General features: G+C 52.6%; 5 protein-coding genes across 7 annotated transcripts in view; 2 read left to right on the plus strand and 3 right to left on the minus strand.

Annotated features, from left to right (window-relative positions):
* LOC119110565 (uncharacterized) overlaps positions 1-954 on the plus strand; it is a 2,681-nt gene extending 1,727 nt beyond the window's left edge. Inside the window, exon 1 of the mRNA XM_037234443.1 lies at positions 1-954. This exon is cut by the window's left edge and continues 1,727 nt beyond it. The gene's annotated coding sequence lies outside the window, so the exon portion shown is untranslated.
* A 23,090-nt stretch (positions 955-24,044) lies between these two features.
* Positions 24,045-31,165, minus strand: LOC119110223 (folate receptor beta). Its single transcript, XM_037233963.1, has 5 exons — positions 31,102-31,165; positions 26,603-26,755; positions 26,036-26,224; positions 25,267-25,482; positions 24,045-24,236 (listed from the first exon to the last, which is right to left on the minus strand). Exons 2-5 carry the CDS (start codon positions 26,747-26,749, stop codon positions 24,045-24,047), a joined length of 744 nt encoding a protein of 247 aa, XP_037089858.1. The 5' UTR covers positions 26,750-26,755; positions 31,102-31,165.
* A 344-nt stretch (positions 31,166-31,509) lies between these two features.
* On the plus strand, positions 31,510-38,545 carry Aldh7A1 (aldehyde dehydrogenase 7 family member A1). Its single transcript, XM_037233068.1, has 7 exons — positions 31,510-31,784; positions 34,738-34,954; positions 35,343-35,560; positions 35,904-36,119; positions 36,354-36,710; positions 37,027-37,233; positions 37,926-38,545. The coding sequence occupies exons 1-7, from the start codon at positions 31,587-31,589 to the stop codon at positions 38,136-38,138; spliced, it is 1,626 nt and encodes a 541-aa protein (XP_037088963.1). The 5' UTR covers positions 31,510-31,586; the 3' UTR covers positions 38,139-38,545.
* Positions 38,546-39,021: 476 nt separating this feature from the next.
* Positions 39,022-46,623, minus strand: LOC119109794 (ubiquitin-protein ligase E3C). The gene is made up of 3 exons (XM_037233548.1): positions 46,488-46,623; positions 42,454-42,577; positions 39,022-41,916 (listed from the first exon to the last, which is right to left on the minus strand). Exons 2-3 carry the CDS (start codon positions 42,553-42,555, stop codon positions 39,436-39,438), a joined length of 2,583 nt encoding a protein of 860 aa, XP_037089443.1. The 5' UTR covers positions 42,556-42,577; positions 46,488-46,623; the 3' UTR covers positions 39,022-39,435.
* A 4,184-nt stretch (positions 46,624-50,807) lies between these two features.
* On the minus strand, positions 50,808-58,266 carry Ddrgk1 (DDRGK domain containing 1). 3 transcript variants are annotated; one of them, XM_037233969.1, is made up of 6 exons: positions 58,066-58,266; positions 56,567-56,683; positions 55,792-55,916; positions 55,225-55,485; positions 53,004-53,109; positions 50,808-52,231 (listed from the first exon to the last, which is right to left on the minus strand). In XM_037233969.1, exons 1-6 carry the CDS (start codon positions 58,151-58,153, stop codon positions 52,071-52,073), a joined length of 858 nt encoding a protein of 285 aa, XP_037089864.1. In that variant the 5' UTR covers positions 58,154-58,266; the 3' UTR covers positions 50,808-52,070. The 3 variants fall into 3 exon arrangements, with proteins under 3 accessions (XP_037089864.1, XP_037089865.1, XP_037089863.1); XM_037233970.1 differs by having other exon boundaries at positions 55,792-55,913; positions 56,567-56,686; XM_037233968.1 differs by having other exon boundaries at positions 56,567-56,686.
* Positions 58,267-70,515: the final 12,249 nt, after the last annotated feature.

The following is a 70,515-nucleotide window of genomic DNA, read 5'->3' on the forward strand; positions in this document are numbered from 1 at the left end:
CGGACGGTGGCCGACCAGGCTGGCACGTGATAGTGGCGAACGCGCCGCGCGAACGCTCGCACGACGACGGTGGCGAGCGCGGAGGCTGGTAATCTCAACCGCGCGGGATACTCGCCGTCTTTCTCAGTGAGCGCAGACACTCGCCGCCGGCGGGCTCGGCTCGCCCGCGGCCGAGGACGAGTCGTTTTAACCAGGAGTGTGTGCCGCGACATCGGTTTGTTATCTGACTAGGCGCGCGGCGCCCCGCCTGCTGTTCGTTTCCTTATTTATTACACACCTACGTACTTATTTATTCCGCTTTGAGCATGGCTGACTTGTCGGTTGAGAGAGCCTGGACGTCTCTTACTATGTGTGCGAAAAAGCGTCGCTGAAATGCGACGCGGCTTCGTCTTGAAGGCATCAGCGTGAGCTAATCTGAGAATTGTTACATGGCTCGTTCGGTGTTGACGCCACCACCAACAGCAGGGACGTCCATTGACTGTTGTGAACAACCGTTCAGATGTACTGAACGTGACAAGCGACAGCAGATGTTGATTAAGCATCGTGTTTGGAGCCAGTGCAAAAGTAGACCAGGAATCCCATGCACGCAAATTACTAGTACACGGATTCCCAGCATAGCGCTGGGGTGATCAAAAAACCTTAGCACATGCGTGCTTGCGTGTCTTAACTTAAGTGCTTGATATGTGTCCGTAAATGTGCGTGTGATGTCGGCTGTCGCACTGACCGATACGAGCAAGGGTATTCACTGTGGCTGGGCTGAATGCCACCGGGTGTGTGACGTTGCACATGATCGTTAGGTCCTCAAATGGGCTAGACGTGTTTACGAGCGACCCACTGCTGTTGGCACCGTGTCAAACGATGTGCTCAGCGATAGACCACGAAGAGGTCCGTTGCTGGGTGCTGGATGAGTGTGAAGTATGTCAGTGAGCCAATATAAAACACATACTCACCGCAGGAATGCAATCATCGGAAGATCCGGATACTCTATCCTCAGATGATTTGTAACCCCCTTGCCTCGTTAAGCATACGAAGCAAAGCATCCTTCCTGCGAAGTGGAACTTAGCATGCTCTTCTAAAGTCCCATTCCCCGACAATGGGTACATTAACAAGAGCCATCGGCAGCCTGCAAACTGTCCAGAGCCGTCACACGAGCGCGCCGCTCCCGGTCCAACCCCCCCCCCCCCCCCGCCCCTCCCCGGCGGCGCGCCCAGCCGTTTTCTCTCCGGGCACAGCCGGGGACCCTAACGTGACCATTCTGCCAGCGACGGCGGCGGTGGCCTTTGCCGGCCAGCGCTGCGTGACCTCGGCGTCGGCGTCAGTGAAAGCCCCGGGCGTCACAGGTGATGACCGGTGCTCCCGGCCGCCGCCGCCAGCCGCGGCGCGCCGCCCCGTCGTCGCGCGCGACGAGTGCGCTGCGGACCGCGTCGGCGGCACTTTCTCCGGCCGGCGGGGGGCGCGCCGGTCTCGCCGGCCGCGCGCCACGAGCGCCGCCGCCCCCGTCGCGCTCCGGTCCGTTACACTGACATAGTTTCGCCGCAGCCGGAGCCCGTAACTGGATCAGTGGGGGAGGAGGACGGAGCTGCGCTGTCGGGAGCAGCGGTGGCAGGCGGCCGGTGCGATGGGAGGCATGGAGAGGACATGAGACAAAGGGTCAGTGGGAGAAGAGGACACTGACACTTGTTGGGGAAAAATATCGTGCAGAACCAGCGAGCGAAGAAGGCGCTGCAACATCGAGAGGGCCGTAGGACGGGGCCAGAAGGTGTGGAAAACAATTCAGCATCGGGAGGAGCACCGGAAAAGACGAGTGCTAAAGGAGGATGCTACGGCTTCGGGAGGAGCATCAGACGGGAAATGTGGGTGGATAAGACTCCACAGCATCTGTAGGAGCATCAGACAGGGACAGTGGATGCGAGGCACACTCCAGCACCGACAGGAGAATCAAATGGGATCAGCAGGAGAGGATGGCACCACAGCATCGGGCAGTGACGCTAAGCGAGCTCTCTGCAACATCGAGGAACATCGGGTAGTAACGATGGGCGAGGACTCTGCATCATCGGAGAACATCGGACAGTGACGCCAGGCGAGGACTCTGCAACATCGGTGGAGCATCGGACAGGTGTACACTCTGTAACATTGGAGGAGCATCGGACAGTAACGCTGGGTGAGGGCTCTGCAACATCGGGGGAAGATCGAGCAGTAACGCTGAGTGAAGACTCTGCAACATCGGGGAACATCGGACAGCAACGCTGTGAGAGGACTCTGCAACATCGGGGGAGCAGCGGACAGTAACGCTGGATGAGGACTCTGCAACATGGGGGGAAGATCGAGCAGTAACGATGTGTGAGGACTCGGCAACATCGGGGGACTAATGAACAGAGCATATGGAAGAGGGGGACACTCCAGCGGAGCATTGGATATGATTACTGTGGGGGGGGGGACGCCATAGCAGCGTGAGAACATCAAACAGTGCACTAGTGGAGGAGGACACTACAGCGTCAGGAGGTACATTGAACGGGGCCCATGACGCGGAAAGCGCCACGGCATCGGGAGGGGTATTGGACCGAGTCAGTCATCTGAGGAAGCACCGCAGCATCAGCAGGAGCATCGGAGTGGGCCAGGGGGAGAGGATGATGGCGCAGCATCTGCTGGGTCACCGCGTCAGGTCAGTGGCAGAAGAGAGCAGGTACCATGGTTTTGGAGCTGGCCATGAAGAGGACATTACAGCACAGCAGGAACGTCAGTCACGTTGATCAAAAAGAAGTGCGACACAGCGATGGCGCAGTGAAGCTGTCCAGTCGATACGTTTGGTAGCGCAGATTAGTGCTGAATCAGCTTTCTCCCAGGGTGTTTCTTCTGCGTCGAAAAATTTCATGACAAGCGATAATGCATTTTCCTTTGTTCGTGTATGAGACAGGATCGTCATATCAGGATGGAAAAAAATCTCATTGGCACAGATAAATCTCATGAGAAGCATAGCATTTCCTTGCTGAACGTGGAACACTTTATCGGGTTTGGCTGAAGCTTGGGGGACAATTCACAACTCCGTAAAACAGGGGGTACAGTGTAGACGTGAGGAAATTACAATTCCAGAATAAAACAAGAATCGTTTTAAACGGGAATGTCGTTCGCCTTGTGAGGACCATTGCCTTTTTCAAATTGTGTTTTGAATGGCATGCGTGGGTAGCTTTGGATTCAGGTTTCCTGCCAAACAAAGCTCGTTGCATTTATCCTGAACCCACCACCCAAGCAGTGCTGTCCGATTCAAATGATAATTTTGCCTCCATCCTTTCGTCACACGGGGCTGCGGAGTGTTTTACGTGCCGCACAATGCTGTGGCAAGGCCGCCCCTGGACCGCAGCCGACCTCAAATCACCGCAAACACTGAACGCATGTATTAACCGCGTATTGCACCACATTCTTTACACCGTGGCGTGTGTGTAACCGGCGAGCGGATGGTCCACCACAACGCCATCATCAACGGTGATTAGCATCAAAACACAGCCATCATAGCTCCACAGCGTAATGGTAATGAGTTATCCTCAGCAGTCGCCGCGTGACCCAGTGTCCGGGATTGAAGCGATTAGCGGAATTTATTATGCACTTTCTTAATACATTGCGATGTCCCCTCTGCCGCTGCAGCAACAGCGTACAGAGCGTCGATCAAGTTCAGGCAGTCCGTACCCGTTCCAGGGGCCCCGATCATCGCCGTTCGCGGGCCAAGTGGAAATCCTGCCTTGGCTTCCCAGGCCGGTGCACCGGTCTGTTAAGTGAAACGTGGACGGGGTACACACCGCGGCATGCACTCCGTCCGCTCAAATCGCGGCCGGAGAAAACCTCCGAGAACACCCAGAGACTGGTCTCCGAGAACGCCCCGAGACTGGCCGGGCCGGTGGCATTCGGGTCACGGCGCGCGGCGCCGGACGCGACGCCGGGCTCGACCCCGCCGCGGCGCCGGACGCGACGCCGGGCTCGACTCCGCCGCGGCGGCGTCCGCGAGCGCGCCGGTGCCGTCGTCCGACGCCCCGCCTGTGCGCTATCACCGTGGCTGCCGACGGGCTCGCCGCCGCCGCCTGGCCGGCCGATTGCACGCATGGCGACGCATGTGGGCTAGCGCACGTCCACCAGGAGCGGCGCCGGCCGGCGCGCCGCCCGGCCGGCCTCGTTCGATAGCGCCGCGCCGGTCACGCGCGGATGGCCCGCCCGGCCGGCGCACAGGCGAGAGAGTGTGACACTCGGCTGCCGTCGTCGGCCGACGACGGCACCGATCTGCCCCGATCTTGCCGCTCCACGCACCGACGCGGGCCCGGAGCTGAGTCAGGCCAGCGGTCTCAATTGATGAGTTTTTCTGTTTCTCCTTTCTCCACAAGTTGCCATGTAAAAATATAGTATAAATCATGACTTTTGCGCCATAACAACAGTGATGTTTGGAAAATGTGCTGCGTCTATCCATGAACTGGACCGCGCGTGGCACTCGCCCCGAGGCATGCCGTGCAAACCACTGCCAGCTGATGGCCGGCTGAGCGTGTCACTGAGCGGACAGGCCACGCGGCGAGCTGACGGGACCGGCCGCGAAGGCTGCCCAGAGGAGCCCCGGCCGAGCGCGGCGCAGGGCGGCGGCCGGTCGGTGACCCGCGGCCGCCGGCCGGTGACCCGCGGCCGCGCCCGGTCTGCAGTCCCACCGCCTCCCCGGCTGGCCGGTCACAAGGTCACGCCGCCCGCACCGCGGCCTCTCCGGCGCCAGTGGGTCAGCGCCGACAGCGCGCCGATGGCCCGCTAGGTGGCCGCCCGGTCGGGCTGTGACGTCACAGGTGCTGGCAGTCGTGACCGGTGCCGGTGGGCCGTGGTTCGCGGGGTGACAGCGGCTCCCACGGCGGCGGCGAGCGCAGTGTGTGCTCGTGTCTCAGTTGGGTGTGCATTTTGGCTTGCGCTCATCGCTGCAGATCCATGCTTAGATATTTTGCACCAGGCTGATCAGTTCACTTGCACGCTACACTAATTGAGGTGTCTGCTTAAGAGCATACCCGAGGGTGAAGCATATCAAGGAGCGATCGATTCCGTCATTACCCTGCAAGCTCCATTAGAAGAACCATTCAATAAGGAACAGGAATGGATTGGGCGCGATTGTGGTTTAGCACGCCTCTTCTTTTTATGTGTACGATCCCGAGAAATATTAGCGGGTAAAAATAACCTGCTACGCTAAAGCGTTCGGTAAACAACTGAGCCTAAATCTGGCAACCACTTATATGACGACCTATAGGCAGCACTATCCATATGCCCGGTCACTGCCGGTGCACACTGATGCATCGGGAGTGAACGGGTAAGAAGCACGTTGAAAAATGTCCTCTTTCCACCCAGTCTTCAGGATATAATTAGAGACTTGATTCTTACAGACATGATAATTGCAGACATGATACAGATTACGGACAGAACCACAGAGTTTTAACGCCCATCATTAGTTCAAGTCATGGAGCTTTAACCCGAACCAAGCATTTGCAATGCATTGCATTGCCCCTGCACTTTGCAACATATCTGGGTATTCCATTTTGCAGTGCTATTACTAACCGATTACCTGCTATGTCACAATGCTGTGACGAGGTAGCGGGTTAGGGCGTCGCCCTGACCGCGGCCCGGATCACGGCCCGGCACTACCGCAGACTAGCGCGTGCTGCTCTGCTGCCACGCTGTCGTAACCGCGGCCGACCGAGCCACGCGGAACCAATGGGCCCGCGCAACCATCGCAACGCCGGTTACGAGCTCGTTTTGCAATTCGCCGACGGGTCAGGCTGGACGCTAGTGAGCGCAAAGGGCAGCAGGCGCTGAGTACAATGCACAATGAGCAGGGCGTCATGAGAAAAACGCGTCACGGGCATTTAGAAACACATCAACAAAAAATCCCTTTCTGTTGTGAGCAAGAGTCAGTGGCGTAGCTGATTTGGGAAGTCACGCTTCGTGGTTCCATTCGCCGCATCACAATTTCAGTGAAATCGTATCGACCCGAAAGTAAGTAGTGAACGATTTGCCGTTGAACAATTTCCCGGGTGTCTTACGAACGGGGACTATATCCGCTATCCGAAGGGGATGTGCTAGGCAGAAATGTCCCAACATGTTCCAACGTCATATGGAAGAACGACTGCAGTCATCAGTTTAGGGCCGAACCAACTGGTGCCTTACCGGACCGGATGTGGGCGAATAAAAACAGGCCAGAATGCGGAGACGATGATACAAAAACTAGGCGACAAATTGGGAGGTGTTTTTCCAAAGCGTTTTAAGTCTGCAAAACCAACCCAACGGAGGTTTCAATGTGCATTATCCGACTGTTTTGAGAACGACGCCAACTAGAAAGCATGCATGGATATCCGGTTGAAGCAAATGTGTTTGGGCGTATTCGTACAGCGCTAACAACAGTACTGAGCGTAGCTGAACGGAACGGGAGAGTACCAAACTAACCAAAATAATAGACACGTTCAGTTCCGCTTTCGAATACCGAAGAGGTGTGCAACAATTGATTCAGTACTATCTGTTACGGAAAACCTAACGAGCGCGGCGGAGTAAAGGCATCCCACCGTAGATCACTTATGGACCTCAGGAGCCGACGCACGTAGCCGCAAACTCGTCTTTTGTGGCGGACCTCCCGTCGCGTTTTGGCCTGTGCCGCACAAGGGATTTTACTCTGATTGGTGGCCCACATCTGCAAACGGCCAAATGTACGGTCATAGTGTTCCTCTTCGTCGCGGTCTCCTCGTCTAATAGCCTTACCATAAGCAGACCGTACCCCGGCATCCGTTCGACAGGGATGAACATGGAGCATGAGGTCAATGCCGTCAGTGCCACACGCTTCAGGGCGATCTGTCCCTCACACGGCGTCAGATGTCAGTCAGGTGACATCAGGGCCTGATGGGGGACTTCCGTGTCCAGCGCTCGCTCTCAGCTAGCTGTGTTCGGGATGTACCCGGGAAGGCAATGCTATACGTAGACTATATGTTACGTTGGTAATTGATATTCATCACCTGGGTTTTGATGCTCATCATCTAATCATCTTTTGACGACCGATAAGACGGAGGGCATGAATTCTCATCCGTGCACTACAGCTTGACGACTAGTGATATAATAATTTGGTTAGGGACACCTATACCTATCCCTTAGTTTGACTGTCAATGACATCTCAATGAAGCTATTGCAGCACGTATGGTCGTGAACTGTACCGTCTCTACATACGCGATAGAGTATTGTGAAATAGTGGTATTTGAATAAGTCAGATGTCCTCAGTTATCAAGGAAATGACACAAAGTGACAATATTATAACTGAACGCAAAACAAAACTGAGAACGACCAATTCATGTCGTCAGAAGCAGTTGTATGCATAACACGGGACGTGGCTAGGTAACCGACTTAAGTGGCTTGTTGTAGCTATCGGGGCATCCACTGGGGCCACTCTAATCGGTGTGACCTCGAGGTCTGGGGTCAGCGGGTCAGCGTGGTCACTCGATGGGCCCAATCAATCGACAAAAGATGCGTAAGAGGGTCAAGTGCTTCGCATTGGCTCATTCTGTTTCACGCACTGTCAGGCCAGGGATGTGACAGGTGCCAGTTACTCGGCCCGAACAGGATGGTGACAATGCCTCAGACATGCAGACATGTCGTGCAGAATAGGACCAATGCATTCCACAGTGCCGCTGATGAGAATAAAGGGTAGCCGCGCATTGTTCTTTTAAAAAGAATACACGCATCCCATCCTCGCCCTACAGTGCCCATTACTTCATATAGAGCTAAAATGTGGTATGGATGCATTAGGAGTAAAAGAAAATATTGCGTGCATTTTGATCCATATTCGATAGTGCGGGCACATTACCACGGTTTTTTTTCTTAGTCAGCATTAAGCTGTTCGTTGGCAAATTGGGGAGGGTTGCGGCAGTTCACATAAAATAAAGTCTGGTGGGAGGAATCGGCTTCCAAGAGCGCAGAATTATTGTTCAAAGTGATAAGTAGCACGTTAGTGCTCAAATCTCACAGTGCCAACAAAAAGTGATGTTGCGTGGCGGTTGTGGGATTTAATGAGTTGCGTTAGTTAACTGGTAACGAAGACAATTTTGTTTTACTAATTCGCTGTAGTTTCATGCACAGAACAGCAACACCAACATGCTCACAAACTGGTGTCATTTCTTGTTGGCTTTTAAGTGCTAGCCGTGGTCATTAATCAAACGGGGTCTCTAAGCAGTCCGTCTTTGCTCCGTGCAGTGTGATGTTCGGGTAAGAGAGCACGTAAGTGCGTGCACATACTCATCATAGTTTAGTACATATGCTAAAGTTTGTGATCGAAGGGGGACGCATGTTCAGCGCATACGTATTGCTCTGGTGAGTGTATGGCAAGCTGGTGTAATACCATACTATGCAGCCGATCACAGACAATCAAAAAATAAAAGGCGCAGTGGTTTGAAGTCGGAAGAAAATCATTCAGTCAGTACTTTAGAGTCAATCGCGTTAAGGTCATGGAAAACGTGATCAGTATCAAAGCGTTTTTGCGTGAATAGAAAATTATTTCAAAACAACAGCTGTGTCATTGCGGCACGGTTATAGTTGGCGCTGTGCGCTGTCACTTACCACGCGCCCGGGTGGCCATCTGGATACCCTTCGCTCAGGTGATGAGGGGTCAATTTGAACCCCCTGAGATCTCGGGAACTAAGAGAGTTAGACACACCAAATTCATAGGGTGTGTTGACCTGTACATGAAATCTCTTAGGTCAAAGCTTGAGGTTCTTAGGTCATGACTATCGGGTCAAATAAGGTAAAACAAGGTCAAATTCCAGATTGGCTTCCAAAGGGCCCCTAGAACCTAGGGCAAATGTTCTAGACAAAACGTCACACGCTCAGTTAAGGCCAGTGACCTCTTTTGACCTTTTCAAGGTCATGGTGACCAAAATTATATAAAACTGCTTTGAGTTTTATATTTGGATAAGCGAAAAAGATTACGCTAGGCAAGATGTTCCTAAAACAAAATGCTGACCGGGGTCATTCTACGTCAATAACCTATTCTGACTTTTAAAAGTCCATGGAAGGTTATAATACGGTTTCTGCTATCAATACATTCGAAATGCGCGCCAGAAATCAGCCTATACAGCAAGCCTGAGAGCAATGAAACAGGTTGGTTTTGACCTTGGTCTAACCTTCAAACCTAACCCCAGACCAATGCTTTTTCTTAATTCCATTGTTGTGTTGTCTAAGAAAGTATTTCTGAGATATAGGTTTCGTCTAACACTCCGTTGTTGAACGATTCCCTAGAGATTGCCTTCGTTGAAACCATGGTCCAAGCTTGACCTTCTATAGGTCAGCGACCTTACAAGATACATATAAATTTGTGATGCCAGACGATCCGCTATTTAATTGTCTACAGCTATGAAAAATTTGGCGTGAATACGCCGTGCCGCTCGGAAACCATCCCGGAAAAACCGTTGGGGGGTCAATTTGACCTGCACTCCACCCCAGCGCATGTTAAACGAAGTGTTCCATAGTTCTATGGGATTTTGAATTGAAATCGTAATCTTGAAGACCTCTATAAGCAGTTCACAGGCCTGCCCTTCTTCGCAGACATGAACCCCTCTGGTTCCTAAGCTACATGCCCGCGAAAATGGGGAGGGTATTTCGGGGAGAGTATTTCAAGATTACCTTAACACCCAAGACGTCATAATAACGTCATGCAAATAATGCCATTCCATAAGCTGTTTGGCGATCAAGGCCGAAAAGGTAAAATGGTCGGGTCGGTCACATCTGGCTTTGTGAGCACGACTCCCAGATATAACGGCGGTCAACTGGCTCTCAGTCAGTGCTGCGCGGGGTACGATGACGCAACCAAACCACGGTGTATCGAGAACCAGATTTTCTAAACAGAGAAATTGTGTTGCCAAGAGCAGTTTTTCTACCCAAAAGCATACCAGTGTTTATAAGTGAGTTTGTTTCATCATATGTGATGCTTGCCCCAATATATTCAAATATAAAGCATTCCTTTTAACGACCGAGAGTGCGCTCTACTTACATCTAATCGTATTACGCGTTTTCATACGCAGCAAATACGCATTTGGGAGCAAGTTAGGAAAGTTGCATCATGTTTTCCTTTTACTCTGAGCTCCCCACACCATAGCTACTCAGGAAAGGACTGAGATTCTATGTCCGCAGACAGCTATAGCCTTCCGCTATATATGTACTGGTAGTTTTTTTAGAGCATGCCTTTGTTTTCGGCAAAATGACTCATGATTGAATTCCTCTCAAATGATGCAACATGCCCATCCTGGGGGAAAATTGTATCATATGTTGGGAGAAATTGTACGTGCTGTTTTTTTCTGGGCGGGGGGGGGGGGGCGGGGGCTGGAGCAGTTTGCATCGCAAGCATAGGCGGATCCCGGAGGGGGGGGGCACGGGGTCATGGCCCCCCAAAACCTCTGAGAGTATGTTTTGGCCCCCCAAAACATTCCCAGAACTTCATAAAAGTTTCGTCTACTTACCGTCTGTTTTAACCTGAACTGTTTTAACTGTTCTAACTTCTGTTTAAGATTCAAAAGCATTTCGGTGCTTTTTCGGTTTTGAATGGTGTCCCTACTAGGTACTCGCAAGAGGCATCATGCACTGGACCTCGGATCCCACACCAGCCAGCTGGAGACAAACGGTTGCCCCTACCCCCGCAAAAAAACTCCAGGCTAGATCCGCCCCTCATCGCAAGCAAGTTGAATATGTTATGGTACGTAGACAAGATACGTTTGTCTGTGGTATTTCGTTATTCGTTGCTATTGCTATATGACATATTTACATGCTTTATCAGTCAATGATTGTTTTGAATTTACTGTCTCCTCTGTTTTGGCTGCTCACATGTACGAATTATGGGCATACATAGGCACTGTAAATGCCGACTTTTTTTCTGGATAACGCTACGCTAAATCATGGGAATCATGTCAGTCAAGAACTGACAGTTAACACGCGCCCGGGTGGACGGCTAGATGCCCTTCCCTCTGGTGTGGGGGGTGGTAATTTTGACCGTCCTGAGATCTCGGGAACTAAGAGAGCTGGAGACACCAAATTTACAGGGTGTGTTGATCTGTACGTGAACTTGTTAGATCAAAGTTTGAGGTTCCTAGGTCATGACATTTGGATCAAATAACGTCAAACAAGGTCAAATTCCAGGTTGGTCTCCAAAGTGCCCCCAGAACCTAGATAGCTGTTTCTAAGCAAGAGGTCACATGCGCAGCTAAGGTCAGTGACCTTGTTTGATCTTTTGAAGGTCATGGTGACCAAAATTATACAAGACTGCTCTGGGTTTTGCATTTGAATAAGCGACAAAGACAACGCCAGGCAGTATGTTTCATAAAAAAGCTGACCTGGGTCATTTCAGGTCAATGAACTATGCTGACCTCTAAGAAGTCCATGGAAGATGTATAATGCGGTTCCTGCTATCAATAAATCCGAAATGTGCACCAGAAATTATCTCATACAGCAAGCCCAAAAGCAACAAAGCAGGTTGGTTTTAACCTTGGTCCGACCTTTACACCTGACCTTAGGTCCAACGTAAGTTGCTCATTCAACATTTGTATTGCCTAAGAAAGCATCTAAGAGATGCACGGCTACGTCTAACACTCCGTTGTTGCATCAGATTATCGATTCCCTAGAAATTGACCTCGCTGAAACCATGGCCTGAGTTTACTCTACCATAGATCAGCGACCTTACAAGGTGCATCTAAATGTCTTATGCCAAACGATCCGCTATTCAATTGCATACAGGTTGGTGGCGCTGCGCCGCGCCATTCGGAAACCATTCTGGAAAAACCTTTATGGGGGTCAATTTGCCCCCCCCATTTTGTTATCGGTGCAAGGCGTCACTAATGCGAGTTATCAAATTACAGCTGTTACACCATGTTCCATCCGACATCTTGGAGGAAAGTTTGTGCCGCCCTGAAGTCTCTAATTACCAGACGTCAAATATTTTGCACCTTTTGGGACGCATGTTGTTTCCCAGCACTCAGCATGAAATTCAGATATGGCCGATTATGCCGTGAGTTATGAAATACACATTTCCACCTATCGCTAGAGTTTTCAACGTTATACAAAAGCACATTTGTCGCGCTCGACCCAGGTGCACAACGTTATGGAGCCGGAAGTGCACTGAAAGATAGAGGGCGCTGATGTGCATCAGCTGAGTGACTCGAAACTGTCATCCGACGTATAGTTTAAAAGCACATAGTCCTGAAACTGCTTGGACAATGTACAACTCAACACCCTCTCTCCTATTCGTCTGAAACTTGTAAGAACCCCTATCACTAATGTTTGACTTCAAAGTTTGTAAATACGTAAGTATTTCAACCTAGGGCAAATCAATGCAGCAGATGGTTTTACAGTAAGGCGCGTGGGCGTTCAAAAGATTTCGTAAATCGACTTTCCTACGCGCCACAATCATTGCTCATGCCGGAGCATTTCAACGCCAAGCTACAGCAGCTTACCTGGCGCGGCACGCCGCCTGGTGACATCTTCCTGAAACTATCGGTGATGTAGCACAGTCCGCATTTCCGACATTCGCTCTCGGAGATGTGCGTGGTGATGGACTACTTGATAGGCTTGTTCCACGGTTGTGCCAACGCTGCATTGAATAGAATGGCGTTAGATTGTCTAGTTCAAAGTCGTGCATGGGCAGGACAAAGCCACCCTGACATGACGGCGTTCGACAGTTTTTCAGTGCCATGCTTGCGCTCAGCACGAGCTCGGTGCCGCACTGGCCTTTAATCATATGGAGCAGGAGGAAGCGACAGGATTGTAGCAGCTGCCAATTCCCGGTGCGACGCTTTGAAGCAGCACGCGACCGGTCAAAGGTCATTGGTCGGAGATGTGGTCTGTCTGCTACAAAGGCCGGTTCAGTCCGATGTGAGCGGGATCAGGTGCCGTCCCTCTAGAGTTCAGTGCAGTGACGTTGCCAGGGGCTTTAGGTTGCGGAGGAGGAAATGTGGGTTGGAAGCAAGAAATGTACTGACTAGAAAATCTCCGGCAAGTTACCGCTTTGCTTTCCCCCGCCTCGGGATTTCGGGAAGCCCTCGGATTTGATGAGTTCCATTTCGAGGTGGGTGGGGTACTAGTCGCCCCGCTACACCTCACTGGCGGCGCCTTTAGTTCAGTGACGCACAAAACAAACAGGTCGTCCGACCCCACATTTGGACACGTACGATGTGCACGTCTTACGATGCTGTCCCACTGCGTGCCAAGTTTCGCTGCCCATTTCAAGTCAAATGAACAACAGACATACATGTTCTAAAGTGATTCAAGACTACATGGTCCTGCCAGAAACGACGTTCAAAAACCGTTCGCTGCGTGGTTTAGGGAGTTATATGTCAGCTTTATGATGCGGCGCACCTACAAAGCCGCATAGGCATCTCATTCTCGGGCATTGTCATATGAGTACAGGGACGTAGTTTAACAAAACGAGTTGGGGAAAAGGACTGAACAGTGGAAGATTACCCCCACCAGCCCCTAAATATGCCAATAAACAATTTTTTCCCCAGATTTGTCCCACTCTTTTCCCAAGTTGGAAAGGGGAGGGGGGGGGGGCTCCAGCCCCCCCCCCCTCCACTGAATAGGAAACTACACCCCTGTGTGAATATCGTTGTGCCTAGAGCTAGATGACCTCATTCAGCAGAGCAAAGGCAAATCGGTGGTAAAGGAATATGTCTTTATCAGCCTGAGTCTAGCCATGCTCTTTACGACGCAGTATGAAATGACAAATTTGGTCTATTTAGTTTGAAATTACAAAGTTGTACATTTGATTTAAAGTTGCAAATTTGGTTGTGCATTAAGATACGCAGCAGCATGGCTGTGTTTCAATGTGAAATTGCAATGTTAAACACGGCTGTCAAAGAACTCTGCTGGAGCTTCGGTGAACAGCATTATCCCGCGCTGCAGAGATGCGGTGCGGTGTTGGATAGCAAAAACACTACTTCACTCGATCAATAGCGATGGGTCAGCCTCAGCACCCGCACACTGTCCGACAGGTCACGACCCAGAAAATCCCGACTGGCAACCCCCACCTACTCCGACTGGTTGCCCACACCCACTCCGACACATATCCACTCTTCCAGGTGACTCACACCCGCTCCGAGTCCTACACATCACGACTTAACATGACCCGCCACGCCCATTGCCTCACAGACTTTCAGGTCCTGGCCCCACACACATACGATCAGGTCAAGGTTCACACCCTTCTTGACACGTGAGGAAGTCAGGACACACGCTCACTCCGACAAATGAGACGGGCGACACCATCACCAACAGGTCACGGGCTGTGCACCATACAGCACGCCACGGCCCACACACTTTCTGAACCATGGCAAGATACGCATCCACTCCGACAAGTCACGGGCGACATCAACTCCGCCACGGGTCACGGACTGCGCCGCATTCAACGGGTCACGTCAGCTGTCCTGACATACGTCCAGAGGAGGGATGTTCAGCTGTCTGCGCGGGCACAACGGCTGTTGCAGCGCTGCCAGACGCTTTTCTGCTCACTACTGCGCTCATGAGCTAGAAACCTTCTCACGGATGGCTGCTGTTCCTTTGTAGGCCTTGGGTGGCTGGCAGTTTACGGCAACTTCTTGTTCATGGTGACAAATTCCTAAAGAACCTTTAACTGCTAGGCAATTCAGTGCCCATGACTGATGTTCTATGAATCAGGGGCATTATAAGACAATCGGTCAACTCAAACGCGACACTACCATGGGCCGAACTGCCGTATGACAGGTGTGGCCTTGGCTACACCGATTTTTATTGATGGTAGCCTAATACTAGCATTTTGACACTGAAACTGGCCTTCCTAACACCTTTACCATTGCCACTGTCATCAGCATGCTCCAAGAGCGATAGCAGCGGGACATCTAATGTGGAACAGATGTTCTGATCGGACTGATAATGACGGCCCCCGGACTGCCACACGCGCCGGTCAGAGCGCTGAACAACAGACGCCACGGAGAGCAGAGCAGTCCAACCTGGATCTGTGTGAGGCAGGCCTGCACCGAACGTCCCGTCCCCACGTGACCCAGACGGCCTCGTTTCATCGCGATATCGGGAACTCTCCGCGAAAGCGCCATCGCCCATCAGCATTGAAGAGCCAAGAACCGACGAGTCAGCCCGCCCAGCTTCAGGCACGCAATCGGCACACCCACCATTGTCCTTGGACGTCGACAGCTCTAGCATGCCACCATTTCTGGGGGTTCAGAAGGCAGCGGCTTTCGCATGTTCCAGCCTGTTTCAAAACGCTGCTAATCTCGTGGAATGAGTGGCCCGGAATTTTTGTGGCGTGCAGTTGTCACGTTCTCTATACTCGGCATGACTAAAGAACAATGGTGGAGGTGACACCAATCGCCGACAGGTGGTGACGCAGAAGGTGGCGTGTGCCGTGCGTCTCCCAATCCGTGTCGGATGTTCAGTCACTGTCGGCTGTTGATGACAGCTTCGCGCGGACGCTCCTGACCCGCCCCCGAGGCAGGGCTCAACCCCGCGGACGCCTCTGACCCGCCCCCGAGGAAGGGCTCAACCCCGCGGACGCCTCTGACCCGCCCCCGAGGAAGGGCTCAACCCCGCGGACGCTTCTGACCCGCCCCCGAAGCAGGGCTCAACCGCCTGCCTCTGAGCGTCGTCAGGCTCTCATCACGACAGGACGGGCCTCGCCGACACCCTTCGGTGAATCAAGACCGTGCACAGCAGTGAGCATCTTCCCTAACCTGTGACCTTCGCCAGCGTCAGCGACCGAGCTTGCATTCCAATGCTACACCTTGCATCACATGTCACATGACACCAGAACTTCCGGCTTTCTCCGCCGGCGCCCGCCGTCCTCCGCGTCCCTTCCCGTCCAGAGGGCATCATGCAAACGGACCGTCGGCGGCCGGGTCGCCGTTTCACCGACACCCCGTGAGAGGCGGCGAAACTGGCCGGCTCTGCATGGCTGCGCCCAGCACGGCCGGCCGCCTCGGCCGCCGGGGCACTTCCGGCTGGCCGCGGCCGGCGGCGAGATGGCCGGCGGCGCGTCGCGTTTCCGACGTCGGCTGAGCGGGCGGCGGGGGAGGATGAGGACACACCGGCGCGGCCGCGCGGTGACCTGTTACACAAGCTCCCAGACATGGCCGGACGGAAGTGAGGCAATTGGACGGCGCGTGTTGTAAGTCTGGGGCAGATGCTGACGGGACTCGCACGGCGAGATGGTGTCTGGTGTTTGATGTCGTGTAATGGCGCCTGTGTTCTCACCCTGGTGAGCGTTTGTTCCGCGCGTGTAACACAATGGCGATGGTAACACTGATGTAAGCACGCTTTCACGCTGTCTGCTTTAGAAGTATGCACTTACCTCAAGTGGAATTGAGCAACCGTGAGCGATCGTGGTTGGACGTAGCTGAGCAGTACGTGGGAAGATGGTCTACAACCGGCATATAGGAGTTACAGTCATCTTTGACGGTAAGGTGTCATGTACCTGACACATTTTATGTGTCAATTTATTAGCGGAATTATAAGACTGATGGTCATTCGCGAAGAGGAAAGACATGCAAATTGCAGTTGCTGGTATCCCAGCCTAAACCTTACCACCACACCTACATTAGCATTAACCGTCATTAACTGTCACTTCCCTACGTCACGTACGTCACGTCACGTCGTGTCACGCCATGTCACGTTACGAAATGCGCCTGCATTAACCGTCACTCACCCAGTGCAGCTGAATGCCCTACTCCGCTCCAGCACAGGCCGGCACATCCGAAAATCGGAAACATCAGTGGCCCAACAAGATTCCTGTGTTTTGCGGCTCTATCCGTCCCGCCCGTCTATCCTCACTAATCAGCCTGTCCATCGCAGCAGCCGAGCTGTCTTCCCTGGCCGGCTGCGTCACCGCGTTACCGGGCCCGCCGGCAGCGACGGCTGCGCGCCGCTTGGCCGCCCGTGTGTGGGCCATTATGTGGGTCGTGATGCGGACCCAGCGGCCGGTAATCGGATCCTCAGTCGCGAGCAGATACGGTGCACAATGCTCCGCGTCCAGATAAGGAACACAATGGCTGGGCCCGCGCACCCGGCTCTCTCTCTCTCTCTTTCACTCTCACACTCTCTTTTTCTCTCCGTCTTCATTCGTTCTTCATTTGTGCTCACTTTTCCCTTTTTCTTATCTCACTCCTCTCTTCCTTCCTCCCCTCCTTCACCCATCTCCCCTCGTCTTCATTCCATTCTTCCCATTCCCCTTCCTCCATTCCTTCCTGTCTTTCTCTATGTTGTCCTTCCTCCCTCGCTTTCTCTGTTCCGGTAGGATGATATGACAAATAACCTCGGGCATTTCCGAACGGTCAGAGCCCTAAAATCTAGTGGTCAACATTGTGTTAAAGTATGTGCTGGCATGCTGTTAATTGCCCCGCACTACCTTTGGTGCAAACGGCTTTGATATTGCCCATCGATATTGTACGTGACATACGAAGTCATAACTACTTTGACCAGACAGATAGCCCCAACTAGCGATATGAAAATACGAGTCCCGCACAAAAAAACCCTCGTTTCGCCTTAATCGAAGCGTCACTCACTCCTCGGGAAGGACATGCTTTCCAGCCCCAGAAGGTCATCTCCACGATCGCGGCCACCGACCCATATCCACGCAGAGCTTTTCTCCCCACCCCGGCCGGCGAGCGGCCTTTATTCTCGGCCAGAAAGCAGCAACGCTGCGGCAGCCCTCTCAAATGAGACGCACGATGCGCGATGCAACGTGACACCGGGCCTCTGGCTGGCCTTTAGGCGTCGAGGTGAGCCGTGAAGCCGCGCGCCAGCGAAAGTGAGGGTCCTCACGGGCGGGCGGCACCCCAGCCGGAACTGGCGCCATCAACTTCGCTTTCTTTCATTACCGCGGATAACCCGCTAGACGGTGCCCATTCAGCCCGCGCCCTCGACTGTGCCGGCGTCTGAGGGGTGGCACGAGGTGTCTCCGAGAGGCCGCTGCCGGCTGGCAAGGAGGGCGGCTACCATTACATCAGGCGGAAGACGCGAAGAGACGCCGGCGCGCGCCAGTGTGCGCCGTCAAATCAGATCATGACGAAACTCGAGCGAGGGATACGATGAAGCTCCATTCAAGATGACGCCGGTGTTATTACGAAACACCTCATCCATAGTTCACTCTTTGATCCTCTACCATTGTGTTCCCAGCCGGCGAACATAGCCCCGTTTCCACGGTTGCAAAATGGCGTATGGCACTGGCGTTTCTCTCCACCTGAGTTATGCGGTCTGCAAAATCCGGCACCCTAAACCTGCTCTGAACGCATGCTCAAGGCCTTGCAGGGTCGCCCGCCCATTGAACCCATCCGTTTCCCGCACAACTATGACGGAGTGTCACATATAGTTGCCGGCTCTGAGCGATGGTGTCTTCGTCCTTCAAGAAGCCATTCGAAGCAATGCTTTAAAGTCGCATGGAGCAGGCCCACCGCTTTGCCGTCCGATCCTGCGCACATTTATCCACATAATGAGAGCAAGCCACAATGGCATGCGTGAACATAAACCTAGTTTGTCGTCATAAGATCGCAGTGAACCGGGTCAAATGCGAGCAGTGCGAGCTGAAGGATGCTCGTCAGAATCAGCGTGACCCATTTCGTGCGGCCCGCCATGAAAGCGGACCGTGATACCTCTCACGGCCCCTGCTTCCACCGTACCCGCGGCAGGTTTCCCTGCCCCCGACCCTGAGATGACCCGACCTTGACCATCTGAGCACGCGCCGCAGCCGCCATCGCCGACATGTGCCAGGGGTCGGTCCCCCACCAACCGACACCCGGGCGCTGGCGCGATGTGCGCAGTGGCCGACGCCTGAGCGCTTTGATAAACGCGTTTCAGTCGCGGTGACTTTGTCGTATCTATGTTTTGATAGCGTCGTTATAAGATGGTCATTATTGTTTAAGTTTCGAACTGTTGCGCCTTCTTTGGCACCCCAGTTGTGTTTTTCTTTGTGCGCAAATGCTTTTACACGGTGGGTTTGCAAATGGATCCAAATTTGAGGCCGCCCAATGTATCTGACCCATTATTTCTTGACAGGAGCCGAGATCACAAAGCGCTTTCTTTTTCTCACCAGGAATCTAACAGCAGCTGTTATCTTTATCAAACCTTTGTTAACGGTTCCGATTATTGCCGATGACTGTAAAACATGGTCTAGAAGATCCGAAGTGATAGGGTTCAAATAATATCTTGTCGTATCTACGCCACGGTTCGTGATTGGCATCTAAGAAATTACACTGACATGTATTACGGCATTACCAGATCAGGACCAGTCATGGGGAAGACCAGTCCAGACCAGCGCAGCGTCTGATCTCACGGCAGCCTGAATGGCAGACGGCCACAGCAGAGGCGCAGTGGCCAGCCTCACCAGCGCCAGTGGCCAGCGACCTCAACCTCATCGGAGCTGGGCCGGCACTTTCCGGACTCCCAGCAGTCATTCCAGCAGCCGGCTACACGGGAGCTCGCGCATCGCCTGGTCCCAAGATAATCCAAAGGCGCTCAGATTTTTGCCGACAAAGACAGTGCAGAAAATAACTGGTGTTTCCTTCGTCAAGCGGCAATTACCACACGGTATTTGCAACCACAGAGTTCTCATTCATATCGATCACTCGGATTCGGAATATGAGAATAGTTGAACGATTTATCGGAGTTGGCAAACATTTAAATACGAAAACTAGCAACCGAACATGGATGCACAAGACCAGAAAATGCGAATCTTGCAAACTGCATTTTTTTATTTATAAATTTGGTCCGTACCCTTTGAATGGATGGATTTCTGGGATCAGCTCCCGCGCTAAGCAGTGCTTGCTGTGTGAGTCCTGACCCCCACCATCCGATCTCGCGATTCCAGGCAACGGCAGGATTTTGTGGCGAAAGCTTTACGTGCCGTAATGCTCGATACAGTCGGTCCTACCCTCTCACGTCAACTGACCTTTTTAGCGCGACCGCTGCCACCGGGCGCAGCCCATACCTGCCAATAGCAAATAGCGAGCGCCCTAAAGCGACTCGAACCCATCCCGCCACGGGTGGGTGGATCGGATTGCAGGCGCTCTAACCGAGCCACCGGGACGGACATATATATCGCCTATATATATATATATATATATATATATATATATATATATCGTGGAATAAATCGTATTGTACACATATCTGCGTTATCACCAAACACCCATCTCTGATGTGTCCATATACCCGTGCCTCTGACTTGGAGGCCGTTGGAAAAAGCAATGCAACTTATGTGTATCGCGCTTGTGGAAGTGTTCCCAATTGCATCAGGCATGCAGTCAACAAAATATGACAGGAGACAACTGACTAATTCGAAGCTTCTCTTGGAGCAGGACCCAGTGGTGGTCAGCTCCAGTTGCCAGCTGCCTCATCGTCACCAGTTCACCTCTATTCGGTGCAGGGACGCAGCCAGGGAGGGGCATAGGGTTGACAAAGGGGCCCCTGACAGTAAAAGGCCCCCCCCCCCCAAAGAAATCGCCAGATGTGGCCTATTTGGTATCGACGACATGTTTTCCGGGATATTTTATATACATATATATCGCACATTTTTACCTTTTATGACTGGAATATAGCCCAGGCACTATCGTGAGATCAATTGTGCATTAAGTTTACAATAAGTTAAGGGACGAAATGAAGTGTTCAATGACTGCGTGGAATAAATCGCATGTACTCTTCATTCCACATTGGTTCAGTGGACTTTTTAAACGGATGGAACTCAGATTTATTTGAATTTGTATCTGGGTTGTGCAGAAATAAGAAAGATTCTGCGAATATAGACTGACGATCAAAATGTTTCAACAAATTGTACAAGCATAGCCAGGCCATGCTTGTCTGGACATGTTCAACATACAGTCAGAATTGATTAATGTTATTTTGGGCATGCACGCTCGCATATTGTAGCAACACTAAACTCGACGTCAAGCGTGGCAGTCCCTTAGGCTGCGCAGCGTTGGCCCCGCAGCTAATATTAGGCCATGGCCAACAGATGAACGAAAATGATGATGCATCTGAAAGACTTACATATGAAGACTTTCATGGTGATGCATCTGAAAGAAATACCCTCGAAGGCTGTTGGACACCAAATCGTACTTCAAGCGATATTTCGGGGACATACCTCACCTGTGTGGTTTTTAGATCGATGACAACAGCGTATTGGTCTTCACAGCACCGCGAAGTGGTGCTGCAATTTGGTGGTGGAACTGGAAGAATAAGGCAAAGTCTCTATTTCCGTGTTGCTGTAACTGTTAATCTGCCCCCAGTACGACCTCAAAGTTATAGACAAAATTTCCCGGTGCAATCTTTGACCTGCTCAAATTACTAAAAAAAAAACACACTCAGAAACATTATTTTACGATGGTCATTGTTGCGCGCTCGGCGCGCGCCGTCCCACCGCGGTGTTTTCCGGCCGTCACTCTGGCGACACGGGGCGGCATCCCCTGGCCGATCCGAAAGCCCCTTGAGGGAAACATCATATCTTATTGATCCGCCCCCTCACGCGAGGAGCCTTCTTACCCGTGCAGTTGACCGCAGAAACCGTCCTTAACGCAAGGACCAGGGTCACTGAATACGACCTCGGGCCGGCCTTTCAGGACATCAAATTGGGCCCTTGATCGCCGGTTCCGAGGGGTCCTTCGGGCCTATCAGAACCTAAGAGGGAGGCACGTTCCCCTTGTGCCCCCTCCCTGCCTGCGCTACTGGTTCAGTAGTCAGCAGTCTGCCGGACCCATCGGCTGGCGTCGATCCCGGGGCGTTACCAAACCCAACAGCGGACTCAGCGCCCCTGCCGGCGAGGCAGCGCGGCGGGGGCCCGGCCGCCGCCATGGGCAGCTCAGGTGGCGGCGGAACACGAACCGACGCTGCGGCGGCTCGCACCGGGCCAGACAGCCGAGCCTACCCCTGCCGCCCTCGTGGTGCAGCCCGGGGAGGGCGCCAAACGACCAGGGAAGGCACCTCTGGTTCTCTGAACCCGAATACTTCTGACAGTGTCTCTGTCCGCCCCTCGCCATACACTAGTCACCAGTCGGCAGTGGTTTCCTCGGTGGCTCAGGCTCGCCCCTCCCCATCCGACCCCCCCCCCCCCCCTCCTCCGTGATCGACGCTGGCTGGTGCGTCTCAGGTGGCGTCACATGGTTTGGCGTCACATTTCGCTGGCATGCGGCCTCGACGCTGCAGGCCGAGACGACTTTCCGGACTTCAGGACCAGCACCGGTCGGCGGTTTAGAGCCTAGACGGACGCCCTCTGTGCGGGATTTAAGTCTAGAATCATACCAGGTCGTCCTGCTAATAGATTTTTCCTGCCGTCACTTGCCTTGGGATTCGCGGCTTATGCAACAGTGCCAAGGAAACACTCCGTATTGATCCAGTATAGATCCGGGACTCCCGGCATCAAAAGGACAGGGAACAGATGGCATGTCGAACGACGAGAGTCTGTAATAATACGAGATCCCAATCAAGACGTACAAGACGGACGCTAAAGAGAACGTCCATGTACAGGTGGTCCGTCACCACTGGGCCGTATTTACACGCTGGAACAGCCGGAGCCATGCAAGCTGCGATGTCCAGCACAAACCGCCGTGCCGGGACGATCAGGCGGAGTTCGGAGTGGAGCCAGGGAGAGTGGCCGGGTCCAGGCCCTTCGTCGCGTCCCAGATCTCGCACTCACCGCAGGGCACACAACTCATCACATATCTCGCTGTATTGCCACATGCACTGATATGTCCATCAGCCTCGGCCGATCGATGGGCCTGTACACACAGGCAGCCAACAGACCGAGGACACCGCGGGCCGGCTCTGCAGTAGCCACACCGCTGACGGAGTCAGGGGACAGTCACCGCATCCCCGCACCGCTGACGGGTCGCATGACCGTCACCGCACCGCTGACGGGGTCAGGGGACAGTCACTACACCGCTGACGGGGTCAGGGGACAGTCACCGCATCACCGCACCGCTGACGGGTCGCATGACCGTCACCGCACCGCTGACGGGGCCAGGGGACAGTCACCGCACCGCTGACGGGGCCAGGGGACAGTCACCGCACCGCTGACGGGGTCAGGGGACAGTCACCGCACCGCTGACGGGGTCAGGGGACAGTCACTACACCGCTGACGGGGTCAGGGGACAGTCACCGCACCGCTGACGGGGTCAGGGGTCAGTCGCCGCACCGCTGACGGGGTCAGGGGACAGTCACTGCACCGCTGACGGGGTCAGGGGACAGTCACCGCACCGCTGACGGGGTCAGGGGACAGTCACTACACCGCTGACGGAGTCAGGGGACGCGTCGCATGATCACCGGTCCGGTCGTCGGTGCGCCGACCGGCGCCAGTACAGAGCGCTGAGAGCGACGGAGGACGCCACAGACTGCGGGCACTCCTCGGCGGAGGACGCCACCGACTCCACACGGGAGGCCACGGGCCCCGGGGCCGGGGGAGTACATACATCCACATACAGCATGCGATACGGTCATCGCCCAGCATTGCACTGCGCCCAGGGAACGACATTCGCGACACGGCCTCAACAGTATGCCTGGGGCGACATGTTCAGGTCTCTCTCGCACGAGCACGGGGATTTATGGTTTGATGAGATTGACGAGGGCATGATTGGGGGCCGGCATTTCGTTCACAAAGCGTCACAAACTGTGTAAGCGGCAAAGCAGTATCAAGAAAGCACAGGTTTGCCATCTGGTAAGTATACTCGCGCACAACTACACGAAAACATTTCTCAAAATGAGATTCCACTCACTGCCATTATCACACATTGTCAATGTTAAGTATGTTCTACAACATAAGCAGGACGCGTGGAAGCCCTCAGTGGATGCGAGGACGACAGTGGACGTGTTGCGAGCCTGTCCACAGCCGTATCCCGCTCCACCGGCCCGTGTCCGGACTGATCGGGGGCCTCGAGCGCACTCACAGCTGAGGTTAGATTACAGACGCCCCTTCTCTGCGTTGGTCGGGAGCGGCCGCCTGCCACCCAGCGCGGCCCATCCCACCGGCGGTCCCCCCCCCCCCCCCCACTCCCTGCCCCTCACAGCAGCGGCGCCAGCAGCAGCAGCAGCAGCACCGCCAGCCAGCCGACCGGCGCGGTGCGGGGCGCTGCTGAGTGCAGAATGGCGTGCAGGCGGGCCACAGCCTCGTTCGGGTTCCCACGGGCCGACTGGAACCAGATCTGCATGCAGGGCTGGTCGTCCTCCGTGTACTTCCACGAGTGGTCCCAAACCTGCGGCACGGGCGGCGCTCACGACGGTACACTGCTGCCACCAGACTCACACCCGCCGCACGCGGTGTATTGGATGACAATGCTATTGCGGGGCCACGAAGCACCGTGTAACTGCAACGCCTGCAACACGAGGGATGCATGTAGCCGCTTACTTCTACCCACCGTGTCACATCTGCAACGGACACCCTCGCGCCCTCTCATCTTGTGTGATCACGCGCGATGCACGAACTGGTGGGAACGGGAAGGCCTAGGGGGGAGTGGACTGTCACTCTGAGTGTCGGTGACTGATGGCGCAGGGCAGATTTCAGGCCAGTGCATTTTCAAAAGCGAAACTGCGTTTGCGGCCGTTTTAACTTTACCCCAAAAGCGCGTACGACGGCGAATTTAGTTTCAGACTCACCCTATGCACGAATAGTCAGTGTGAGGGTATTTGCGTCATGGATATGACTTCCGAGTCGCGCGGAGCAACCTCCGACTGGTGGCGGAAGTTGTGGCGGTTGTTTTATGAAACTAACCCCCTACAGGATTCGCTCAGTGTTCAAGTCTTACCCAGAGCTGGAGACCTTCACGCTCGTTGCTCCGCGGTGTCTCGCCTGAATTGATCTATACCAAAGTGAAAAAAGCGACTGCGGAACGCGGTCAATATCAATTTGACGTTACAAATCGTCGTCCTCTGGTTTGCAAACCAAACAAAGTAAATATATGAGCTTCACTGAATCGATGAAAATCTTAACCAAACAATCACGCCTAAAATTGATTTGCTTACAGACCAACCGTTCGAACTGTGCACAGCATACGCCGCAGGTAACTAGAGTAGAGATGGGTGCCTCCCAACAACGCGCTACGTCCGACCCCATCACAACGCCACGGAAGTCACTCTCACTGCCCCGGTCTGAACACGCTCTGCCCATCTGACTGGGCCGATGCCGCGCTTCTGCGGGACGCCACCGGCCAGACCCCGTGTGGCTGTCCTCTCCGTGACCGGCTCAGCCCACACCATGCGCGCGCCCTCCGGCGGTCCGCCACCCACCGTCTCGCAGAAGCGCTGCGCGTTGCCGTACACCTCAGCGAAGGTGAAGCACTGGGCGCCGGCCGGGCAGTGGTTGGTGCCGTTCTTCCAGCGGAAGTTGCGCGACCAGTTGTCGGTGCAGGTGAAGTCGTGCTTGCAGTCCTCGTACCAGTCGATGCACTGGCTGGCGCACAGCGGCACCTTGAAGAAGCGCTCGTTGCGGATCTTCATGTCCACCTGACGCGCGCGGAGCGAGGGTCAGTGAGGCGGGGGAGCGAGGTGAGCACGGACAGGCTGGCAAGCAGCGCCCAGATGTGTCGCCGCACGTGGCAGACCCGCACGCTGCAAGTTTCCGGGCCGCACACCACGTGCAGAGGTCGGGCAATGTGAAGTCGCCGATTATTGGTGCGGAAACTGTCGAGCATTGGGACCGACTTCTCATATTTTGATTACTGTTTACGGCGTGCTGAACGCCCTCTAGCATGCCATAGTGCAAACAAACCGGTCGTTTGAATGAGAATTCGGCATCGCTATTTTTGGAGACAATCCAGACATGAATCCATTGGCCCAAACTGCGCGCCCGTCCATGGCCTTGAGCGCAGGGAGAACGGGAACAACCCCGACCCCTTACGGAACATAACATCACGCGGTTAACTGAAGTTGCATCACAACTGAAAGCATACACTTCACACGGCACTGATGTACCCTCCCAACCTTTGACCACCGGCAGAGACCCCGATGGCCGACATCAGTCCCCCGCGAGCCGACCGCTGTCGGCCGCCCGACCCACCTTCGCCACCCAGGGCCCGATGTTCGGCGAGCACTCGTGGAAGCACAAGTCGCGCACGAAGTGTCTGCGGCACTGCGCGGACATGCGCTTGCCCGGGCAGTGGTCGTACGAGAAGCCGTACAGGTTGCTGGTGTGCAGGTGGCGCGTGGTGTTGGCCGTGCAGCAGGCACGCTCCCTCCACGGCGTGCACTGCGGCGGGGACGGACGGCCGACCGGCCGGTGAGGCGCCGCGACAGGCTCGGTCGGTTCGCCTCAGGCAGAGACGAGCCACACTATAGAGGAGGATTTCTGACGTGGCAGTGGTGAGGAACAGAGCTGTGACAGAAGGCAGTCCTTACGTCAATAACAAACACGTTAGCACGTAGTCATTGTGGTCACTCATGACAAGCTGCCCATTTTTAAGATACACTTTTTGGCCGTTACTGAAGGTCAACTCGCTTGAAGCAACCATGCGAAACACTGGTCATCAAGCCCTGCTCGTTAAACGTTGTGTTACCATTGGCATACGAGGAGTGCCTGGCACGGCAGTGTCCTTTTTCCTCCCCATTCGCCGAGAGCGGGGCTTACCTCCTGGTGCAGCTGGTCCTCAGGGCCGGGACGCGTCTTATGGTGGCGGCCGTCCAGACACCAGTTCAGCATGGTGTCCAGGTTTGTGGTCAGCTGGCACAGCGCCACCGACAGGCCCGCCGCCACGAGCGCCACGCGCACCAGCATGGTGGCCTGCACAGACAACCGACGGCACAATCAGCTGACTGTCGGGGTCACGGCGGTGATCGAAGCACGCGCCGACGAGGCACGAACTAGCACCACACTGCATGACAAATCGAAATCAGTAAACGGTGGACACCCAGTGTTCAGCAGAGAAGGTAAGCGGGTAAAATGCGCGCAGAATTATTGCTGCTCGTTAGGCGAAATTTCCATAAAAAAATTCATATGGGCACTAATCGATGCGTTACACACCAGGCATAAATCATGCATTTGCACACACATGTACAATGTGTGGGTTCACGTGCATATATACTATAAGGAATGTCATTAACCAGCGTCTTTGATCAACGCTTCTGACAACCGAAACCTTGACGCGCACGGCGCAGTCAGCTGATGCAAGTTGCTGCTATGTCCGTCAGCGGTCATTTGTTGTTGTTCATTGGTGTTTTCGGGCGCGTCGACTGCAGTGGTCATTTTGCGCCCATAACTATGCTGTTACTTGATTAGTACGGTGTGAAAATCACTTGAAAATCAATTTCTTTTAAAAACCAAAAGGGCTGTTTGGGATCAAGAAAGGAGGAACTGTCACCGAGCACATCGTTAATCGTCAGGGTCGAAGATTGCGGACCAAAGTGACGTCGTCGTTTTTCGATGAGGCATGGACATGATATAATGACATGATGGACAGTGAGGACGGCACCACACCGCTGGCATAGGGGTCTGTCGGCTCCATGCAAGAGATGGCCATGGGTGGCATACGTATGCCCCCCCAAAACGCAGGCTGCTAGAACCTAACAGTGACGGGACAGGCCGGGACGGAAACGAAACGTGTACCTCAAGTACCGATATTTACGAAGAATAACGGGAAGAATGACATTCGATAACGCATAAATAACAGCACCGAGATGTTCAATCCAAAATGCAGTGTAGTCCTTTGCCCAGCTGTACAAAACAAATATTGTAAAGGTGTTAAAGTAGCGGGTAAACGAACGGTACTTTAACGCGACCGATCTGGGATGCCACACGGGAACACCCTGAGGGAGGCGGTATGTCTGTCTCCCACTCACAACACGCGACCAATCTCGGATGCCACACCGGAAACACCCTGAGGGATGCGGTACGTCTGTCTCCCACTCACAACACGCCGTAGCGTCCAGATAATGGGACCGGTGCATACCGGAGTGGGCACGACTTATCAGATTAAACGTGCACTGGCCATTGAGAAGTAAAGTAAAGGCGCATCGATAAAAGTGTAAAATAAACGAGCCTGAGCAACGAAGCCTCAGCGATAGAAATGTTGGTGCAACATACATTCTCACATTGTTGCGAAAGCATTCCAGATTTTTGGTCATCAGCTGGCACCATGTGTATCAGGGGCGGGCACAGGGACAAAGCCGACATCGGGATCAGATTCGCGAAGCTGCACTTTGCCTCCGATGGCTTCGGGTTCGGCTTCTGCTTAAAGCCGTTGAAATGGCTGGCTTCTGACTGGGCTTCGGCTTCGTCCATGTTAACTGGCTTCCATTTGACCTTGAATAGTTCTCAAATGGCTCCGAGTTCGGCTTCATGCTATGTCTAACTTCTGGCTTCAGCATTGTCATAATAGTTACAGTTCTGCTTCACAAAAACGGTGTTCTCGATCCTATCCATATAAAGTGTTCTTGGTGACATGATACAGGGAAGGTATTGTTTGCTGCACTGGATTTTCTAGGTTCAAACTACAGATTGCTTCCAGGCTATTTGTACGTATTTCCCACACTATGATACAGCACATCATATACAATGTCTGAATGACTCATCATGCAATGAGCCAGACCTGAATCCGATCTTCGATTTCGCTAGCTCCGCGAGTCATGAGCCAAATGATTCAAAGAAAGCGATGAGTCCGAACAGAGCGGATTTTGTGATGAAACGGCCATGAGCCATGAGCCGAGATGGATCCCAAAATATGTGACCCGATCCTCAGCCGGTTCGAAAAATTTGAGTCCAACGCAAGTCAGCAACACCACTATCTCTCGGCCCCAATACACTCAACAATAGTATGGGAGACCGGCACAGCGAGACCAACTCCCATTCAACCCCACCTGGCGGGTCCATACACCCCCAGTGCAGAATCGTGGGCTCCTTACCATTAGGCCGCCCGGCAGGTTATGACGGGAACAAAGGAGAGCACCCCAAGGGGAGGGGGCATCGGCTGCTGGTCAAGAACCACAAGACCCTTCAGCCAACTCCAGTGGCTCGAAGGGTCGGGACGGACGGTAAGTGCGCTCACCTGGTCAGCCGGGAGACAAGGCCCGACTGACCCCGTCCACGCCACAGCCCTGACCTAGGCTCCGGCCTCTCCCCCCCCCCCCCCCCAACATCTACCTCTGACTAGCCCGATGTTGAGGTCTGTCACGTGACTCGCGTGACCGGAGGTTCACCAGCACGCCGCACCGGTGGCCGCAATGCGGGCGCGAAGAGCAGCGCAAAGCGGGGCGCGAGCCGCAGGCACGTTGAACGCGCACGGACGCTGCACCGCAATCGGGTGGAACAATGCTAACACACGAGACGAGGATGGTGACCCGAAAAATCTCCCATTGGGATTGCTGTCAGGTCACGCTCACTCCGCAGAATCCTGTTTGCATCTTCCGATTCCACGCAGTTAAACCAGACAAAAACCCAATTTTGATTTCAGAGAACGGCGTTGTTCACTAGATTCGGACTCGGCTTCCGCCTTTTATTTCAAATATATGGGCTCAACCAGAGCTCGCGTTCCCTTTGTTCGAAGCCAATGACGTCAAGCTTCCGTTTCGCAAGCGGAAAGTTCAAGGTCACTGGCTTTGCATTCTGGCTCACTTTGCAAAAATCTGAGGCTTCTGCTTCACAGTGCCATGTTTCAAAGCCACCGACTTCAATTTCAACTCCAGCTTCATATTTTGTCTTGCCTTAAAGTTTGGCTTTGAAGCCAGATGCCTAGTTTCATCCTGATGTCTTCTCAGTGGTGTGAGCATGAATATATATATATATATATATATATATATATATATATATATATATATATATATATATATATATAGTGATTTGTTGGATAAGAACTTTTGGCACATCAAGTTGTGCTGGTATCTTGTGACCAATCTTGGTGCTCTCCTTCAGTTGAAGTCAACCAATCTAAGTGTTCTCCTTCAGTTGAAGTCCTTTTATACTAAACATTTTGGCCTTAATGTGAGGAACTTGCACCACATCTTTGAAGCAAGGCATCATGCCCCAGAACAAACATCCAATGTATTTCAAGTAGCTTTGCCACAGAGCTAATGCACTCACCCATACAGGTGAGTGAACTTTCCACTGCCAATGAAGAATCAGTCCTGTTAACATTAAGTGATCAAATCACTTCCTTGGTTGCTCTATCAGCTGGGAATCCTGTTGTTGGAGGCAGCTATCTGGTACATAAACCCATGCAACTAGATATTTATATATGGTACCTACAGGTATGAGGCAATATGTCACACATCACTATGTGGAGCACCTTTTGATACACATATTATGGTGACTGGTTCAAAACATGACCAACATCAGAAATAGAACACCAGAGTACAAGCTGGTCATACAATGAGCAGCATTCATCATGCAACATGTATTAATAATATCTACAAGCAATGTTCATCCATCATATTAATCCATGCTGCCCCATCAGAACAAGACTGTGTATTTAACAATTTAATGGGAGTAAACAACTTCAGCAAAAATTAGAAGAGCAAATATATGATGTCATCCTCAAAGGCAAAATAAGTATCATGCCATAGCATATACTAGCAATGTCTTCTTAAATATGCTGGTGAATACTTAACCCCATTCACCAAGGTCATGAACCAGTCCAAAATCACACTGAAGGTACTAGAACTGCAGTGGCAAAGTTGTGTGTCTGAGAAACCAGGGGCACAGGGTTTGGTTCCTCATTATGCTCATCCTCCTTGCCAGGGAGCAAGACAGGTCATGCCATACAGCCTCAGCAGTACATCACAAACCACCAATAATACACACAATAGGTGACACCCATTGCTGACTGGCTGAAAATTGGCTAGACATGTTAACTTGTTCATATGTGACATAAATGTGACAAATGAATGCAATATTCTTTCTTTGTACTATTCTGACACTAATACCTGTTTATTAATGGTACTGGAGAGTAAACCAGATCCCATGTTCCAATCCTAACGGGTATGATCACCTATGAGTTTAAATGCCACCGTTAAATCAACTAGCAAAGAGGTATCTTTACGTGTCATGCTCACACTACGCTGCATGCAAGAATATCCCTGAGAGCCGCGTGGCCAAAAATGGACGGGTATCCCCTGCCTACCATTCTTCGCACGTACCAACCGTTCTGCGCGCCCCAACCATCCACCCAGTAGCCTCCAAATGCCGCTGAGGTTTTTTGCTTTCCACTGCTTTGATAAGTGTCGCTTACAGTTGTATTTCCTGCGTCATATTGAGTATTAATGAGTAAGATAATATGGCAGCTTTTAAGATGAATTATATGTCGTCATCAAAGAGCGTCCGATAGAACGTATTTGCTTTTCACTAGCCTCCATTACCTGTTTCTGACTAAATTGTCCACTGAGACCATTTTGAATCAAATTCTTAAACCTTTCATCTTTTGACTTCACGTGAATTTAACACTCAACTTCAAAATGTCTTGTACTATTTCAGCGAAAACGTCATAATTATGCCAGATATACATGACCTTGAGCATATCCTCCAGCCTGTATTACGCTCTCACGTTGTGATATTTGCCCTATGCCCACGCTCGTGCGGTCAGGTACCGCCCCCTTTTGGCAAGCGACTCCGGTGAAGGTGGAAGATGGCTGCGCTGGTCGCTGCAGTCGCACGGCGTCAATCTTTCCGTGCATTTGGGCTAAGTCGTCGCGTTTTGTTAAGAAACATGAGCAGCTCATATCTGGTCGACAGCGACGATTCCAAGTATGCATTTTTGAAAGACCTTGGTCTGCAAACTGTGAATGATGGAGTGTACAACGGAAAATGGGGAGGCCGAGGCGAGGTAAGATGAAATGCATGGCACTTTTTTTGTTTTCGTGTAATGGCCTTAAGCTAGCTTAAACATAATTTTAGCTTTCTTATCACCTCTTGAGAAATACAGGCTGGTGTGAGTAGGTTGTTGTCCAAATCATTGCAAACACAATTTTATGACAGTATTCTGATAATGGTGTGAAGTCCTTCAAGTGCTTAATGTGTTAACAGTAATCCAGGCACTATCATGTGGTAGTACTGGTGCTGTTACACACTATTGAGTAATAATGCAGGGGGACAACATTTCCAATGAGTGCTGACAATTTCACATGCCAGCACAGTTGCTTGACTGGGCATCAGATATCAATGATTATTGCAGACATGTGCATTGGTCTGAGGGTTGGATCTAGGGTTCCTCAAGGGTTTATGCCTACTGGGTCCTGGCATCTTTTTGTGCCTCTGTAGACATGTTTGCAAGGATCCTGTGAACATGCATTTCAGGTTATGTTCTCAAAGTTGTTCATGATGCATTCACTGTCATGTTAAACAAGTAAGCCATGATGGGCTTTCAAGTTGATTAGTCCTTTTTGACACTGCTGTCATGAATTTGATTGCAAGCATGCAAGTTGGCATCATTATCAGCCACCCACATGACTGGAAAGTGAGATATTAGCCCTGTTGTGTTGCATGGAAAGAATGAGATGAAATGATGTCACCCAGCCTTCCATGGTCTGTCAAGGCTGGAACTCAGTGTGGAGATACCCAGTGCTAAGTAACTTTGAGATGTATTTGCTATTTAAGGGGCAGTAATTATATTAATCATTATGATTTAGCTGCATATTGGAGTCATGGGTTCTGTCCTGGGTCAGATGTCAGAGACCTGAGTGTTATTAGATATAGCTTTGGAGGACTGTAGCCATTGCACAGAAACTTTAAGGAGCTGAGTAAAAACAGCTATGATTTTTTTGTGTATAAAATGTGGGGCTCTCTAATACATTTGACACCTATGCCCCATTTCTCAAGGCTTCATTTCTCATGTTGTGTGTTGTGGTGCTAGACAAGACATATTTGTCATAACTTGTATTATATAAATAATAATTTTTTGGGTAAGTGCATTGACATTAAATTAAATCCCTAGTGTTCCCTGTTCTTTCAAAAAATTAATCAGGTCATGAATACATACTATAGGACTTTGATGACCTATGGGCAAAAATGATGCTATTGTAATGAGATCTTACATGGTTCCCATTTCCTAAAGAAAATTGACAGGTTTTCTTAAAATTTTGTATCCTATACAATTATTATGGAATCCTTTAGGATGTCCTATGTCCCACACTTTTTTACATGGGCATCATTTATGTATTGGTATGTGCTTCATGACAATATCTCCAAAAGTGGGTAGATCATGGTCTACCATTCATTCTGCCCCTACATGTTTGGCCAATTGTAGCATGAGGGTAGTGCCATAGCATAGTCAAGCAGCATCAAGTTGTTTCAAAGGCCCAGCTGGACAGCATCCTGCAGCATCCTCAGAGCATCCTGAAACTCTCTTCTGCATGTATGCAGTCAGTTAATGAAGTGGCATCAGTCTCAAATTGTATGCCGAAAGTGTGACGTGTTATAACGTCCCTGCGGCGGACGCGTCGCAGGCGCCGGCCCGCAGCCCGCCATCGAGCCGGCGCCGGATGCGCGGCCGTCCAGCGCGCGGAGACGCGGGCCACGTGGTCCGCGTAGGTCACCGATGGGCGGCCGGCGCCGCGTCTGGTGAGGCTGGCGTTGCGGAGCGGCGCACACAGGCGAGCGGCCATGGCGGTGCAGGAAAGGCGGGCAAGCGGTACTGAACGGGGACAGGAGGCGTAATTCCGGGACATTTGAACTCCAACGGTCAGACATCAGCTGCACACTGACCCTCCATATGCCCGTCCCGGAGCCGCTCCTGTCCGATGGACGTCTAGCCCGCGGCGTAGGTGCAGGATGCGGATAGTTGTTAGCCCCTACGCTTGGATGTACACGAGCGCGGGCATTGCCTTGCAGGGGGAGTAGCAACACTGAGGCTTTGGCTCCCCTCGACAGCTGGGAAAACTTGCTGCCAGACCCATGATGGTGCATGAAGGGGATGAATCTCCGGCCTATGCTTGGATACGCCCCTGCCACGTCTGCCGGGCCGGTCGGAGTGTTTATACTCATATGCTGACAGCTGATACGCCTGTCGCCAGCCGGGCCGCATACTTTTCCAAGATTCTGCCCAATGATATCAAGCGCCGTGGTGATTATTAGTGGTGGGCAACTTCATGCTGTAGCATGAAATGAGAGTTCAAGTAATATTCAGCTATGGTAAAAATCATATGGCGCGATCTTAAGCCACAGAGAACCAACTACGCGGCAGTCTGCCAAGCTTGTTGTCAGTTGACAGCAGATGGTTTTTGTGGTTACGGGCTCATGATGTGGGTTGCAGACTCGCTGAAACCCTGGGATGTCGTCGTGTGGAAAACTGGAGCCGACTGGTTCGCAGTTGAGACGTGTCTGAAGCGGCCGCGTCTGCGTGCTCTGACGTTTACATTATGCATCTGCGACAGTGGCTGGGGAGAAGGGCGGCTGCGAATCATCTTGCCTATCTGGTAGCCTAACTATGGCGCACCCCACGCCGGACGCTCCCCCCCCCCACGCCCCTTCCCTGCAACCCCCCCCCCCCCCCCCCGGCATGGAGAACGCACCCAGCTGTGAAATGGTAAGGCAAATTGTAACGGTGAGTTCGATGAAATGGTGCAGGGGAGCCACCATTGTGGCCTCGATAAAGTGCTTCAAAACTGACGTGCCAGAAGCGCAGTCAGTCGCGTCGCACTCCACCTCCCCAGCAGCTGCCTGCGGCCGCGCTACGAGACATGGCGCGCTCCCATGGCGTCCTATTTATAAGCTCGGACGCGTCGACGCTGGCGAGCGGCCAGCGGGGCTCACTGACCCGCCCCTCCCCTCCGTTCCCCCAGATCGTGACGTCCATCTGCCCGGCCAATAACCGGCCGATCGCCCAAGTGCGTACGGCCAGCGCCGAGGACTACCAGGAGACGGTGGAGGCGGCGCGCGCCGCCTGGCGCACCTGGGCCGACGTGCCGGCGCCCAAGCGGGGCGAAGTGGTGCGCCAGGTGGGCGACGCGCTGCGCCGCTACCTCGACCCGCTCGGCCGGCTCGTCTCCATCGAGATGGGTACAGTGCCGGGAAGGGGGGGGGGGGGGGAGAGTCCCTGGGTCCGGCTGACTGGCCAGGCGGATGGCGCTGATGTACGGTCGCGGCCGGTGAGAGATGATGCGTGGGAAATCGCTGACCTGGCGACATTGGTGGCGAATGCTGTGATAAGGGAGGGTGATGCACTGTTTGTAGCACTGTTGTGTATTGAGGGGACAGGTGGTGTAGTGGTTAACCTGGACGTTTGGGAAATCAGGTATACGTGGTTCGGTTTCCTTCAGTGCCCGCCCTCCCTGCCGGAGTTAAAGGCAGGTGACGTCATGAAGCATCACCGGCTGAGTGCATCGTAGAACCCCGATGCTTCTAAACAACGTTTGAGTGCTGAGGCCAGACTTGTCTGGTCCGACAGGCAAGATCGTGCCGGAGGGCATCGGCGAGGTGCAGGAGTACGTGGACATCTGCGACTACGCCGTCGGTCTGTCGCGCATGTTCGAGGGCAAGGTGATCCCGTCCGAGCGGCCGAACCACGCTCTGCTCGAGTGCTACAACCCGCTGGGCGTGGTCGGCGTCATCTCGGCCTTCAACTTCCCCTGCGCCGTGTACGGCTGGAACAGCGCCATCGCCATGGTAACCATACCTTGACGGCTGCGGGTGGGCGATGGCATGTGAGGGCTAGAGGGTGGGGACAGCATATGGTACCTCCGGTGGGACGGCTGTACGTGTATCGCACGCGGCAATTCTCTGGCTTCGTTTCTAAGAATGCGCACGATGCAAAGACCGAATGCAAAGCCCCATATTCGACAAAGCCTGGATGTGATGATCGTCTATGTACCTGTAACGTCCACGTCCAGCGGCAGCGTCAGACGCGCTACCCGTGCGTGTGAGTGCATGCTCAGCCGCCTGCCTGCGGCTGACGCGCCTGCCCCCACCACTCGGTGTTAGCCCTGACGCGACTCGGCGCCGCCGGCAGACGTGCGGCAACGCCGTGATGTGGAAGGGCGCGCCAACCACGCCGCTCATCTCCGTGGCCGTCACGCGCATCGTGTCGCGCGTGCTGGAGAGCAACGGCCTGCCGGGCGCCGTCTGCTCGCTGGTGCAGGGCGGCACCGAGATCGGCAAGCTGATGGCGGCCGACGAGCGCGTCAACCTGCTCTCCTTCACCGGCAGCACCGCCGTCGGACGTCAGGTGGGGGCCTGATCGCGCGGACGCCGCCGTCCGCCGGCGGCAGAGCTGAGGTTCAGGCCGGACCGGCCGGCAGATCGACAGAAGCGCCTGATCTTCTTATGCACTGTGTCTCTTGCTCGCGGATCGCAGTCGTGTTCCGTTCGCGTGGGCTGCCTTGTTCCGCCAGTGCGGTGTCTGCTCAGCTGGTGACCTATCGTCAGCCTGTCACACTTGTGTCTTCGCCCCGGCCGACAGGTGGCGCTGGACGTGCAGGCGCGCTTCGGCCGCTTCCTGCTCGAGCTGGGCGGCAATAACGCGCTGCTGGTGGACGCCGACGCGGACGTGACGATGGTGGTGCGCGCGGCGCTGTTCGCCTGCGTAGGTACGGCCGGCCAGCGCTGCACCACCACCCGACGGCTGGTGCTGCACGAGGCCGTGCATGACCAGGTGGTGGCCGGCCTGGTGAAGGCGTACGCCCAGGTACGCATCGGCGACCCGCTGGACGACGGCACGCTGTACGGGCCCATGCACTCGCGCCAGGGCATCGAGGCCTACCAGCAGGCGGTGGCCGAGGCGGTGCAGCAGGGCGGCAAGGTGGAGTACGGTGGCAAGGTGAGCGGCGCGCGCCTCGAGACTGGTCACCGGCGGGCCGGGCCCTCACCCGTGCAACAGAACAGGCCACAGTGGCGGCAGCAGTGACGACAGTGGTGCTTTACTGCAGTGTCAGCCGTAGTGTTAAGCGATGTTTCACTGCTTGTGGCATCGTTGACTCGATTGTACTTTCAATCCAATGCCTGAAATAATCACGAGTTCAGTTTTTTCGGAGTCACGCTACCGTCCCAGGTACGAGCAGCCGAGATGCCCTTCAATCTCAGCCCGATGATGATGTGCACGCCGTGTGATCCGTGCCGTCCGGTGGCGCTCGCAGGTGCTGGAGCGGGAGGGCAACTACGTGGAGCCGACCATCATCACCGGTCTGGCGCACGACGCGCCCGTCGTGCAGCGCGAGACGTTCGCGCCCATCGTGTACGTGCTCAAGACCAAGTCGATGGACGAGGCCATGCAGTGGAACAACGAGGTCAAGCAGGGCCTCACCAGTGCATTGTTCACGAAGGACCTTGGTACCATCTTCAAGGTACGGCTCGAGCTTGGTGGAGTTAGCCACTGTGTGTCCGTACGCCCGGGGAGGGGGGAGGGGGGGGGGGGGGGGTACTGCTACCGAACGAGCTTCTTGACTTGGGATGTTTATGATGAGATTGTTGTTTATCACAAAAGCCAGCCGGTTTTCAACCTAACGCATGCAAGGGAACATAAGTGCCGCGCCTGACGTTCGATGAGTGCTGTGAAAATGGATGCCGAGACTCTCGTTACATACTGGCTTGTTGCAAAGCCATTTTGAAGTCCCAAATCCGTTCATATTTAACGCAAACATTTTACGACGTAAATGGCTAACTTTTTTCTAAGTTTGTGACTGGAGCCAAAATAGCAGGCTCTAATAAAAAGCCTCGCAACATTTTACCGAGCCAAAACATTATAATTCGTGGAGGCTAAGCTCTGCATCGGTGAAACGTTTGCCATCCCGCCCTCGCCGTACTGTGCCGCCTGCTGGTCCGGCGACCGAAGCGTCCCTGACGTCCCTAAGCGACGTCTGGGATGTCTCTAACGCCCCTGAGTGGCTTCCGGGGCGTCCCTGACGTTCCCGGGCGGCGACCGAAGCGTCCCTGACGCCCCTTAGTGGCGTCAGGGGCGTCTCTGACGTTCCCGAGCGACGGCCGGGCCGTCCCTGAGCGGCGGTCCGATGGCTGACCGTGACCCGCCCCCCGACAGTGGCTCGGCCCCAAGGGCTCCGACTGCGGCATCGTCAACGTCAACATCCCGACGTCGGGCGCCGAGATCGGCGGCGCGTTCGGCGGCGAGAAGCACACGGGCGGCGGCCGCGAGTCCGGCTCCGACGCCTGGAAACAGTACATGCGCCGCTCCACGTGCACCATCAACTACGGCTCCGAGCTGCCGCTGGCGCAGGGCATCAAGTTCGAGTGACGCGTCGGGCCGTCGTTGCTGGGGATGGGGCACGCGCCGCCCGCGGCCGTCACCGACCGTTTTGTATCGACTCAAGGAGAATTATGTCGGGTAAGGAGCTTTTGTAACGCAGGTGCTGTGGAAGGGTGCTTTGTCCGGCACGCCACGACATTAGTATTTTTGCAACGTTTTCGCCAGGTTTTTGCCGTTGCATTTCGAACGTGACGCATGAGGACGCGCGATCGGTCAGATCTGAGCATTATGTACAGCCGATTGCGTGGTGGCTGAGGGGTATCTTCATGGGCCCAGAGAAGCGTGAGCCCCTCCGAGTCAGCTAGCCCGACACCAGGTGGGTGCCGGGAATTGTATCACAAGTCACGTGCCATGCACTCGATGCAACTGTGGAAGAAATAAACTTTAATACGTGCCGTTAGCGTATTGGGTCCCGGGCTGCATTCACATGCGTCATCGGGAGACAACAGTCGTCAACAGATTTGACAGAATTTTGCAGCTTCCTGCAATCCACAACGGCACGATGTTCGCGCTACCACAACGCCTACGTCTGTTTTACCCTGCTAGGCCACGCGGCAGCTGAGGTAGGCTGTTAGCACCAGTTGGCTGGCAGTGTCGCAGTTGGCTGGCAGTAAGCCGCAGCGTCACGACACGCCCCCGCCCCGCGAACCGGGGCTTCGTACCGACGTCTGGCTCGACCCGAACAGGCTGGCGCGGGGAGGGACCGCGCGCTGGAAGCGATGCCCCGACCGGAAACAATGCGTCTTGATAGCCGACGGTCCTGCAGCGCGCCTACGGGGTCAAGTGAGGTCAAGTCGAGACCGCCGCGCTACAAACAAGCCGCTGCAGTGAAGTGGTCTTGTGTGTCCGTGGCGAACGTTCAAAAACAAGATCGGTTTGTGTCTGTATTACGATAAATATAACTGGCTAGTAAATGACTGTTACAAGCCGTCGGACCAACACATCGTGAAAATTTCACAACATAATGTCATTGGGAGGCCGTCGTATGGGTGGCAGCGCCCGACACTGCTGCCGGCTGTTGAGGCGCCTGCCGACGATGTCCAACACTGGCGGCCGTCACAGCTGCCCGCCCCCGCCGGCGTCTGGCACAGCTGTCGTGATGCTGCCACAGCTGTCCGACAGGCGGCCAGTGCCCGACAGGGGCCGCCGGCGCTCATGCAGGCGGAGCAGAGCCTACCCACCACGCAGTGGCACAATCTCAGGCAGAACCCGCACGTTTCTAAATCTCGCCGCCCCGGTACGGGACGGTGATCGCGATCACAGCTGCACCCAGCCCACGGCCCTCCTAGCTCAGCTCAAAGCCCGCCTCCGATTCGATAGCGTAACAGAGTTTGCCGCGCAGCGTGTCGGCGTCCTCGTACTCCGGCAGCTTCAGCAGGTTCATGCAGGTGCTGGCCGACGGCAGGCGGTCGGCGTCGTCGGCGCCCGCCGAGTGGATGCAGAACGGCGGGTACAGTTCGCGGAAGCCAAGCAGCGGCGGCCGCGAACACGACGTGACGAACTTGAGCAGCTGCGTCTTCTGGCGGTCGGAGAGCTCGGCAGCCACGCGCCAGAACATCTCCACCACCGGGTGGTCGTCGGCGTAGCCGCCCGAGTACTTGGTGTGCGCGCGCAGGTCGGCCACGTCCACCGGGATGGGCGCGCCCGAGATGAGCGTCTGCAGCTCGCGGTGGTCGAACAGGCGCAGCCACTCGATCGGAATGACGTCGGCCAGGCCGAGCCGCAGCGCGGCGCACTGCCGCTGGATCTGCCGGTTCAACTTGAAGTCAGCCACCAGGTGCACGTACTCGATGTGGTTGGCCGAGGTGACGGCGATGCCGGCGCCGCCCGGCTTCAGCTCCTCGACACGGCTCTCGCCCAGCTCAGCCACGTTCACCGTGAAGTCGAGCCCCAGCTCGGTCACGTCGCCCTCGTAGCTGCTCAGGTACAGCAGGTTCTTGTACATCACCGGATCGAGAGAGTCCAAGTAGTGAATGTCGACGCTGTCCGACTGGCGACCCAACAGCTTGGTGAGGAAGAACGCAGCCAGCGGCAGCTCCACCAGCATCTGCTCATAGATGGCCTTGCCCAGCACGCGGCCGATGAAGAAGTAGTGGTCGGCCGGCCGCTCCACCAGCAGGTGCACCTGCGGGCTCGGGTACAGCTGGTTGTTGTTGGTGATGCGGAAGAATCCCCGATTAGGATCGAACGCCGTCTTGAGCAGCTCTGAAAGAAATTCGCGGAAGATGCCGCCACCGTCAATGCCCGCCTCGTCCAGACCCTTGGCGTTCACCATCTTGACGCGCATGCGCGGCTTCAGCGACGGCTCGTTGTCGGGCGAAAGCTTCTCGAACGCGTCCTCGTAGATGTAGTTTCTGCGGATGTTGACGCTGATGCTGGTGCCGGCGTTGGACATGAAGTGGTCCAGGTCGGACTGGCTGTTCTGCTTGTCCTGCCGGATCAGCTCCTGAAACAGCTGCACGCGCTGCGGGAAGCTGAAGACGAACGGCAGTTGGCGCAGCAGCAACATCATGCGCACGTCACGCGAGCTGAGCACGGGGATGCCAGCCTCCAGCTCATCGCGCGAGTAGCGGATCGGCCCGGCGAACGGCTGGAACGCCTGCAGGTCGGCCTTGAAGAGCGCCACCACCTCAGGGATGCGCTCGGCGGTGAGCGGCTGCGTGCGCGCCGACCAGTGGCCGGCCGGGCAGAAGCCGAGTCGCGAGTCACGCGACTGCAGCTGCCAGAGCAGCGCGTTGACGCTGCGCAGCAGGCCGGTCCACTGCGCCGCCGCGTCGTCGGCGGCCGGCCGCGCCGGCGACACGCCCACGCTCTGCAGCGCCGAGCGGTAGGCGGGCGACACGGTTGGCTGCAGGTCCGGGTAGGCCAGTTGCACTAGGCCCAGGTAGACGTCACGCAGCGTGGCCGACATGGCCACCAGCTGCGCCACCGGGAAGAGCGGCTCGTCGCCCACCAGCTCGGCGTCGTGCAACGTCACCAGCATGTGCGCGAACAGTGCGCAGAAGGCGGCCAGCGGCGGCACCAGCCGGTCGCGGTCGCCGGCCAGCGGCTCGACGCCGCGCGCCAGCGTCTGCAGCAGCGACCGGTCGTCGCCGAAGAGCGACGCTTGCGAGCAACGCTCCACGGCCGCCCAGAGGCGCCGCAGGAAGCGCTTGGAGAAGGCCAGCGTGTACAGCAGCCGGTACTTGTGCATGGCGAGTCGCTCGCGGCTGATCAGGTGGTAGCAGATACCGCAGAGCGCGCGCACGGCGCCCGACTCGGGCCCGGCGTCGTCCACCAGCCGGCAGAGGGCCCGCACGTGCTCAGGCTGGTCGAGCGCGTCCAATGCCTCCCGCAGCGTGACGTTCTCCTGACGCTCCTCAGCCGTCTCCTCAGCCTCCATCTCGTCGCCCGAGTCGTCGTCGGCGTCCGGGGTCGCCTCGCGCGGCCGCAGGTGAGCCGACGCCCAGTCCAGCAGCTCCAGGTATAGCAGGCGCACGTCGGCCGGCTGCGCGTCTAGCACATCCCTGCCGAGCGTCAGCAGCGAGAACAGCAGCCAGGTGGACGGCGGTAGGCGCGCGCGCCGCTGCGCCACCACGGACAGGCAGCGTGCCAGGGGAAACCGGCCGCCGGCGGCCAGCGCCGGCAGCAGCCAGTGGCGGACCTGCGATGAGAAGCGTGGCTGCAGGAAGCAGGTGGCGAAGGCGGTCAGCACGAGGTCCGAGAGCGGGCCTGGCTGGCCGGCCAGCTGCAGCGGCCGCTCCAGCAGCTGCAGCACGGCGGCTGCCTGTGGCACCGGCGCCTGCGCCGCGTCCTCGTCCAGCGGCGGCACGCGCGCCTCCAGCAGCGCGCGCACGTGGCCGAAGTAGCCGCGCGACACCAGGTGCTGCAGGTGCGTGGCGGCGGCCGGCCCGGCCAGCGCCACCTCCAGCAGCCGCTGCGGCACCGCCAGTCGCCGGCCGGCCGGCCCGCTCAGGCTGCGCGCGCAAAACAGCAGCAGCCGGCTGAGGGGAAACGAGCCGTCCAGCGCGTGGCGCAGTGGCGCGTGGCGTAGCAGCAGCTGGCAGAGCGCCACCAACCGCGTCCAGTCGGCCTCGTCGTCGGCACGGTAGAACCAGCAGAGCCGTGCCGCCAGTCGCCGCACCAGCTCGACGTCCGGCGGCTCGGGCGGCGCCGCCGCCGCGCCACCACACGTCCACAGTGCGTCGTACTCGTCGCGCAGCTGGCGCCGCAGACTGGCGCGGCGCAGGCAGCCGCGCACGAATGCCTGCAGCTGGAGGGCGCAGCGCTGGTGCAGCTCGGCCTGGCGGCGCCGGCTGCGTTCCTGCTGCGCCCGCTGGATGGCCTCCTCGCGCCGCTCGGTGCCGCTGCTGCCGCCCAGCCGTACTTGCGGCCGCCGTCGAAACTCACCCTCGAAGCTGTACATGGCGTCCGCCGCCGGGCACACGCTGAAACCAAGCAGACACAACGGTTAGCGCCGAGCGCCCCGTGCGGCGCAGCGTGATGCAGCAACATGGTGGCAGCAGAGTGCAACATACCACGATTTAACCGGTTCTTGGAAAGTGAAGTGACCTACCACGCTGGATCTGATTTTGGGGAGGACGCACGGGAAGGCAAAGAGATCTCACTTAGCACTGGGCGCTCAGAGATGCCTAGGTTTGCATGCTTGCATTGCCACAGACAGCTTTCATATCATCGCGTGTGCATGTGGCCACAAGGGAAGGCACTACAGTTTGTCACACACGGTGATGTCATTAGCATTTCCCTGATGCATTGGCCTAACGGTGAAAGCGCGTCATTCATCGCCCATCCCGTGCGCAGTCCGCCCTACCTACAGCGTACTCGCAAAACATCTAAATGTTGTTTAGACAGCACGGCAATTCCCATCGGAATCTTTCATCACCCACACTTTCCCGCCAGCGGCAACGCGGGAGTTTTCAAGCTGTGGAAGCACATCTGGCCGGGGAAGAAGTGCGCAGACAAAACAAAAAACGCTAACCTCCCCTAATTTCCCAGGTTGTATTCGGCGAAGTCCGCCGAATTTGTACGTTTTTATTTGCGGCCGGGAAGGCACATTGCCTCACCATTCTCCCAGTCATAATGCTGTGAATAATCGCCATGGTTAGATGTAGAGAAATGCAGACTTTCAATTTGATATGCCACTTTTTATCATGTGGATGATTATCAACTGTATGGCTCTTCGTTTCCCTCCACCGCCTCCTCATAGGCATCCCTTCAACAACAATCCAACTTGATACTGGGGTGGAACACACCGCATGCTAACAGCTGAATATTTTAAAAAGCATACTAGTTTTCGCCTATCTAGAGGTGAATTCTGTTCAACCCCAACTCCCCACAATTTAAACCGATTTTGGTTCCTGCGCATGCATCACTCAGCCATGGTCTCATCCTGAACACATGCACAGTAAATGTATGGAAAATCCGCGTTGTTTTTGTGCATCACCACAGCCATCTACATATGTGATGCAGATTCCCTGCTGTGAATAGTATATCTTCTTGTCCGCTGTCTATGGTGATTTTGTTAACACCAAATGGTCACATAATACCATGCCACAATCCTTATTTGCTGCTCTTACTGACAATGACCTGTAGTCTTACAATGACAGGGATCTGTCACAAAAATAACTAAATTTTGAGTGTGTATCTGTCCTGTCTAACCCCGAAAAAAACAGAGCAAAATATAAATGCAAGAAATGTGTTACGGACACGATTACGGATGTGACTACGGACGTGTTTCGCTTCAGTTGGTTAGGCGCTCCTGCCTTTGATCAGTTCCAGCCTATCCCAGTCTGGTGTGGTAAAACCTGGAATAACTTTGACGTCCATTCCTTGTTTAAACCGGCGATTACTCTGGTCCTTCCAATTTTCATCTTATGTCCATCGCTCCAGTCATCGCCAGAATTGTACAGCCCCCCGACCATTAGCAGGTCTACGATTATCCTTCCAAAATTGATCTATTATCTCATCAGCAGTTTCTATCCCCATCACTTCACGGCGAGTTCGGTGGCTTCCAGATCTGACCATAGCCCATCCACACTTGACTAAAGGAGGAGTTCCTTCTCTGCTTGCTGGATTTGAGTGAACATCTCAGCATGGTAGACCACTCATCTACGATCCTGCACGGATCTGACGAGGAGACTGGAGTGGCTCAGCATGTAGCACCCAGCCAAATATTGCTGCCACCATGACGAGACAACCAACATATGCTACAAACTGACTGTGGGTGATGTGGGCTATTCTGTGATAGTGGTGACATGCCCCTCTTGTCTTATGTGCACATGAGAAGGTGTAATAGCAGCAAACAGATTATTCATTTGCAAACAAAGTGACTTGTGGAAGCTTGCACTGCAGTATTACTGACCTGTAATGTATGGCTACATAACTTTTTTATTTTACATAAAAATGCAAAGGTTATTTCTGCAACCATTGGTGCCATCCTAGCTTTCCTATCACATTTTCTACTATGCACTTTGCATCATACTGGTAGATATTCTAATAATAATCATGACCTTTTGTACCTGTTCTTGCAATGCAGGCTGTCACTGTGACAAGAAGCAAGACTCCAAGTGTGTTTAGTTCTGCATACAATTTGTATCAGGATACGTGCAACAACAAAAATGACCATGACCAGCATTAGCCCATTCCTTCAGCATGTCATCAGCCTTTTCCATAAAGTATCAGGGAGCTAGTCTTATGTGCTTACATCTAAAATGTTACTGAACCATGGTCACTCTCTAGGTTTCAGTTATAGTTTCCTGGATTTTCATTCTGCCCAAAGTCTAGGTCTAACATCCTGTCACTGAAATTTGTATGCCATTACATTATATTAACAGAATCACCACAGCACACAATAACCAGAATATCAGTTGCATGACTTAAGATTGTGATGTAAAATATGGTGACTCCTTTGGTATATTTTGTTGCCTTTACTTATTTTATTCAAATTATGCATGTCTTGTGTAATCCTGGCTTACTATAAGTGTTGCTCTATCCAAATTGACCAATTAAAAATGAGTGCATAAAGCCCATCAGCACAACAAATCATCTTGACTATTACTGCTCACAAAGCATGGACTCACAGTGAGGAAAACCTGCTGCTTGGCCACCTGTGCAGCTACAGATAAGCCAGTTCTGCTCCCAAACATGGAGTTTCACTATATTAACAAGAGGTACCTACCATCCTTCCCAATCTGAGATGCCAATAGTGATTTTTTGCTTCCATTCTTTTCAATCACATCTGTAAGGCTAAGTCCCAGCCTGAAAGTCTGCAAAAAATCCATGCACTGCAGTGAATGTCTATGTAACACCAGTGTGCTGAACCTCTCACTGGTGTGCATTTAATTCAGGGGAAGCCACATTGCACTGGATCTTTCCACTTTGGGGGGGCTGTGTTTGGATAATTTTTGCCTTTAATCCCCTTTGCAGCATCACAATTTCTTAACACAATTGCCCCTCTATGTGCTGAAACTGGTGGAGACAGTGCATTGCACTCTGGGTGTCCAGGTTTATGATGTAAATGCCCTGAAATTATTGCAGCAATGTCATTGCTATGATGGACATGTCTGGCATAACAGGTATTTCATGTGTGTGTGTGTGTGTGTGTGTGTGTGTGTGTGTGTGTGTGTGTGTCATCAGGGCTTAACAACACACTCAGCTGCTGAGGCTATATGGCATTGCCTGCCTTTCACCCTGGCTGGAACGGCAGGCACTGCAGGGAATCAACCCCTGTACCTCTGGTTTCCCAGACTTGTGGTGGTAAACACAGGTATGTTAACCACTACACTACCAGCACCCCTAACACATATTTCATCCCAGTCCGGATCTTAGTCCATGGCCAACCTACGATGTGCTCCTAGCTTTCCATTTATCACAAAGCAATCCAGTGTTAACTATTACAACTTATTTTTTGGAGCACATTGAATACTGATGATGGATAAGACAAACTGATCATGTCTAGTCAACTGACAAGAAATGTGACTTAGCATAATGTGACACACAAAATGATAAGAGGTAAGCACAATTGAATCCTCATGTAATTGAGCAATAGTTACAACACAATTTACACACATTTTCACCCAATAATGTAACTGACAGCCAACCTGCATTTACATGCGCAGTCGGCTGACTGAGCAATCCAGGCAGATTTGAGCAAGATTATGCTGCAGATGAAGTCTTACATTAGAATACCCCTGTTATTGCTGCAAGGATGCAGGGAGTAGTAGCAAGACACGTGCAAGCTTATTCACCCACATTTGCACTGCAAACCAGCTGAGCAAAGTAGTACGAGCAGGTAGGCGCGCGGGAAGCGATCTACGTGTCTAATTAGGAGCTACTTACTCGCCTTCTGACGTTCCTCGCGTCAGCCAAACGAAGAAAGTAAACTTAAATGGCTTAAAACAGCCTACGGACGCCTGCTGAGTATTGCACAAACTATTACGGCACACGCCTCCCCGCAGCCACGTTCCTCTTACAGCTCTGACTGTTAGTGTGATCTCAAAGTGCCTGATCATGATTATGTTGTACTTCCGCAAAATGAGGACGAACCGCTCGCGTTTGTCTCAAACGTGTGTGCCATATTGCTACCAAATATAGATAATTTTTGCACCATGGATTGCGCCAATGACCAATATTGCTGATTTCCCGCCTCCAGTGAAACCGTCTCCAATCCCGGAGACCATCAGTCTGATTGGCTTGGATTTTGAATCAATCATCTCGTAGCATAGTTTTTTTCTGTAAACCTTAACCTGGCGAACTCAGGTCACCATGGCCGCGGATCCTTCCAGCTTGAACAGCCTCGGATGGCGACGCAGCTGTCTGCAGCAGCACCAGCATCAGCGTCGTCAATAACATCAAACAGCTGAGTTGGAGGAGCAAATACTAGGTTTTACCAAAATGAGAGGGGCTGCTTTCTCCTCTGGTTAACCGGTCCTTGTTCGCAGTCGCTTAGCCAAACACCGATCGTTTCCAATGTCCAGCTAAAGGTGAATGCCGCCTCCCTGCACCATTTCAATCACCGGCCTTCATGCATGGAGTTTCCCACGTGTGTATACTTAAAAGTGGCAACAAGCCGGTTTGGATACGCACTAAACATGGGACTCTTTAGCATGGGTGGTGAAAGGAAGCTTAAGAAATATCGGGTAGACCTAAAGAAAGGCCGGAGAACGTATCGGAGTCGTCTTCGCATGTGTTTTTAATTTCATAAGAAGGATGCATCTTGTGTTTTATGGGAGGAGTGAGAGGACCAATAAGGAGAGAGTGGCTGGAAACCTCAGGTAATAAAGCCAGACCTGGCTTCATTCAGAGCTGTCTGGACACCTCCGCGAACCCATGCAAAGGAATCCGGTCAATGTTTCATTGTTTCTGTAGCCTTGGGCCGATGCATTTGGAAGGTATGCCTTTCATGAGAGATGTTGTAGCATCTGGATGTTTTTACTGAGCGCGTGTTATGTTTACCCCGGATGTGTACACATTTTGGGTACATTATCAGCCAAATAAACCGGACTAAACGGTATGCATTTTTCATGACGCATGACATGTAAGTTGATGTAAAAATTAAGTATGCGTTGGCAGAGGTCGGGCATGTTGCTCAGCATGCTGCATTCTTCAGCCTGTAAATATGTTCAACGCGTATAATTAGCACAGCTTTCAAGGAATCGCACCTCTTGCTACCAAAGGTTGGAAACAGTGGCAGTCAGTGGCTGCAAAATCAGCTGCTGTACATAAAGCACAGCAACTGGGTCTGGCCGCCCGAGTAGGATATTGTGTCACTACTACAGTAAGACTCGCTTGGCTTGCGCTATTGCACGAAGAGTCTTAACCCTTTGCATGATCCAACACCCTATCATAGGCAGGTCCTGGGGGGGGGGGGGGCACGGGGCCATGCCCCCCCCCAAAATGACCCCAAACAAAACATGGAGAGTGTGTTTTGCCCCCCCCCCCAAAACAAAACATTCCCAGAACTTCATAAAAGTTTCGTCTACTTACCGTCTGTTTTAACTTGAATGTTTTAACTGTTCTGTTTTAGCTTCTGTTTAAGATTCAAAAGCATTTCGTTGTTTGAATGGTGTCCCTACTAGGTACTCGCGAGAGGCACCATGCACTGGACCTCGGATCCCCCACAAGTCAGGTGGCGACAAACTGTTGCCTCCCCCCCCCAAAAAAAAACTCCAGGCTAGACCCGCCCCCGCACCCTACGTCACATGGTAGTAGGCACAGGTAAGTCAAGCGCTTTAGTCGCACTTGTTCTGGCTGGACAGAAAGCAATCAATTTTCTTGGTGCAGGCCCCAAAACGCATACAACACCATTGCATCTGAACGAGAGAAATGGTGTCGTGTGAGCCGAAAGCATGGAAATTTACACCCTTTACTAGCATCAAGGCAAGGCTTGGCTACTTGTGCCTCCCGCTCAGCTTCCTGGCAGCAAAGTTGTACTACTGCCCGGAAAGAATCGAATTTGTACGCACCAAGTCTCCCCAACGCCTTAATCACCGCACTATCGATTGCTCCCGGCATGCCTGCGCAGGACCACCGAGCGCTTCTGAACTTCTGATGGATTCAGACATACTCACAAGGCCACATCAGGTGCGCGGCACTCCTTGCCGGGATCAGAACAGCGTCAAAAGAGCACTTCAACAGGCTTTGCGTGTGGCGGACAGCACAAGCTGGCGAAGCTTTCGGCATCAAGCCGGACTCTCGTCTGCCGCTTTGAACCAACAATCCGCATAAGCTGAGGCGTGCTGCAGCTGAACCACCGCGCTAGCGCGCCACCGCCTTCACATCCGCGTCACTTCTGCGGATCGGTGCCGAGGCGCGCTCGAGTGCCATGCCCGGGAAGCGTCCGCCGAGCCGGCGGCGCGGGGCTCGGCGCGGTCCGAGCATGAGCCCCGGGCACCAGAAGCGGCCCAGCAGCGCCGCGGAGCGCAGGCCGCGCAGGGCGAGCGTGCCGCCGATCGGAGCCGGCCTCGACCGAGGCCTCGCCACCGGCGGCGCGCTCCGCCGCTCTCCAGCAGGCCGCGTCAGCCGCCGGCGGCGGCGACGGCGCGGCGGCCATGGCGAACGCGGCGCGCGTGATCGGCGGCCTGGTCGTGTCGGTCAACTCGGCCGTGCCCGTGATGGCGATCGTCAGCTCGCGGCGGCTGCGCGCCCGCGCCATGTACCAGACGATCGCCAACCACGCGGCGGCGGAGACGCTGATGGGCCTGCTGATGAGCCTGTCCGGCATTCCGCTGCTTCTCGGCGTGCGCGTGCCCACGGCGCTGTGCAGCACCTTCTTCGCGCTCGTGCCGTCCATGGTGACGGCATCGATGGTGGCGCTGACCTGCCTCTGCCTGGAACGCTACGTGGCCGTCATCCACGGCCTGCGCTACTTCCAGGTGCTGAGCAGCCGGCGGCGCAGGCTGCTGCTGCTGCTGCCGTGGGTGGGCGCCGCGCTGGCCTGCGCCTACTGCGTCGGTGTGCTCACGCAGGCCGACGCCAGCCACGATTGCCGGCTGGAGGACGTGCCCAAGGTCATCTTCCTGGTGCTGGACTCGGTCGACCTGCTGCTCTGCCTCGTTATCATGGCCATCAATACGATGGTGGGTCTGCAGGCGGTACGGCATCGGCGGGATATTCAGCGGCAGCGCCGCGAGGCCGGCGCCGCCGCCGCCCGCCACATGGACAAGTATCGAAGCTACAAGGCTATCCTCGGCGTCGTCAGCTTCTACACGCTCTTCCTCGTGCCGAACGACATCTCGTCCGTCATCACCTTCTTCAGGGACGACCCGCACCTGCAGAACATCAAGAGTTTCGCCATGTTCATGCGGAGGAATTTGTTCATCCTGGACGGCTGGATGTTCGGCTTCTTTTGCGCGGACCTGAAGGACCGGTACCGCCAACTGTTCTGCGGCGCCTGCTGCAGCCGAACGCCGGTGGAAGCGCTGCCGGCTCGCCCGGTGCCGCGCGAGGCCGGGCCCGCGTCGCCGCCACCGCCGCGCCATACCTCACCACCACCGCGCCGGAGTGCGCCGCCCACAGTCTCAGCCGCCGTGTCCGCCGCTCAGGCAGGACTGCCACCCCTCGCGGCTGTGGAAGGGTAGTCCGCTCCAGCTGAAAACACCCACGTGAACGCCTCACAAACTTGGCTCCCCTCGGCGCCGCTGAACTGGTCGCCGGTTTTCGGTGAGACAGCGTCTCTGCGCAGTCTTAACCAGCCGAACTCGGGCTGGTCGTTGACGCTTAGTGAAGCGTCGTCACACCGTAACCCTAGTCAGCACCGTACTCAGCGCCAGCCACGCTGTGCCGGGACCCCGCCTGGTGGAGTGGTGTCCTTGGCTAAGTCCCTCCGGTGTCAGGGTAGGATGGCACGTCTCGATGTGAACCATGGTCGAGGATCTGCGCCGGCGGCAGAGTGGGTGCGTCGCTCTCCAATGCGAGGCGGATCGACTGCCGTTAAGCACATGTTGATAGGAAATACAGCGTGTGAGAGTCAAAGGGAAGGCTGAGAGCGGAGGGGAATTCAAGAACAGGAGATGAGACGTGACATGTGGATGTCATGGGGTGCACTCGGTCCCGGGTCATGGAAGCCGACTCAATACGACATGGCTGACGTCCGAGACCGGAACGATTTCGTAGCCGATTTGTGTTTCGGGGGGAATCGTGGGACAGCAAAAGCGCATGTCATGTTACACATTTATTGACAAAATTGCATTGCACTGAAAATACATGATCAACCGCCCAAACAACCCAGAATAATAATCGCGGAAAAAGCACCACATCACGGTTTATACCTACTTGGTAATGACCATCACCTTTTTAGTCGGCAGTGATTGCAGACGACGAAATACGCTTTGTCTACATTTCAACACCAGATGTCACAGTGTAGGACAATACGACGGCGCCAGTGGACGGTAGGCCGACTGCTGCGACTGTGCCGCCTCAGGTCAACGTATTTTCCAGGTTCACCAGGTTGAAGACGCATTTCGGCCGCATGATACGTGGGTCTTCGTGACGAAACATGACGGGGACTTAACTGCAGTTGACTGAGGGCGCATGCTAACCGCAGGTGGGGAAAATCTGAAAAATAAAACCGTTCGCACGAGCACGCAACTCGATTATGACAGGCTCGGCATCATGGTAGACAAACAGCGATCCTACCAGACGGCACGTTGGTGCGATAAAACGCCGTCTCCAGCAACGATTCAAAGGCGTGCGCCATCTGACCCATGCGTCCCATTACACGTGGGGCATCGGCTGCCTCCCGTTCCCGTTGCATCACCAAACGTTCACCATCACAATCTGTTGCCAACCTTAAGGTAACACCTTAGACAGGAGCAGCCAAACAGATAGACAAGCCAAAACGCGCACTCCGTGTTTCCTTCTGTTGCTCACAGGTACAGCCACCGGTCCTTCGCGTGCAGCCGTACATCTGCAGCCTGATGGGCCAAGACCGGCCGAGACCACCTGCGCAGCTCGCTGTTAAACACACCCAGTTTTCCAGGCGCGACCGCGCTCGTGCTGCAGGCACTGTCCAGTCCCGTCTACGCGTGTCGTCAATGGGACGGAATAGCGCCGACTGCGACAGGAAGTGTTATCGACCGCAGGGCAGACGGCACAGCCGGTCCTCGCCCGTCACCCTGACCGGAAGGCGGACCCCCGACCTCGGCTACTTCCTCCAACCAGCGCGCGCCACTGCCACCGCGAGGGATTCCCAGACCTGGGTCACCTCCTCCTGTCACCTCACTGTCACCCTGACTTGCGCACGTCCCAGATCCGGTCCCATCCCCCTCTTCCGGCAGCCAGAGACGCGGCACGGTACGCGATCTGTCTGTGACGTCACGCCCTGGCGTCCTACCTCGACGTCAGTCCGCCGGCGCCGGTCGGGATCCGTCGCCTCAGCTGGGCCGGCTCGACCACGTCCCCCCCCCCCCCCCACGTTCCCGCTCAGGATTTCTGTGATGTCTCGGGCGTCAGCGATATGAGCGAGTTGCTGTTCTCCACCAGGTCGGCGAGCGAGACGCGGCCACGCTGGCGGATGAACTTGGCCACCGCCTCCAGCTCCGACGTCGGGATGTAGATGAACTTGCCCCTGTCGTCGATGACGCCTGCACGCGGCGGAGGCGAGGTCACCGTCAGGGCAGCGCCACATGACCAACACCTTCACGGCGACGGCACACGGATGAATGCGTGTCACGTGATTACGAATTAAGAGTACGACATCTTGCGTACGACACCCAACCAAACCCGCCTGAACACGTGTGCACAGTTTCTGTGCTTTCACCTGGCTCACAGGGTCTCTCTCCCAAACATGGCCTGGATGCCGAGCACACGCAGCCTGCGTGGCAGATGAGAGCGGCCAGGACATCTCAGACGACAATCGGGAACGATACAGAGTTGTAGTGAGCATGCGGAATCGGACGCAGGCCTGCAGGTTTTGTTTCAATGGCCCACGAAAATGTAGGCCGCAGGTTGTCTTGACCTTTTATTTTGGCTATTTTCGTGTCAGGTCACCGACTCTTGACTTCATTTTCAAACAAGCCACACAAATTTCGCTCAGTTAACACCTTACCATTATGTAAAAAATTGTCGAATGACTCCGCCACTTAATCCCTAAAAACTTAGACGGCAACTGTAAAATATATGACGAAGTGTTTTCTAAAGAAAATATAGCACCCGAAGATAGAGGACAAGTCCTACTTAGCCGTTCACCTGGTCTTTAAAAAGCACTCGACTGTCAACAGATGCAGTATCGTACAAACAGTTTAAATGAATGGTATTAGAGGATTTGTTTCCAAAGAATAGATTCCCTCCAATGTTTACTATTACCAATACCGCTACGAGCTGCCTGACAGGTCGTCGCCTGCTGAATACACCCACCTGACAGCGTGCCGTCCGACATCAGCGTCTGCAGCCGATCAATGGCGTCTTGCGTCTTCAGACCAAACTGGGCGCCCAGGTCCTCCAAGAGCACCACCTTCACGCTCTGAGAGCAACGCGGTAGTGCAATTAAAACGAGTGTGACACATTTCTATGAGCTTTTAAACTGAAAGAGTCACCTTGAAAACCATTCGGTGCAGTTCAAAGCCCTGTCCTTCTTAAGACCTAAACCCCTTAAGTTTCTGATTTATACACCCACGAAGATGGGGAGGCTTTTTCGGGAGAACATTTCAAGGTCACCTGGACATTCATAACGTCACACACACACGCACGCACGCACGCACGCACGCACACACACACACACACACACACACACACACACACACACACACACACACACACACACACACACACACACACACACACACACACACACACACACATATATGTATATGTATATATATATATATATATATATATATATATATATATATCAAGGTGATAATATATATATATATATATATATATATATATATACATATATATATATAATCATAATAATATATACACATATATATATAATCATAATAATATCACCTTGATATATATATATATATATATATATATATATATATATATATATATATATATATATATATATATATATATATATATATGGTGATAGCGATGCCAAAATGTTCTCTGGAAATCGAAGCATACATAAGTCATGGCACATGCTAGGGGATGGGGGAACCAACGCGTGCTGGATTTCGGTGCAAGCAAGGCTACTAGAGAAGGCTGCGCAGACGTGACGGCGCCATGGGACTGAAGTTTGGTAGCCGTAGTATGGTTTTCTGATACTACGCAAAGGCTGGTAGATACTAATAACTAATGGCCTGGCCCATGAACTGAGTAACCACCCTGTTCTACATCTTCATTTCAATGGTATGTCAATAGGTATTGTCAATTTTGCATTCAAAACCTTCTTGAGACAAATCAGTGCTACGATCTGCTTTTTAAAAAATAGATCGTTCTAGACCACGTTTTCTAGATTCGGTGCTCGCGCCACAATCGTTGCAGTCAACGTGCCTGAACATTTATATGTACCACTCCATAATGAAAATATACGTTTATCCGTACATAATTGGATATCATGTCTAATGTTCACATTTAAGTTATAAACGGGCAATAATTGTCCATTTATATTAGTAATCCAGTACCTAGATGGAGTGAGATGTGAAAATAAAATAATGTGAGGAGGGCAGCTGCCAAAAATTTCACTGTTTCTTTACTATGGTCTTGCTAGTCGTTAGTTAACCTGCAGATCCATAACGTCGGATGGGCTAGGTGAAAAAGGTAAGAAGGGAAAAATACCGAATAACCTCATATATCCCCAACACTATTTCTCAGCTGAGATACGGACCACCACTCTTTGACTGGCAGAAACTGCAAAACCTGCCAGAAATCGTCCCATTTTACAGGAAAATCTGCTGTCTTGAACTAAAGTAGCGCGCTCTGCATTTACGCCTCCCGGGGTTCACCTCTCACCGCCTCCACTAGGGCAAGCTAACCCTGTATCCACCCCGGCCACGCCCCTCACAAGGCTACAGGATGTGCATTTTAACTTTTCAATGCGCGTTCCAGAGTGCTGCAAGCCCGCCTGGGCCGCCATTTCTCATCTCCACGCTATGCTGTTGTATGTTGTACTCTTTGACACACACTGTTTCTAAGCATTTCCGGCTACACTTCTCTGGGATAAATCGCTGGTGAATGGGTGAATGGGTTACCCTATCTCCCTGCCGGGGCAGACTGGTAGCGCATATCAGCAATAATCTTGTGGCTCTGTTGCAAAACAATGTCATTTCCCAGCTGAAAATGCTTCATTGAATGTGTTAGGTCAAAAAAATAGGTTTATGGAAATATCTATGTTTAAACCAGCCCGCAAAAAAACAGCGTTTTCACGCGGCCGTAGCATTGGTGCTATATGACTTAGTCCCATGACATCACAGCATCGCTACACAGAATGCAGTAATGCGGGGGCTTGGGCACAACAAGCTATCATACACATCATAAAACGTCGATTTCAGTTCTGTTAGAGCTCTTATCAGCCTCGCCGATTAGCAGCGGCGGCGCGCCAATCCACACTCGCCCTGGTGCGCGAGGGCGCCTCCGCCAAACCGTCCGAACGCTAGGCGGCTTGGCCCGCCAGCCAAAGGCCTACCTTGATGTAGTTGATGAACTCCTGCAGTTTGCTCTCCTTCTCGTCCTCGAGCTCTTCGTCGAAGCCCTCCTCGTCCACACCGAAGGCCTCCTTCAGCTTGATGTACTCTTCGTGTTCCTGCCGCTCGCGCTCCTCGCGCGCCAGCCGCTCCGCCTCCTCACGCGCCTGCTCCTGCTCCTCCTCGAGCTTCTCCTGCTCCCTGCGCTCCTGTTCATCCTGCTCCTGGCGCTTCTTTCGTTCCTCGCGCTCCTTCTCTTCCGCCTGGGGTTCGGCCAAACGTCATCCCGCTAGGAACGGTCCAGGCGAACTCATTGCCTGATTCGTTACAGAAAATTCGGTTGTAACGACGAAATAAATACATCAGCTCTAGTGTGGTTCTTACGGCAACCCCCTTACTGCAAACATAGATGACAGAACGAGCTTGGCGAAGATGGAGTGGCCGTGCTGAAAAACGCAACAGCCGGCGAAGCAGCGGGGTCCAAGTAACAAGACGCAAAGCAAAGCTGTTACACCTGAACATGGTGGCTATGCGCCTTTTGGCACGGATGCGAAGAGCATGCTTCTCACCTCTCTCTGTGCCTTTTTCTCTGCCTTCGCCTCGAGCTTGGCCAGCTTCTTTTTCCCGACTTTACCCTCGGGCGCATCGATCGGGTCGCGGGCGCCGCCGTCCGAGTCCTCTGACTCCTCCCCTGCTGCGGAAGTGCGGACGGGACCGTAACACCACCACAATCGGGGCGGGAACACAGAGATCAGAAAGCAACGACAAGGACGGGGCTTCTGAAGCTCTTGCTCCACGAAGGTTTTGTTCTTGAAAAGGGATGCTTGCAGCCGAGAAAATGGAGGCAGAGTAGCTTTATTAGTAAGTTTTTAGTTTCCCACGTTTCCTATAACAAACATATATTTTAGGACATATTGGCTTCAGGGAATATCTCACGGTTTTCATTATTTCTCATCTCGAAAAAACAATTGGCATTGCCACAATGGTCTGTTTGTGAGAGCGTCGATTACGGTCAAACAGCAGTTGGCGGATGTCATGATCACAAAGCGTGCTCAGGTCTGCCTGCTATGCATCTTCAAAAAACGTTCAAACCCCACCAATAATAACAGGATTGCATCGCGCAAACATTTGAAACGCTCGCAAGCATTGCAAGCAACATTACAATACAAATTTGGTGGACCATAACAGCAAGCTTTCAAATAACATAAATGAGAGGGAGAAAACAACATTAAGATATGACGAGCAAGCATAAGTGTGCAATACGAATGTCACACCACAGCCAGATGACGGTATTAATCATGCAGCAAACTCCCTAGGCAGTCAGCCCACTGTTTCAAGACGTACCGCCCATCCTCATGCGGTTACGGTTGCGTGCCGTGGCCGCCCGTCGCGCCGGCTGCACCACAGCGCCAGCGCCCCTCGCGTCCGTGTCGCGAACTCGAGCTCCATGGCCAGGTGGCTCTGCTGGGCAAAGGGGGGCATCCTCACAGAATCTGATCAGGCATCATGACAGGTTGCTTGAGCATTGGCAGGAGCAGACTCTTAGTTGAATTTGCTCCAAGAGGATGTGACTCTGTTCCTGATCCATAGTTAGTCCTGACAATAACTAAAAATGCTGTCCTGCAGTTTAATATTAAGTCCCTGGTATGCATGGTCCAGATTTCTAAAAACCATCTATAGCAAAGCTTGTGTGAGTGGCACAGATTAATAATGCATGGCCTAGTTTATTGGTTGCATGGTGCCCATAAATATAATAAATGTAGTCACAATGTGTTAGGGGAATAGAAACACCTAAAAATAAGTGAGCCAAAGGGTTTTAAAATATATTTGTTCCCATAGCTTATCATAAAGCTGATGTCCAGCAATGGCAAAAGAGAAACACAGGCTTCCTGGCTATGCATAGCACACATTTACCATGGTCAAAAATTAAGTTATAAAAAGTCAAAACCTTCTTGGCTCTGGAATTGTGAAATAATGATTTTATGTTCAGATTTCAAACACAAAAAAATCTAAAACATTTGAGATTTTGCTAGCTTTGTCTTCATCTTCTTTTGATTTACCACCCCATGGACTGTGCCTGTCAATAATTTAGAAAAAACATAATTAAGAGGAAACTCAATAAAAACTTATTGTAGCTTTTTAGTTAAATGAATATGTTTTTAGAAATCAGTTCTGCAGGGAAATTTCCCTGGTGCTTTCATAGTGGCATGCGACTGTGTCTCATAAGCACATTTGGGTAAATACTCTGGCACCAATGAGCCACTATTCAAGAGCTTACACACATCACCTTCTCAAATCAATGTATGTAACATACATTCACATCTCAACTATCCGTGTTCAATTTCACACACTACATAGTCAGTCAGGCCAGTGGGCACTGGCCTTCCTATTTAATCTTATTAGTTCATCACCCTTACAGGAAATACTGAAAAACCCTTCCAGCTACCCCAAACAAGGTGAGTTATGAAAAGCAAAACTTGCTAATTAAATTAAGGTGTATTGGAATTGAGACAGCATTTAAGCACTTCTTACATGTAGCAGCACTAAGACAAACCACCGCATTCAGCATGACAGAAGTAAATGTGGTCCCTAACACATGGTTGATGGCAGATGCATATTCAGCTTCTTTAAAGTTATACATGTAAGTATTGTTGATGAACACAAATGAACATAATTGGTATCAAATTTGCTGTAACTGCATGCCTTGACCAATACAACTCACTAAACCACAGAATGGTGTTCTCCCGAAAACTAGGGTATTTTTCGCTAGGGGTTCCTTGAACTCTTTTGCCTTGCTTGCCTCCCACAAAATATACACGCAACATAACAAGAAACGAGCTTACCTGTTTGTCTTGACTTGATCAACGCCAAAATGAAGATGAGGATGGTCAGAAGCGGAGCAAGCACAAGTAAGATACTTAGGGGATTCATAGTAAACAAAATATGGTGCCGTTTACTTAGCGCCCTGGGATTTTGCCACTACGTGTACGTCCCTGCCGCTGACGTCGTTCCCCAAAAACAGCTGCCGCCGCTGCGACCAAAAATTTGCTGTCGAAACATGTACGCCACTTTCCTTTTCACTCAGGGCAACCAAATTATTGTACCCCAAGACATCCTAGTATATAGCCGTAAAACTGTTTTTTTTTTACAATGCCCTGCATGTCTATGTTTGTGATGCACAAACGCTTCCTTTTCCACCATGGAGACTATACGGCCTTTGTGGAGAACCTCGTTCAATGGTCATTGCCCATCTGTAATGTCTCCATCGCGTGAATTCTATGTTTTCCTGCATAGCATGCGTGACGACGATCGCGAAATAAAAATGTATTCCTTCTCGTCTCTTCCTGCTCGTCGACAGGAGGGAAGCAGAATTTCAATAAAGTGGAGACCATGTGACTTGCTGTAGAAAATTGTGAATTAAGTTTATCTAGTAGAACCTCACTTCACATATTGCTATCTCCTCAGCTTTGAATCGGAATATATTACTTGCCATCAACAACCACTGTGTCGCAATATTTTCATATTTGCTGCGACGAGCCCCAGACGTTCAATTGCGATCCTATCAGTGAACCAAGGCATGATGAGACTTGGACCACGTTCGAAGCGTCATGTTTGAGTTTCAATCCCAAATACGGGTTCATAATGTAAGCAGACCTGTTCTGTTCTGACCTCTAAGAAGTCCATGAAAGATGTATAATGCGGTTCCTGCTATCAATAAATTTGAAAAGAGCACCGGAAACTATCACATACAGTAAGCCCTACAGTAATAAAACAGGTTGGTTTTGACCTTGGTCTGACCTTCATATCTGAGCTTAAGTCAACGTAATTCTCTCATCCAATAGCTGTGTTGCTGAAGAAAGCATCTCAGAGATGTATCGCTTCGTGTAACACTCCGTTGTTGCATCAGACTGAATGATTCCTTAGAAATTGGCCGCTGAAACCATGGCCTGGCTTTGACCTGTCATAGGCCAGCGACCTTACAACATAAATCTAAATTTTTGATTCCAGACGATCCGCTTTTCAGTTGTGTATAACGATAGCAAATTTGGCGCTGCTACAACTACGCCGTTCGGAAACCATTTTGGAAAAACCTTCGGGGCGATCAATTTGACCTCCACCCGAGCGCGTGTCAATATCGGACCAGCATATTGAAGTCCAGTGACGCTGCCCGGTCCAGGGCTTCCCGGGACACTAGCTCATTATAGTACTTCAGATATTTTATTAGAAGAAGGCTTGAGCACTTGTCTGTTGTTAACGCAAAACCTTCGTTCGCATAGCTCTTCACGTTTGGCATTTGTAGCCACATTGACACGTCACGCATTCTATTCTACATTCTACGGCTTTGCCAATCGTTTGTTTATTCCAGGCATCTAAGCCATATAAAACTGTTTAACCATGACAAAACAACTTGTGAATTTTAATATCTCGGTTTTGGTGCCCATGGCCTGAACCATGCTCACTTGTACAACATTGGGTTCCATCTCAAGGAATACTTGCAGGTGTTTGGCTTCAGAAATCTCCCGTGCAACTGCATGGCCTTGAACATCTAAGGGCCCCATGACGCATTCAGGCCTGTTTCCGTTTCTCGTGCCAGCAAATCGCTTCGATGACCTGTGAGCATTCCATTAAATCGCCCCGATGACCTGTGAGCACGCCTTTAAGTGACCTCAATGATCTGTGAACGTTTCGGGGAAGGTCCGTGTGCCGACGCGGAATTCATGATTTTCCGGATTCCTGACTGATTCATGATTCACCAGCCTGCTATTGGGAGTCTGTCTTCTACTGGTGTGAGTCTGTAAGGCATTAGGGCCACCTGGCCACTAAAGAGCGCTTATTGGATGGCTTCTTCATCTGCAACCTCCATTTACATCCCAGTACCTGTTTTGGGGATGCTGAATGGATTCGCTGAACTGGCCAGGGCGCACACTAAGTCTTCATTTGCCCCTCGATTTGTTTAAGGATTTCGTACCCTCCCTAAACCTTCCGAATTTCTTCTTAGAATGTTGGCATCCAAAAAAATTGTAATGCTTGTGCGGAGAAATTCGGGATGAGTGTAACCATTCCTTCGGTTTGCATTTCGGTCGATGTGTACATCTTTATGAAACAAGAAATCACGGGAAAGTACCTATTTTTGCGCGGAACATCGAACTATTCAGCGTACCGTCTGGGCTTAAGGATCCCTGAATCAAAGCAACTGATTAAGACGTACAGACAGACAACACGCACTGAACACGAAAACACAGGACGAGTGCATATCTGCACATACGGATATCATGCATCGTTTCTGACGGATCCGAAATGTGTTGACAATTCTGGGAGTTATTGGCAGATACAGTCGCTGGTATCGGCAGGCACGGCTTTAATGTCGAACGCAACCGTGGAGGAACAACTGCAGGTGCGGGCATGACCCGGGGTTTGTTAACCACTTATTTGTTTTTGTAACCTCAACGATGCTGGCAGCGCGTAGGTGCTTTGGAATCATAATCACACTTAGAAAAGTATACATAATAAGTGAAGTGATCTAATTTAACGCAGAATTTAAAATAAGTATAGTATGTATGACCTGATTTTACCTGAACGGAATAGACCTGCGGCCCCAAAGATGCACACTAAATATAGTTTGTCGTGGCCCAATTATAAAAATTGATACCTCATACGTCATAAGAGTTCGGTGTGATGCAGCCTGTGATGTTTCCAAGTTCGTCAAGGTCCTGACGGTTTTGCTTCTCTTTCTTCCCACGAATTCTTTTTTTCCCAACAACGAATTTTTGGAGGACTTCCCTGGCACCTGTATATACTTCCCTGGCACTGTGCTTTTATTCAAAAATCGTGTTAGTTCCAAAAACAGGCAATCAAGATGGCAGAAAACCAATGCTATCATTTTTAAAAATTAGCTTTACCTGCAGAAAATGGCATTTCAAAACACGTGATATGGGTGCCGATCCATATTGATTTGTAATGTTCCTGCCCGTCCCTCCCCCCCCCCCCCGCCGCTCCCACGCCATATTGGCTTTGGGTCAATAATGCACGGAACAAATGTAAAAGATCAGCCCCAAGGCAAAGTGGACTCACTCGGTTGAAAGACACATATTCGTAAATATTTTTGGCACTCGCCCCCCCCCCCCCCCCACTTCTCCCCCGCCAGGAGCGCAGCCAGGAATTTCTAAAGGGTGGGAACTCGGTGAGAGCGCATCACTCCGATCTTAACGTTCTGTCGGGGGCAATCTACGGATATTTTTAATACAGGCCAACGGAGGAGGAGACACCCCCCCCCCCTTCCTTCTGGCCGCGCTCTTGCCCCTACCGTCCCCCCCCCCCCCCCACCCACCCACCCACCATTTTGTTCTGGCGGGACTGGTGCTTATTTTCACGATGCGCCGCAGCACACCTCACAAGCTTCGATGGATCAGGTATGAGCTCCACAAGCATGACGTAAGAATCCGTGAGCCACGGAAAAAGAGTGGTGTATTAGCAGCAGTGCCAAGACGATAAGCACATTTAGGGAGCTGCACCGCGTTGGAAGGCACACATCACGCTGCCGCCTGTGTAGAGAGGGGGAGGGGTCTCCATGTGCGGCCGCAACGTGCATTCATGGTGCCCATGATGCTGCTGAGGATATTGTGTTTCTGTATGGGTGCACTGCACCATTGCAAGCATACCATAGCTATCAACGTGTGGGGGCTTTTTGTGCCTCGTTGATGTACGTGCACGTGTGCATTTCTCTTTGCTTAAGTGCTGAGCCTCGGTGCTCTTATCACAAATACATTGGGCCGTGGAGGCAAATAATTGTTTTCGGCACGATCATTGATAGCTAAGGGCGGTAGCACGGCTTGAGCAGCAACGCACGTAAGACAATATAATTTTTCAGCATGATCGTCGACAGTTATGGGAGAGCAGCGCGACTTGAACAGAAACGCATAAGACATAGCACAAACGTTTAATATTACGTAAGCTATTATGTGCTTTTGCGAGGAACGTTATGCATGTAGATATGACAGTGTTGGTAGCCTTACTCCTTGTAATGACCAGGAGAAAGGGGAGATGGATGCATCAATGCATTTATCTTATCTTTCTCCCAGCCATTCTACGAGAAATGAGGCTACCAGTACTGTCTTACCTTAAACTGTTTAATAGGATGTAAACGGTTTAGAAAGGCCGGCAAACATGATACCCTGGCCGTGCCACTGTTAAAGTCGGATACGGTTTTTCTGAGTTGAAGTGTCTGGACCGCCTAGCAGCTTTTCCAGGCGGTCATGTGAAGCACTGATGACGCATCATGGTTCGTGCATATTCACTACTTCAAAGGACATCACCGCGGATTGGGCAGAAAGCAGTAAAGACCTTCATCACATGCGAAACGAATTAGCGGTGGCAATGTTTGTCATGCTGCAGCATCTGAAAGTTAGATTTACAAAGCGTTATGAGTTTGGAGCTATGTGCAGACAGTTGGCATTCAAGACACCAGGAAGTACTGATTGAGTGGCGTTATCAAGCAAACATTGGACATTCTTTTCAAAACTCGGCTTTTCAAACTGCCCTTACAGTCAGCAGGATTTATTGCGCTGTCCAAGAGCTTTCTTGTTAATAGCGGGTGTTAAAACCAGTTTTGTTAGGAAGATAAAATCCACTCATATCATAATCTCAGTAGCACGAAGATGACTTAATAACCACGAAACAACTTCCGCTGATACTTGCTCCATGTAGCGCTGAAAATAATTTCCGAAAACCGAAGTTATTCCGGAAAGCCTACGTTAAGGAAATGTCCACCTTAAAGATGTTGAAACGATCATCATATATGACGAAATAATCCAACTTATAACTATTGTTATGCTCTTAAATGGCAAAGACTGCTTTAGGTTACATACTTTTCCTGTTTAGTAAATGTGTTCTCCAAAGTGTTATTGTTTGATTACGTCACCATACCTTGCATGGCCTTGATCGATGGCCAATTAATGGCCGTTATGTCTCAAAATCGTGCCTACGAACGCCAGATATGAACGACTCAACAATCATGCTTTGCTTGGTCTTAATCGCCACATGGCCAGTGGAATGACAAGAATTGAATGGCATTATTATGGTGTCATGGATGCCTGAGGGAACTTGAAATAATCTCCCCGAAAATTCTGAGTCTTGGCGGGCGTATAGTTCAGAAACTGGAGGTGTTTAATGGCTACTTCAGTTCAAAACCCTATACAAATGTGGAACATCCCCTTCAACACACACAAAATAACAGCGAAATCAAATCTCTACGTCCCGTCCCCCAGCAGCAAACTCTGGCAGACTATTCATAATTGAGCAACAGGAGTTTGCAAATTAATCAATTTGCGTCGTGCCCGCCGCATGTGACTGACCTGTGCCGGGATCGCACACCGTCCATGTGGCTGACCTGTGCCGGGATCGCACACTGTCCATGTGGCTGACCTGTGCCGGGATCGCACATCGTCGCATGTGGCTGACCTGTGCCGGGATCGCACACTGTCCATGTCACCTCTGTTTCTATCTGCCCCACGTTTCCAGCACGTGCCAACTCGATACACGCCGCTGACCGCGTCAAGTCGTGATCGATTTAGGAGTCATGTGACGCTCGTAAAAACATGGACATTATAGTTCTAACAATATACGTACAGCCCATAAAAGAAACTTCTTATTAGATATATCTATTTGCTTGCACCTGAGAACACCCGTACACGTTCCTTAAGTTGTGCCCTCCGTTTTTTTAACTAAATTTATTCCGAATGGTTTGCATGGGTGACGTTGGGTTTAAAGTACCTGCTAACCATAGCTTGCTGCGTGTACCTCGAACTCACCAACCAAGCCGTGCTGTTCAGTTCAACGAATAATTTTGTCTCCGCCCTTTTGCATGCCAGGGATGCGGAGGCTTTTACGTGCCGCGCAGCGCTGCGGCAAAGCCGCCCTGGGCCCGGGTTGACTCTCGCTGGCCAGTTGCTTGCTGACCTATCCATTTCAGTCGGGTCAAACAATGTGCCCACTCTGGGGTCATACCCAGTGCCGCTGGATTACGAGCCCAGCATCTTTTCCCTAGACCACGGAGGCGGCAACAACAGCAACATTTAACATTTTGTTCTTCTTTGGGTAACTTGAATTATAATCGCACTCAGGCATGATGCCCAGCTGCATGCTATCACAGATGGAATAATCATCCTAACCTATCGTTCTCCTGTGGTGTTATAGTATCCACAATTGCATGGTCAGCATGAAGCTTCGTGACGCCAATACCTCATCTCAGTCCACCCGTAAAACTATGTGTTATGCGACGTTATTTTAATATATTTCGATGACTTTAGAAGTGTTTCTCCTTAAAACACCTGAACCGAAACTATCTCAATTTGCTTGCCCACGAAAACCTATCATACCGGACCCAACTAACAGAAAAGCTGCATGCTTAGATTTGTCAAATGATTATGGTCAGAACCTATTGTACTGTAACCGTCAACATTGAGCCCTGGGATTATATTGCAGAGACCTGGTTTTTGTATTTCGAAAGACAAAGCATCAGTTTTGAAATATTTGAAAGCATCTCCTGAGACATGCGATCAATTATATAAGTCTTCCGTAGGAAGAATTATGAAATTGGATCTGGCATCTTTTCTGGACTGTTGTCCAAGGAATCTTTAAGCTGTTGGAACTTTTCCTTAATTTGCTCAGTAATGCTTTGGGATCTGGGATCTTTTCCCAATCTGACAACTTAATCTTAGGGTCTGATATTTTATGCTGGCTTCAGACACATGCATGGCTGTGAGGTATACTTAAGGGGTTAACCCCTGTGGTAACTTGGGTTGGGAAGGATAACCAACAGTTTTATTGCTGCTTGCAAAAATCTCATTTCCCACAAAATCGCCTGTGTTCTTTTTAGATTTCACCTGCAAGGCTTCTTCCCAAGTGTTCAGTTCTAAAATTCGGTATGAACTATGCAGTTGTCAGAGTTCTGACGCCATCATTTGCGCATGCGCGGTCATTGGTTATCCGCGTAACTAGTTGAAAACAGGGTTTGCCAGCACCCTTTCCTGTTTAGATACTTAATTGCAATGCCATCATAAGAACCGACCCAAGCTTAATGCCGTGATGAGCTAGAACACAGCCAGAGCCCTCAGACACGGCATCAACTTCCCTTCGACACCGCTGAGTGCTGCGCTTCAGCAAGTTCTGCGATCGTCCCAACACCCCACCAGTCAACAAACGCGCTTCCCGCCAGAGGCACAGAGGCCGATCAAAGCTGTGCAGTAGACCGCGAGCGGGCGGGCCCCACGTGTGACCGCGGGGGTGGCTCGTCTGTGTCCAGCCGGCTGCCAGCTGGCCGCTGACCCGGCCGCCTGACCCCGCAGCTGCAGCGCCATCTTCCGGCGCGCGCGCCGCCCGCCGCCATTTGCTGGCCGCGCGCCGCCAGCCGGAAAATGCCGACAAAGCACCGATGAAAGATGATAATTCCGACTCACTGGCGAGCCAGCTGTCCGATAGGCTGCCCGACGGTCAATTCAGGCCGATTATTCCACGGAAAATGGGTGTAAAATTATTTGATGCCAGCTCATTGAGACACGAGAGCCGGGTATTTGGCTCTTTGGGCTGGCTCGCCGGGATCGTAAATGAGCTGTGTATCCTCTTAACCGGGCCCGATCTCGCCGATTTCCATTGGGACGCGCTCGATCGTGGTGGCTGAGATGAATGATGTGTTGGTTTTTTGACGACTCTGTCGGGCGCCGGCTGCGAGTCCGCGACTTGGAAGTAATGCACCGATTCTTGTCACGCGGCCCCGCCGCGCGGTGAGAGGGAACCAGCCCTTCCCAGGCCCGGCACCGGCCGCCATTTGGAGGCCAGGTGCTCGGAAAGCGGCAGCCGTAGACCCTTCCAGACCCGTGGGGTGTCCGGGGTAAACTATCCGTTCACAAACACCATGGCAAAATAAAGTGGGACTCTGCCTGCCGCCTCTAATGCGTGAAGTGTTGCGCCCCTTGCATGCATATGTGCAAGCTCAGTAATATGCAAAGACGTTTTCAGGCTGCTTGGATCGAGCAACAGAACACCATAGTCTCAGCAAAGCAGCAGACGCAGTTTGACGCAGATCCTTTCCTCGCGATCACGTAACTACTAATTATTCCACAATTCAACACACATACTCGAGCTTATTCACGCGCATAAACACAGCTTTTGTTGAGTTGGTTTTCGTTTCTGAATGAAATCATCCCCTCCAACAAGAGATGTCATTCCGTTGCTGTGCGACCCTTAGGCTAAGTACTACAAAACATGTAAAGTGGTTTGCTTATTCCAGATGTGGTTTGTGGGAAATATTATCCTATCTATCTTAAAAATCGGTTTTGGCATTGCGGGCCGGAATCCGGCATTTTTCATTCACCACACTAAGCACGCCATTTTCCTTTCTAAACTGAACGAGAGCACTGCGCTATTTTCCAGCCGACCAGCGCTGAGAGGTCCGTTCCGACGGCCGTCTCCATCAGGCTGTGACATTTGTCGTACTGAGAGGCCCTCCAGCTCCACAGTGTAGGGCTTGCCCGGTTTATTAGCAATAGAGATCGCCGGTGAGCGCAATTTGCGGCGCTACATCGGCCACATAACAAAGCGGTCCCATAATGTCACAAGATCGGACGTGATAAAACGGCGCCTCGGCGGCCGCCTCATATGGCCAGATAAGCGAACAATGTATAAATACGGACGATCGGGTCTGATAGCACAAACTATTGGGACTTGGAAGCCGCAGGGCTTATATAAGTCGGGCGGGGCGCACTCTGAGATGGGGCAATTATGCTCTTCGCCGGAGCGCTGGGTGGAGGGGGGGGGGGGGGGGAGAGAGAGAGGAGGGGATAACTGTCTCTCTGGGAGCCCTTACAGCTGAGAGCTAACAGCCTGCGCGTCGGGGAGCGGGAGAAGGGAAGAAGAGGAGGAGGAGGAGGAGGGAGAGAAAAGAGAGAGAGAGAGAGAGAGAGAGAGAGAGAGAGAGAGAGAGAGAGGAGAGAGAGAGAGGGGGAGAGAGAAGAGGGAAAGAGGAGAGATAGAGAAGAAATATACGGAGCGAAAAGGAAGAAAAGAAGGAGATACAGAGAACCATGATAGCTATATCGGTTCATTTGTTCGTGGAAAGCCTTCCCTGCTCCCGGTTTTCCACTAGGAGTGGTCAAATCCGTTAAGTGAGACTAGGAAGCACAACTTAAGTTTTGTAAAACTTGCACCGTGTAAGCATGTGCCGGAAACATGCATGTGCCGCCTCCGTGGTCTAGGGAAAAGATGCTGGGCTCGTGATCCAGCGGCACTGGGTACAAGTCCCAGACAGGGCGCATTGGTTGACCCGACTGAAATGGAAAGACCAGCTGGCAACTGGCCAACGAGGGTCAATCCAGGCCCGGGGCAGCCTAGCCGCAGCATGGCGCGGCACATAAAACCCCCGCATTCCTGTCTGGCGAAAGGGCGGAGGCAAAATTATCCGTTGAACTGGACGGCATGCTTGGGTGGTGGGTTCGAGGTACACGCAACAAGCTATGCTTAGCAGGCACTCTGAATCCAAAATCCCCCTTGCAAACCATTCAGAATATAAAAAACAGTCATATTTTTACTAAGCGCGTCTGGTGCCACAATGACTTGGGCAGGGGCGGATCCAGGATTCCGTCAAAAGGGGGACACGTAACGTTGTGGGCCCCCTAGAGTTTGGAGCCCTCCAAAAGAATCCTTGCTAATAAATAGCATATGAATATATACATATACATGTATATATATATATATATATATATATATATATATATATATATATATAGTAAACATGGAAGCCTATCTTACTGTGCTAAAGGTAGGGCATGTTATGCATGCACATACATGGAGCTTATTCATTTTCTCAAAATCACGTTAAATCCTGTGATGTTAAGTCTGAGTGTTTCGAAAAATAGGCAAAATGCGCTCGAGTTGGCTCCTAAATACCATCGAAGCGAAGCACGGACTTAATTTACAGCTTATTTACAGCTAACCGGGTACACGATGTAATCAGCTGATGGCTGATAACTAGTGTAGAGTTTTTTGTTTGTTATAACGAGTAGAAATATTCTGCATTCAAAGTATGTTAGGGAACGCGATGCACAAGTTTGGTGTGTCACACACCCAATCGCCAAGGGAAATGCCACAGGCCACATCGGAAGGCACGAACAATTACCTTTGACAAATGCGCATAAAAATTCATCGGCGCATATACAACTGCTGCTCTGAGAATAAGATACCAAGTTTAATAGGGACGGAGCCTGATCGATCATGGGTGCCCTGCGAGGCCAACGAAGAGGCTCGCTCCCGTCACCAAGTATATAGTCCTCGGGACAAGTGAAAAGAACGCTAGTCCAACGTGGTGGGTCACTAAACGATCGGCAGTGCCCCGGCAGGCTGGCATATAAGGACCCGGTCAGAGCACAAGACCCCCTGCGCAAAGGAGGATTGTGCGAAGACCACGAACTGATACATCTATGCGATCAAAAATGCTCGGGCAGGTTAACAAAATGAGTCCGATAGAAGTGAAGAGTCCTCGGCAAATGAGATCAGAGGGGATCAAAGAAGCTGGGCCCTGAGCATCGAGTGTCTTGGTGCCTTACCTTATATAAGCCCCAGCAATAGCACAAGGTGCTCCGAGCATGGAAAGATTCCAAGACCAATATGAAGGGCTCCTGAGCAGCTGAGTGTACCGCAACATATGGGACCGCGGAAAAAGCGTATAGAGCCTTTCGGACGAATGGGAAGAATCAGTGGAGGGACCCTGATCGATCAAGAGTGCTCAGGCACGGAAGCAGATAGTATACCGGCAGCAGCGTTGAGATCATGTGCGGAAAATGGAAAAGTGTTAAGAGATCAAAGGTACTGCGGAAGGCTCCTTGACGATCAGATTTACCACGCAAGTGGACATATATGGTCCGGGCAACAGCGTAAGGTCTCTGAGAAGCGTAATGGGCCCCACAACTTCCCTCAATCACCACCCTTTGAAACAGTAAAGGCTGAAATTCGCTTGCTTATGAACTATTTGCTTTTGTTTGTAACCAGTCTATGTCGTCTTTATGTCCCAAACGCGTCGAATTTTGTTGTGTGTTTTTTGTTTTTGCTAGAAAACTGTGTCCATTGAGTCGGTTACCGGCCACTTCAGAGCCTTTGCGTCTTCCCTGCATGGTCCATGGGGCATGGTTTGGTGCCCCCCCCCCCCCCTCCCCCCTGTATCCGCCAACGGTCCGAGCAGCTTAATAGATGGGGCCCACCAGGAACACAGGGCCAACCATTCAAATAAGAAGCACTCAAGACAACATGGAGGGCCCCGGAGCGATCGGATGCGCCTGGGCAGGTTAACAGATAGGGTTCCCATCAAGAGCGTTGGGCCTTCCGTTCAAATATGAAATACCCACTGCACGATGTAAAGGGCCCCGAGTGACCGAGTGCGCCAGAGCGGGTTAACAGATAGGGCCCCCGTCAAGAGTATAGGGTCCTCCATTGAAATAGGAGGCATCCAAGACCCGATGTAGAGGTCCGCCAACGATCCAATGTGTCCGAGCAGCTTACCAGAAGGGGCCCCGACAGGAGCGCAAAGCCCTCCATTCAAATAAGAAGTACCCGAAGTCCAGCAATGAGCGCCCGAAAAAGGGAAGTGTACCCGAACAGGTTATCAGATGGCCCCGACAGGAGCGTAGAGCCCTAAATTCAAACACCAACACCCAATTTGCAGGGCCCCGAGCAATCCAGCACCGCCGAGGAGGTGAACAGAGGGGCCCCCGACAACCGCATAGGGCCCTCCATTCAAAAAGGAAACTCCCAAAATCCAATGAAGAGGGCCCTCGAACGATCAAATATGCCCGAGCAGGTTATCAAGTAGGCCCCGGACAAGAGCGTAGAGCCCCCATTCAAATAAGAAGTACCAAGGGAGGGCCCGTGAAACGTCGTGTGTACTCGAGCAGGCTACCAGATGGCCCCCGACAGGAGCGTAGTGCCCCACGTTAAAATCAGTGTGCCCGAGCAAGTTAACAGATGGGGTCCGGGCAAGTGCGTAGGGCACTCCATTCAAATAGAAAGCACCCAAGACACACTTGGGTTTGCCGTGAACGACCAATGTGTCCAAGGAGATTAACAGATGGACGCCTGACAAGAGTGAAGGGCCCGAAGCAAGTGGCAGAGCATTTAAAGGGCCCTAGACCAATGTAGACGGTCCATGAGCATATCGTGAGTGTGTCGATAAATAAATCGAGATCGACATAAAGGGTGCCTAAGCCACCGAGGATACTCAGGTGGATTAACGTATGGGGCCCCAGCTTTAG

The sequence above is a fragment of the Pollicipes pollicipes genome, unplaced genomic scaffold (assembly GCF_011947565.3).
Source record: "Pollicipes pollicipes isolate AB1234 unplaced genomic scaffold, Ppol_2.1 Scaffold_7231;HRSCAF=8579_pilon_pilon_pilon, whole genome shotgun sequence".
In the NCBI taxonomy this organism is placed as follows: Eukaryota; Metazoa; Arthropoda; class Thecostraca; order Pollicipedomorpha; family Pollicipedidae; genus Pollicipes; species Pollicipes pollicipes.

Coding starts and splice junctions, on each gene's coding strand:
- LOC119110223 (XM_037233963.1), bottom strand. CDS start 26,749: ATGCTGGTGCGCGTGGCGCTCGTGGCGGCGGGCCTGTCGGTGGCGCTG. Junction 26,225..26,602: donor AGGACCAGCTGCACCAGGAG/GTAAGCCCCGCT, acceptor TCCCCGCCGCAG/TGCACGCCGTGGAGGGAGCG. Junction 24,237..25,266: donor CGCAGCGCTTCTGCGAGACG/GTGGGTGGCGGA, acceptor CCCGTGCCGCAG/GTTTGGGACCACTCGTGGAA.
- Aldh7A1 (XM_037233068.1), top strand. CDS start 31,587: ATGGCTGCGCTGGTCGCTGCAGTCGCACGGCGTCAATCTTTCCGTGCA. Junction 36,711..37,026: donor AGGTGGAGTACGGTGGCAAG/GTGAGCGGCGCG, acceptor TGGCGCTCGCAG/GTGCTGGAGCGGGAGGGCAA. Junction 37,234..37,925: donor ACCTTGGTACCATCTTCAAG/GTACGGCTCGAG, acceptor GCCCCCCGACAG/TGGCTCGGCCCCAAGGGCTC.
- LOC119109794 (XM_037233548.1), bottom strand. CDS start 42,555: ATGTACAGCTTCGAGGGTGAGTTTCGACGGCGGCCGCAAGTACGGCTG. Junction 41,917..42,453: donor CCATCCAGCGGGCGCAGCAG/GAACGCAGCCGG, acceptor CCGGTGCCACAG/GCAGCCGCCGTGCTGCAGCT.
- Ddrgk1 (XM_037233968.1), bottom strand. CDS start 58,153: ATGAATCCCCTAAGTATCTTACTTGTGCTTGCTCCGCTTCTGACCATC. Junction 55,917..56,566: donor TAACCGCATGAGGATGGGCG/GTACGTCTTGAA, acceptor GCACTTCCGCAG/CAGGGGAGGAGTCAGAGGAC. Junction 55,486..55,791: donor AGAAAAAGGCACAGAGAGAG/GTGAGAAGCATG, acceptor GCCGAACCCCAG/GCGGAAGAGAAGGAGCGCGA.